This window comes from Castanea sativa, chromosome 3, assembly GCF_040712315.1.
Source record: "Castanea sativa cultivar Marrone di Chiusa Pesio chromosome 3, ASM4071231v1".
Lineage (NCBI taxonomy): Eukaryota > Viridiplantae > Streptophyta > Magnoliopsida > Fagales > Fagaceae > Castanea > Castanea sativa.
The window spans coordinates 8,307,028-8,378,888 of record NC_134015.1 but is presented as its reverse complement, the minus strand read 5'-3'; the positions used below and the strand labels follow the sequence as shown (position 1 = coordinate 8,378,888).

Genomic DNA, 71,861 nt, shown 5'->3' with positions numbered 1-71,861 from the left:
TTCTGGCTCTTTTTCTAGATTTTTTAGGGTACTCTACTAAATAAATTTTTTTAAATCTTAACTATACTTTAATGATTTATTGGTCTAGATTTTACCATGTTAGTATTCCACTAACACTAATCTTAATTATTTTGTTTGCAACATTATTTTATTATTTTAAAAATATTGTTAATGGAATGCTGATATGGTAGAATTTAGACCATTAAATCATTAAAGTGTGATTAAGATTTAAAAAAAATCTATTGGTAAAGTACCCTAAGAAATTTAGAGGATCTGAATCTCTCATCAATTACCAAATTACCTTAATTTCTGCTAACTTTTCCCATAGATTTCTTTGTGGGCATAAGATTTCCATATATCAGTTCCGCCAACTTCTGATAAACAGTATATGAGTTCTATCAATTCCATTTTCATCGGTAGTCGTAATTGAAGTTTAAGAGCCACATTTGGGCCTAAAACATTAAGAAAATAATGCCTTCAAGTTCCACTTCCATATTTGAACATCAGTGTATCCCATTTCTTCTATTTTCCCTAACAAAAAAAACATCTCAGAGGCACAGAAAGGGCCTGCCTGACTTCCATTGGAGAGTCTCCTGGGAGGACTAGCCCATTAAAATTACTTCAGGTCCATCTACAAAGCCTATCAGCAACATTTTCTACAATCTCTGCTCACCCAGTTTTCTACACCAGCCTTCCACTTTCACTAGGATTACTGAAACTAACAAATGGGCTTTTGGTGGTCTTTAATAGACCATTACTAGCCAGCCCAAGTTCTTGATATAGTAAAACAACCTCTCGTGAAACTGAATCACTAGGACAAAAGCCCAAATTCGTTGGATTGATAACCAGTATAAAAACTGTCAGATTCATCACCAACTCAATAGACGGTGATTTGTCTTCATACATGTTGCATGTGTAATTTTCATTTTACATGTTTTTCATGTCTTTCCTTAGGTGTGAGTCAACTGTTTCCAATCCAACTCACATTAAGCTTAGAGTTTGTATTAGGTGTTATTATGTCACGAAATAGTTAAAGGGGGGACATTGTTAATTAGATTCATCTTGTTGTTGACTTAATTTGGTGTCATATTTATGTGCATAATTCATTCTTTTATCAGTGTAATTATGTTTTATGTGAATTCTAGTTAGCTCAATTGGTAAAATCTCTGATAGTTGAATAAGAGACATGCAATTCAATTTCCGACTACATAAAAAACCAATTGATGTTTTAGTCTGATGATAAAGAGTTATCATTAGGAATAAACATCATGGGTTGAAACTCTCTAAAAAAAAGGGTGTAATTATCTTTTAGTGGGTCCATTGTTATTTGGTAGGGGTGTCAAATGGGTGGGTTTGGGGTGGACATAATTGAGTTGGGTATGTAAAACCCATTTATCCATTAAAACCCATTTGACTAATTGCTTCTAACCCAAATTCAGCCCAACCCAATTATTATGGGTAAACCCCAACCCACCCAATTACCCAATTATCAAAATTACTAAAATTCCATTAAAGTGAAAATTCCAACAATTTCTTGGATTCCCTTTTCCACTCTCTAATCTCCATTCTTGGGATTAAAAAATTCCACATAAGCACATCCACATTAACAATTATATTAAAAATCCAAATAAAAAAATATTTTCTTTTCTTTTTATTTTCTCTCACTTTCTTGGGAACTAAACAGTGCAACAAATACAAAGAAATGTCATTTCAAGCTCAAAACTTTCCTGAAATTTCGAAAGCAATTGTCCTTGAAACAAATAGAAATTCTTCTAAACCAACAAAAGAGAAAAATGAACGCATCCTTACTCCATTCTTAAATTACCCAAATTTAAAATAAAATAAAATATTCAAACCTAGTAATGGTGTTTGAGATATAATGTGAAAACTATCAAGTTAAAAAGTATGTGTTTGAGCAGTGCTTTGGTGGAGATGACGGTGAGCCGAGTCTGGACTTGGCGATGAGCCTTCATGTTTTTGCGGTGATCTACTCGAGTTTAGGGCGGTTTGAGGAGGTGATTCTGGTTCTGGAGCAGGCCATTTAGGTTCCGGATCCTCCTAGAATCGCTGATCACGTGCTCACGGCATTTTCCGGTCACATGCAACTCAGCGACACGTTTCGATTGCTTGGACAGGTAAATCGCTTAATTGCTTGCTATGAAGGGCTTAAGATCCAAATCGAAGTCTTGGGCGACAACGATCCACGTGTCGGAGAAACTTGCAGATTTGAATTTTCGTGCTTTTGATTTGCTAAATGTAGATCAGATTGCTATAGAGAAATGTGTTTGTTGTGCCTCATTGTTTTCTGTGAGAGCTAGAGAGAGAAAGAGAGAGAGCAAGCGAGAGGAGAGAGAGAAGTGTTTGGAGGCCGAGAAAATGAAGGAAAATGAAAACACTGAAACGTTGAGGGTTTTTTTTTTTTAAGGAAAAGACTAAGTTGAATTTGGGTATATTGTTTTTGGGTTAAATGAGTCCCAATAGATTTTTAGTTAAAACCCAATTATCAATGGGTCTAATTGGGTTGATGCCCAAGTAACCCAACTAATAATTAGGTGAGTTTAAGTTCAATTAGAGTGGGTGGGTAAATGGGTTTGGGTTTACTTTGCCACCCTATTATTTGGTGAGGTTCTAGTGCTTAAAATGCAAGTTAGGCATTTTTCCATTTGGGTTGACCAATATCAAGGGAAAATTCTTAGGTAGTCCCGGAATATAGTGAAATGATGCTCCCTTATCTTACATTCATGGTGGACCCCATCATGAATTTAATGAGCGGACCCCACCATGAATGTAAGAGGAGGGAGCACCATTCTCCGTGCTCTGAGAGTACCTAAGAATTACTCAATATCAAGAACCGTCCTAGGAGTTACATTGAATAGCTGGCAGAATTCAGTTACGGCCACTGGTAGCTCCACATGCAACTGTAGAAGTAGTATATTTACAATCAAAATACAGCTTGTTGCAACGGAAGCTCTAATACCACTTTTGTTGGCCAAATTTCTATTTACATGTGTGAATTAAATTTTACAAAACCAAGCAAAAGTGAAATAAAAATCACAAAAGCACCAAAAAACAAAAAAAAGCCACAAAACATGCCAAATTTACGTGAAAAAACCCTTCAATATAGAGGGAAAAAATCAGAAGACAAATCTGATAATTCACTATAATAAAATAGAGATTACATTACTTACGTTTATGTCTAAAACTTAATCTTACAGTAAATTGGAAAAATACAAAAAGGACTCTCTAAAAACAATACAATCTCAGCACAACACCAATAAAAACAAACAAACAAAAATAAAAGTATGATAAAACCATTATTGCAGCAACATCTTCATTTTGAACAAGTGATTTCCCACCGTTTGTAACTTTTCACCTCTGTAAGTTGAAAAACAAGTTGTTCCCTAGACATGTTGTCTTTTTCGCATTTTATGTTGCAGTTTCTTAATTTTTACAAACCAATGTTGGTTCTTCTCAGTCGCAATATTTCCAAGAACTACTCCAATTACAAGCCCACTACCATAACCTAGTATAATTATTTTCCAATCAAATTCAATGTGAAACCATGAGTTTTGCCCATCTCCAATGCTTGAAGTGGGTAGAGGTGAAGGCTCTAGATCTTACATTTCTTTGACAATGGACTTCCACGTAATCCTAAATTTTCTTCAAACGAACTATTATCAAATGTATCAAACTGTTCACCATGTGGTGTAGGCCCTGTAAGTTGGTTATTGGAGACATTGAAGGACTCAAGAAAAGTAAGTTGTTTTAGTTGCTCAGGTATTTGTCCTGAAAGCTTGTTTTGTGAAAGATCAAGCGACTCCAATGTTGTTAGGTTTCCTAACGATGATGGAATATGACCAGCAAGGTTATTGCTGGAAAGGTTAAACAATTGGAACCCATTAAGATTCCCAATGAACTCTGAAATATTTCCATTGAATTTGTTGCTTGAAAGATCAATAGCTGAAAAGACTTCCATGATCTTTGGCCATACCAGTGCATTGCCTTTGTTTATTATTTCAATCGAATAAGGGTAAAATTCACGAAGGGGAAAACCGCCAAACCAAAGAATTTTAAAAGCCCGCAAGGTGTGAAGTTATTTGCATCAACTTTCCTCATACACTTCCAATTTCGAAAGTATTCAAATGGCAACTTACCGGTAAAATTATTGGCTGAAAAATCAAGCATGTGCAACTTGGGAGCTGAAAACGTGGTTGTAGGACTCCCCACTACACCATAGAATCCATTATGTCGCAGAATAAGTATCCTTAGTTCAGGCAATGTTCCCAACCATGAGGGGAAAACACCATTGAAATGATTGCTTCCGAGATTCAAAATCTCTAGCATTGTACAATTAGATAATGATCTTGGTAGAACCATGGGCGGAGCTGTTATTGGATTGCCCCCCCTAATTTTTTTTATAAAAATATTATTATATTAATAGGTACTAAGTTTAACAATTTTGTTCAATAAAATTACACTTTGCCCCCCTTAATAATGCCATTAATTTTTTTGAGAGTAATCTTATAGCCAAAAACGTTTTTACAATATTTATACAAACTATTAAGGTAGCAAATTCTTATTAGTTCGTATACTTGCATAACTTTTTATATATCAATAACCATTTATCACATTAGCAATTTGTAAAAATTTTGTAGTTTTAGCATTTTTCACCTTTTAAAGGATATAAAAAATTAATAGATTAAATCTAAAACAAAATATAAAAACTCAAAAAAATTAGCTCAACAAAAAAAATTACCAATATAATAAAACTAAAAAAATTAAGTCCAATCAATATATTTTACCCAGAACAAACTACTTGGCCATTTAAAATTTTTTTAACAAAAATCCTCAGTAGTAAAAAAATAGACTCAAGGGTCGGAGCCACCGCACACAGCTAGCAGCAAAGTCGCCCCCCCTAACTCCAAGTCCTGGCTCCGTCCCTGAGTAGAACCCCTGTGAATTCATTTTCGCTCAAGTCAATCATCTTCACTCTACTTCCCTTTTGCACATAGTTGAGGAATCATGCCACGAAAATTGTTGCCTCGAAGATTCAATATACTCAAAAGTGTTTTTGAAGTTGCTCAAACAGGCAGGAAGTACACCCCTAAATTTGTTGTTAGACAAATCGAGGGTATAAAGAGAACTAAGGTTACATATGAATGGTGATATTTCTTCTTTAAGCATGTTGTTTGCTACTGAGAAAATCAAGGCAGACCGTGGTGGAATAGGGGGAAATGCTTGTAGCTTGTTGGAGCTAAGGTCCAAAACTAATTAAAAAAATTAACTGTATTGTACACCTAAAAGAAATTTCATTTTCATTTTTATTTATATTTTTTTTTTTTGAGAAACAAAACTGTGATTTTTATTAAATTGAAGGCAAATTTGCCTAATACATTTCAAAACAAAGGGACAAAGCATCCTCCATCCAAATAGAAAAACCTGTGACATGTCGTGCATGCCTAGCAAGGTTATGAGCTACACTATTTCCTTCTCTACCAAGACGTTGAAATTTTACATGATTAAGCCCATTAGCCAAGTCATGTGCCTCTTTTATGAGAAAGCCTAATGGAGCAAAGCTTGGCACCTGAACCGTTAATCCTCTGATGACAATACTGGAGTCGCCTTCAAAAATAATCCTATCAAGACCAATTTCTGCAGCAAATTCTACTGCCCGTGTGGCTGCCAATGCTTCCATCTTCACCACTGAGCTGGCCAGCTGAACATTCTGAGCTTATGCAGCAATTGCGAGTCCTTGGCTGTCACGGATTATCACCGCAAGACCAGCTCTGCCAACATCATCGAAGATTGCTGCATCAAAGTTAGCTTTATACCAGTCCGGAGGAGGAGGAGTCCATCTTGCACGCTGTCTTGCTGTTGGTGCTGCCATAGTTTGCCTTGGTTGCGCAGCCCGGTAATCTAATAATGCCTCATACGCTCGCTGCACTTTCAGATTAAGGGGGAAGCCAGGTGGAGCTGATCTGACTTTGTTTCTTCGGTACCAAATTGTCCAAATTTGCATAGCAAACATCTCAGCACTACACCCCGACTGAAAAATATGGATGATCAGATGGGAAAAATCATGGAAGACATTTTGTTCTCTAAAGCTTCGTTGGGGAAATTCGTTCCACACTTGTGCAAGGGCTGGGCAAGACCATAAAGCGTGGATAACATCCTCATCGTGTTGGGCACAGAGAGAGCACTTTGAATCTTCCACCACGCAGCGGCGCTTCAGATTATTCAAAGTTGGAATAGCATTTTTGCAAGCCCTCCAGAGAAAATTTCTGATCTTACACGGCACTGATAACCGCCATACTTTCTTCCAAAGTGTTTTCATTAGCTCGGCTTGGGAAGAGGACTGTGAATTCACCATATTAGCTTCTGTTTTGAGGAAATAATAACCTGACTTGGTAGTGTATTGGCCGGATTGAACATAAGGCCAAAAGAGAGAGTCCTCTGAAGTGGTACGGGTCAGAGGAATTTTCTCTCCCATATCATATCGCTCTAAATTTTCACTGTTTGTCATATTTTAAGGCTTGGTGCCTTTGCTGCTTGAATTTTTGTCATAACTTCTTTTATTCGTAAGCTAAACCGTTTGTGTGCAGTTCTTAAAACAACGCTATTATCCTACATCAAGATAGTGTTAATGAGAGTAGCAAACTTAATCCCCTATCTTAAACTTAGGTCAAAAAGTGAAGCCAATCCAAACTCGACACGTGACAACACGAAGAAAAAGACCCCAACAGTGGGTTCACTCTGGTTTCAGCTTCTGGCTATATATTATATTTGTAGTGCATTTGACATCAGAAACACCAATGCCATAGAATTATCATTCTTTCTTTCCAAATTGGATTACTCCCTCCTTTTGTATAGGAAAGTCTAGACTCTAGACACCCCTCCTGCATGGTAATGTTTGTAGACCCACATTTTATACTTGTGTCAATTTTTAACATATAAATAAGTTTTTCGGTAAAAACTAATTCAAAAGCACAATCATTTGGAATGAACATGGCAAGAGCATTAATATCATAAGAGAGACGGTTAATTAATATCAACAATCATAAGTTTGCCGTGCTAAGAACTTCGGAGTCAGAAAGAAGTTAAAGTATACATTTCAGAGATAAGTGATTTCAATAGTTTCCTCTGAAAACTCTGCCATTGTCTCTTTCTGCTGAATAACTCTTTCATCTTCTATTTCATGATTATGTGGTTCACATGAGATCATGATCATGACGGCTTCTGTAACACGCTTTATTTACCAATTTTGAATTTCTTGCAAGCAACTGCATATTATTTTGAATGGGACTATGGGAGCTATCAAGAAGATAAATCAATAATAACTGAAGCTTAGCATTTAATGTTGCTACGCTTATGTTGAGCCACGTCAGCAGCCATAGCATTTCCACCATATTTTTTGTAATTGTTCAACAATTTAAAATTAGTTTTTTTTTCAATTTTAAAATACTAACAAATATAAAATAAATCTCACATTTACCTCTACCATAAAGGCCACTTCTTATTAATTTAATTCCCACCACTATTTCCACCATAAATCCCACTTCTTATTAATTTAATTCCATCATCTATAAATATATATATATATATATATATATAAAAACTGAAGTATAGCATTTATTATTATTACATTCTAATTGAGCCACATCAGCAATCACGTATTATATATTTTCCTCACTTCCATTTCTTTATATTTTCTCTCTTTTTCAAAATATAATTAAATATTGATAAATTGGACAAAACCGTTAATGCACTTGGTAATATTCATTTGAGCCTCAACCATTCAGTTGGCTGGCCTCTTGTGCCACGTCAAACTACTATCTCTCCCTCTCTCTTTTTCAACCTAAGCGGTCCGTTTCCTACCTTACCGTTATAAGTTACAACACAGATAGTGAACCGGTGTAACGTTTGTTTCTAGGATGTATATAGCTCCCCATTACCTTCATTCCACCATCAATGGCAATCTGCTCCACGCAACCGGGTTTCACTACTTCCTACCTTCCCAAAGCTCAAGGTATCTTTTATTTTCTTCTCTACTTCTTATTCATTAATTTCTTTTCTTTTTTCTCTTGCCCTTGAGTCATTTTCTAGAAAACTACCTACTTCTCTCTCTTTACATCTTCCTCTATTTTTAAAATTTTGCTTTTGTTAGATGCATGCCAATTGTTTGATAAAATAGCTGAATGAGTATATATTTAAAACTCAACAGATTTAGTTTGATTATATGCTGCAGTTTTATTTTAAGATGGGTTGGTAGATTTTTTCCTAATTCTTAAGCATCTTGCCGAAGTATATATTCCCTGTTCTCCCACCACCCAAATTGGATTATGCAACTAAACTTATCAATTTAATCTTCGTTGATATTTCAAAACCAATGGTAGACTGGATATTTAGATGACCCCATGAGGTGGCTTGGTGACAAATGGGCGTAGGTAAAACTGACATTACAATACAGTTTGATGAACAAGTAATTCACCATTACTAGATGCAAAACAAATTAGGAGTTTGAATTAACTGTAGAATTTGAAATTTCTTTGTTGGGACTGTATGACTCTGGGTGTTGGTTTTTTTTTTTTTTCACCATGTTGCAGTACCATTGGACTGATATTTAGATTTTGAGATAACGTTAGATAAGATTGTAATATATTCAGAGATTAGATATTTTTGTCTATTGAAAAATATGACTGGTGCATAATATCACATAATTTTTATCTATGTTTTGTGGCAGCAATGCTTAATAAAAGGTATTTTGATTTTCATTGAATTATATCGAGCAAGTTTATGCTCCAATGCAAAAAATAAATTGTAAATTCAATGTGGGGTTTACCTCATTAAATTTTAAAAATGATTTTGTATTTTCTTTAAGATAATGAAAGATGCATAATGAGCATATAAAATAAATTTAAATGTAAACGTAAATATACCTTAGAGGGTATCAATATTTTAGTAATAATCTACATATCAAAGTTGCATTTTTTGTTAATTATCTACAACATTGGTGGTTCACTTTAGGGTTAGCGATCCAGATTCATGAGTAGCCTTGACCTCCCTTTTTGTGGACTAAATGGTTTTTGAGATTTCTTGAAAGGTATTTCAAATCTAGGATTAGGACCGTGAATGATGAGAACATATGGTGTTCGGAGGGAAAACGACACAATGCACGTTTGAAAGTTTGCCTTTTTTAATCCCTTTCAAAATTGAACTATTAACTTCATATGCATTTTTTATTCAAAGCAAGCTTGCATCATTGTAGTTTCCTCTCTTGGTGTATTAGAGCCCACACCATTATGAGGCCTAAGGCTCCCAAAATGATTTGGCAGGCGAAGAAATGATGATTAACTGGATTCGAAAAATGATTAACTTCATATGCATTTTTTATTCAAAGCAAGCTTGCATCATTGTAGTTTCCTCTCTTGGTGTATTAGACCCCACACCATTTATGAGGCCTGAGGCTCCCAAAATGATTTGGCAGATGAAGAAATGATGATTAACTAGATTCAAAAAATTCTCAAATGATTGATATTCTAAATTTTCAATAATGATTCTCTTTGTCTTATATGTGATTTATTTGAGTTTGGTCTTCTTCATTCTATGCCAACATGCATATTTTAAGGACAACACAAATTCTAGAAAGTGTCTTATGCATTGAGGTATCAATCTACTATATATTTCGAAATTACCTTTTCAATTCCCTAATCAACCCCACCCAGAGAAGTTCCAATCTTCAAAGAAATGTGTCACATTGGGTTGGTAATCTTTTGTCATCTTTGATACTTTCTATTTTTTATTTTTGTAGATTTATGTTTCCAATTCTTAGTGCATTTTGCATCTCATCCTCATGAAAAATAAGTTTGTCTTCAATTTATTTATGTTTAGCACTTGCCTTTAGTGTTTGGGTGGTATTGCTATCTTTGTGGCTTGGAGTACTCTGTTACTTTTGAGTAAACAAGTAATTTTTTGGGGACTATTCTTTCCTCCCAAGTCAATTAAATATAAGATCCTTTATAAAAGTTCAAGTTTACCTATTAAGTTTGCTACCTTAATTTAATGTATCATACATCAAACAAAGCTAGGAAATGTTTAGTTTATAGGTTTTCTTCTTTTCCTAATACTAACCAATCATATTGACAGTTTATGCTTGATGCGTTAGTGTACAATATTGTTGATTAAAATCATAATCGTTGTTGGGGTTGTACTGCTCTTTGTATTTCTATAATTGGTAACGTAGAGGTAACAACTGTATAGTTTATATCTATTATATACAATCTGTTCTACCAAAAAAGAAAGTTATAATTTGAGTTGGATTTCTTTGTTGCAGGGATTGTGCTAAGCTATTGATTTGCTTCCATTGCCCCACTACAAAAACCAAATTGAAGGTGAGGCATTGGAAATCCCACATCCTTAATGTGATGGTGTTGTCTTTTCATCCTAGACTGATCATGGAGACATTATCCAAATCATAATTATTTTTAGCCTAGCCATATAATGGAGGTGTGGTTAAGTACTTTTGGGTTGTAAGCTATTACAATCTTCTGATTAGTAGATATTATTGAATGTACCCAGAAAAGCATTGTATTAGAAAAAAATGACAAGCTCACATTCTTTTTACATACTTCAAAGGGATAGAACTATAATTATTAGATGACAATGTTAGATGTAAATGTCTAAAATAGCTTTCAAATTCAAAACAAGAACCAAAACATGTAACTGACTAGACAAGAGATGGCAATTAGTAAGATACTAAGATTGTTTCTATTGGAGTGATCCTTTTAGAAGTTGAAGTGAACATTAATATAGAGGGCAGAAAATTAAAGATATTAAATTTCTTCTCTCTTTACAAAAACTTTTTTTTTTTGGTAGTTAAAAGTAAAACACGATTTTCTAGTAATGAATGTCAGCCTTTGAATTTGCCATAATATTGTGTAGTCTGATTAGTACCCTGTCCAAAATTTTTGTGCTCTCATAATAACCTAAATGCTATTGTTATTTGAGAGAGGTAGAGTGTCTAATGTATGCTTATTGTGAAAGATTTTCTTTGTAACTATTAGTTAGGAATGAACAGTTTTTAGCTTTATCATTTGAGTTCTTAAAAGAGAAATAGTATTTTTCACTATAGTAGATAATTTTTTTCCCCGCACATTGCGCGGGTTTGCGTCTAGTCAATATATATATAAAAGCAGAGACCTAAGCGAGAGAGCATGAGGTTCTACCATGTGGCGCACTCTATGAAGAGAATTGAAATACCCTTAAACCACATTAGAGATAAGAACAAATTTAAAAGTAGAGACTCTTTATTTCCTTTGGTTGAATGTTTCAAGACTATTTTTGTTACATTATTATTCAATGTTTTAAAACTACTATTTGTTTTATTTGGTTTAATGTTTCAAGACTTTTCATCTCTCACACACACAAAAAAATCTTTGCATTTCCATTCACCCTTTTCACTTCTACTCTTTTCTATACACATGTTCATAGTCTTTCATACTATCCCATCTCAAATACGCTTAGACAAAAAACAATGTTATTTACTTTCAACTTTTCAATGAAACCTGCATAACTCCAACGTTGTAGTATCATTTGATCGTAACTCGTATGAGTAGGCTATGACCAAGGAAGGGGGCTTATGTTTTTTATTCAATGATGGTAGCTTATAGTTTTGATGTTGAAGTCAAATATTGTAGATTTTGTGAAGATTATGATTTGCTTGGAGTCTTTGGGCGTTTGAGATTTTGGTTTAGGAAAGTTATAAATGTATTTTTTTAGAACTAACGAAAAAGAAAAAGAAACATTCTAATTGATTATTTATGAAGTTAGCTATTTTTTTTTTTTTTAATTGTGTTAGAATTCATAATTTCTAGGTTTCTTTGTAAGTTTATTTTACTGCTATTTTGTGCAGTATGAGCCATAGTGATAGAAACAAAAATCAATGGTGATTTAAAAGTGTTTTTCGCTTTTTTTTAAAGGATACGAAAGCCCAACTAAAAACAATTGAATTTTGATAAATGAATGTATTTTTAGCAAATTTCTCTTTGTTTAATCACGTTATCTTTATGTTGATATTTACAAATGATTTCCTTAATTTCATTGAGATAATTAATGGGCGTTTGTGATCAAGGTCTCTATATTTAGTTGTGAGAATAGAGTGGTTGAGAAAGTGTTTGATAGATTGCTAAAATTTATGTAATTTTAAGATATAAAAGTATTATATACTTTAAATTCTTATTTGTAGATTTCAAAATCATTTAATTAGTTTGAAAAGTAAAATCTATTTTTAAAGGTAAATATTATAATATATTATAATCTTACAGTGTTATACAATTTTTTTTAAGAAATAATGAATTAAGAAAATTAAGTTTCAAAATTAACAATATTGTGGGCAAACATAAATATTATACCAAAAAAAAAAAGTATTATATGTAGATTTTAATATACATAAAAATTATTTCAAATAAAATTATAAAATAGTCCGCGCATCGCATGGGATATCATCTAGTTATAATGTAATAATAATTATGTTTTACCATCTTTTAGTTTTACTAACTTGTAATACCCTACATACGGATTGACATATTTAAAAATAAAGTTTTTTTTTTGAGCATGTAACAAACAGTATTAATAGATATATATTAAACTTTCGTACCTAAGTTTAATAATATTGGGATTCATTATTTTTATTTTGTCAGCTCTTAAAAGAAACTTGTAAGATTATTATTATTATTATTCTTATACAAGATATTATTTTTACTCTAACTTAATCTAAATGTATATATGTGTGAAACTCCCTCTTGAAGACCTAAACCCTAACCCTTATCCCCCACACCCCACAAGCACTTATACTTATAGAGTGAACACCACACAAAGGGTGCGCGGTGGTAACTTGTAAAATTATTATTCGAGAGAATATGCAAATTAATAATGATTTCCATGTTAGTTATTAAAGGAAATAAAAATAGGTTGGTGAATAATTTATATACTTAGGCTGCGTTTGGGATTAGAGTTTAAAGTCAGCTTATTTTATTATTTAGCTTATTTTTATTACTATTTATGGATTTCACTATACTTTTTGGTATTATTCCGATTATAGGTTTTACTGTACTATTTCAATTAACTTTTACATTTATCTACAGTACTTTCTACAAAAAAATTTCAATTTCAACTAAATAAGTTATTCCCAAACGGACCCTTATTTTTTTAATTCTTAACATAATTATTTATTTTTGTTAATGCAATGTATTTATTTTTAATTATATTTTAAAATAAGTTATTATAAAAATCTATTGCAATTTTCCAAAGTAACTGCCAATTTTTTAGGCTAAAGTAAAATTTGTCATTGACACTAATTAATTATCGATTTTGGTATGAAAAAATGGATGGGTTGGAACTAGCTTTTAATAGATTGGGAATAATTTATTTGGACTTTTTTTATTTATTTTTTTTTATACAAGATAGAAATTATACTCTAACCTAATGTAAGTGTATATGTATTTGAAACTCCCTCCTAAAGACTTGAACCTAGGCTCGTACCCTCCACACCCCATAAACACTTATACTTGTAGAGTGACCATCACATCAAGGATGTACGGTGATATTTATTTGGACTTAAAAGTCAAATAATCTATATGTAGCTTTAAATGGGTCAAAAATAGCTTTCAATTGAGAATCTTGATACAAAATTAGATTACATAAAATCCAATTATAATGATATTTGACAGAAAATTAGAATATAATTAAAATAAAATTTAGATCTTTTATTGAACTTCTACGTCATTATATTAGACTAGTTGCAGTGTGGAAAATTTTGATAATTTGTTTTCTTGTTAGGACTTATAAGTGTTAATCTTAAACCCTAATTAAAATGATGTGATTATTTTCTAATATAGTATAGTTGATATAATATATTATATTTTCTAAATTAAGCTATCTATAATTGTTATTTGAAAGTGTCTTATATTTTCCAGACCAGTTTCTCCAAAAAAAAAAAAGTGTCTTAAATTTAGTAAATTTTAAGGAAGCATAATGCATTTTACATTCAATTATTATATAAGGCAATATATTTTTTAAATAATGTAATGTGTGGTTGGAATTTTTTTTCTAGTTCTTCTTACAAATGATTCATCCTCAATACATTTTAAATGGCCTAAAAAGGAAATAGATATAAGTAAATCCATCAATAATATTAAAAAAAAAAAATCCAATACTTTAATACCAAAATAACAATGTTTTTTATCAATAACTTACCAACATTACTCTAGAATGTGACATAATTGTCAATTAGCTGAATTAATTAGCATTTTTTTTTCTACACAAGCCTCTCCTCTCAAACCATCATCAAAGTAGATTGAATAGACGGAAGTGGTCTAAACTACACCAAAGTGGACCGAAATGGACCACATCAAACTGAATGGACCGAAGTAGACAGAAGTGAAATGAAGTGGACTGAAATGGACCAAATTAGACAAAACTAGAGGGAATGGACCGAACCAGACCTAAGTGGACTAAATGGACCGAAGAGTATTAAACTGTACCAAAATGGACTGACATGTTCCGAACTAGACTAAATGGGCTGAAGTGGACTAAAATAGATTGAATGGACTGGACTTGACCAAAATGCTATACTAATGTGGCTCAATAGAGCATGACAATAATAAATGTTACTCTTCAACTTTTAGTTAGATATTATAAATAGGTCGATATAAATTTGAAACTGTACTCATTTCTCAGTTGCAAATAAAAGTGACTAGAAACAGTCAATACAAAGAACTTGTTTAACTTGATTAGGTTGATTCAAAATCCATTAAGAGTTAGAAACTTATTGTACTAAAATGGATTCATGTTCCTATCACTCATACCATTTTTTGTTTTTTCTCAAAAAAATTTTGCTTTTACTTCTTATCACAACTATGATATTGCCAAATGCAAATGATGGAGGAAAAATTGTAATTTAGTGGGTAAGTGATAGACAAGCTACTCATTATCAGTCCTGTGAAATGGTTTGTAGTCTCTTTTTTACCGTCTGATGGGCCTGTCCGGGTCCCTTTATAACAGGTCCATCTATAACCATCTATAAAGTCCACGTGGACGGCCCCCATTCAATCCCACTACAAATTCATTTCTCCCTTCCCGCCAAAGCGCGCCTTCTCTATCTCTCACACTTCAGAGTTCAGAGAGAGAGAGAGAGAGAGAGAGAGAGACGAAAATGGAATTGAGTCTGAGAGGGAATGCAATCAAGACCTTTGCTCGGTGCATCACGTGCCTCGCACGTGTCGGAAACGAGCTAGCAATTCAAGCCTCTCCTTCTCAGGTATATTATAATTATATATATTGAATAAATAACTAAAATTATCATTAATTTTGTTTAAATCTAATCCAATTGGTTTGATTTATTAATTATCAGCTTATTTATTCTTTTTTTTTTTTTTAATGGCTCATATAGTTTACTCTGTTTTCATGTTGATTTGGTAACTCATTTTTAGGGATTTGGTGTATTTTAATTAGGGTTTTAGAAGAGCATATAAAAGGGGTTTATATCGAAATTAAATGTTATTTATGGAATTGGGTGTGAAGAATTTGTGTTTAATTTGATTTATATGAATCATGCTTTGATGGGTGAGAAAAATCAATGAGTGGAAGCTCTGTTTGGATGGTATGAAAATGAAGGAAATGTAAAGGGCATAGATTGGCTTTCATAAGATAATATTTAATTAGTTTTGTGTTTGAGGAGTTATGTTTTGACTTGATTTATATTAATCATGCTGGATGAGTGAAAAATTCACAATTGAATCTCTGTTTGGTTGGCAAGAAAAAAGAGGGGAAAAAAAAGGTAATCAAAGGAATAAAAGCTCTGAAGCCTAGACTTAATTAAAATTTTTTTTTGGTTTCTGAAAATTCAAGATATTTTCCTCAAACGTGTTTTGTAGTAGTATTTCGCTATAACTGAATGGAGGGCTCGAGGTTTTTGTTTTATGAAGTTTAAGTTATGAGAAGAGGTTAGAAATTTTTGTTTTGTTTTGTTTAATTTTCTTTTGGAATATCTCCATCAACTATATTAAACTTTAGCAGAATTAGGACTACCCTTTTGGTTTTCTTCAACCTATATGGAATAGACTGCAAATAAGGATGGGTAACAAATGAGTTAATAATTTGTAAGTACCATATTTCATATTCATGTGTTAAGTAATTGAGTTGATTTGTTTAGTTACTATTCTTTGCCTGCAGCTTGCTTTTCACACTCTCAATTCATCGCGGTTAGCTTATCAGTCCATGACATTTAAGCCTGATTTCTTTGATGTCTATACAGTTTCTGGTAACCAAGTCCAATGCAGTGTGCTTTTGAAGGTATGGTGGTTTCTTTAACCATGTTAGACATTGTAATGGGATTTTCCAACTTATCAGTCTTGCTGACTTGGCATCTTCAGTTCTCTTCTTAGGACACCTATTGCCGGTATTGATAATTTGAGTGTGAAGCGGCCTGATCCTGATGCATCAAAAGTGCAATGGGTGTTGGAATGCTATAGTGGTAAAGTACTTTCTCAAATATCTTGTGTTTTTCTTATCCTATAGACTTATAATAGGGATAGGGTGATGCAGACCCAATAGATAGGGGTAGAATGCCAAGATTTATTAGCGCTTAAACTTCGATGATATTGGCCATTGTCATTTTTTCTGGAATATTAATTTTATTTAATATGGAAAATGTTTTATTTCTACCGTCTGGAATGCAATCAGGGAAAGGTTAGGATTTTTTTTTTTGGATAAATAAGGTAACAACATTAATCTTATGGTGTTCTACAGATATCCTATGAGAATAAAAATTTATTGTGAGATAAGTACACACCATTACTATTTGTTATGCAATACCCTTCAATTACTTGTGCTTTGTATTTATTGCAATAAAACTATTGAAACAATATCTTATGGTCATAGATCCATTTGAAGTAACGCCTTAGAGTAATAAAAAAAATTTGTGAAAATGAACCTATAGCCATGGATTTTATTGTAGCACCGCAGAACAATTGTTTTTGTTGCAATCAAAGCTTATTGACACAACTTTGAGCTTATTGCCATGAAATATTAATTGCAACAAACCTGCTTTCTTGTAGTACTACACTTTTTTGGGGCCAAATTACCTTTTGTTTGAGAATTCAATTTAATAAAAGAAGCAATAGTAATAAACATCACAAAAGCACCAATAAAAATAACCACACAAGAAATAGGCCAAATTTACGTGAAAAACCCTCCAATGTAGAGGGAAAAAACCACGGGACAAATCCGATCAACTATAATAATATAGAGATTACAATGCTCAACTTTATATCTAAAACTTGATATCAAAATAAACTGGAAAATATCAAAACCCTTTAAGAATGAATATAATCTCATCACAACACCGCTAAAAAATAAAAATAAAAAAACACTAAAAACCTTTGATGAAACCAATATTGTACCAACATCTCCCCTTTAAATGAGTGATTTCCCACCACTTTCAACTTTTCACCTTAAGAAGAAAGTTGTTCCCTAGCAAAGTTGCCTCTTACGCATTTTATGTTGCACTTCCCTAGTTCTTAAAAACCAACGCTGCTTCTTCTTAGTCACAATGTTTCCAACAACAACTCCAATTACAAGCCCACTACCATAACCCATGAGGATCATTTTCCAATCAAATTCAATGTTAAACGATGAGTCTTGATCTTCTTCTATGCTTTAAGTGGGTAGAGGTGAAGGCTTTGGATTTTTGCATCTCTTTGACAATGGATTTCCACATAATCCTAAATTTCCATCAAATGAACTATTGTCAAATGTATCAAATTGATTACCATGTGGTATAGGCCCTGGAAGTTGATTATGTGAGACATTAAAGGATGTGAGGAAGGTGAGATGTGTCAGTTGCCAAGGTATTTGTCCAGAGAGCTTGTTTTGAGAAAGGTCAAGGCACTCCATTGTTGTTAGGTTTCATAATGATAATGGGATATGACCAGTGAGGTTATTGTTAGAAAGATTGAGCCTTTGGAACCCATTTAGATTCCCGATGAATTCTGGAATCATTCCATTGAATTCGTTACGTGAAAGATCAATAGCTGCAAAGACTTTTATGATCTTTAGATATACTGTTTCCCTGCCTTTGTTTATTATTGTCATCGAGTAAGGGTAAACATCATCAGAGTCATGACGGCATGGCTTAAAAAATCTAAATGCCCACAAATATTTGAAGTCATCCAAATCAACTTTCTTCATAAACATCCAATTTCGGAAATATTTAAATGGTAACTTACCAGTAAATTTATTGGTGGAAAGATCAAGAATGCACAAATTGGGAGATGCAAACATGGTTGTTGGACTCCCCACAACACCATAGAATCCATTATGTCGCAGAATAAGCACCCTTAGTTTAGGTAGTGTTCCCAACCAAGAGGGGAAAACATCATTGAGATTATTGCTTCCAATATTTAGAAACTCTAACATTCAACAATTTGATAACAATCTTGGTAAAACCCCCTCGAATTGATTTTGGCTCAAGTCGATCATCTTCATTGTGCTTCCCTCTCCACATAGTTGAGGAATAATGCCATCAAAAGTGTTGCCCCGAAGATTCAATATAGTTAAGGAGTTGCTGAAGTTGCTAAAACAAGGAGGAAGCATGCCCCCAAATTTGTTGTTGGATAAATCAAAGAAATAAAGAGAACTAAGGTTACAGATCAATGGTGAAATTTCTCCTTGGAGCTTGTTGTCGGCAACCAAATAAACCAAGGTGGATGGCGGTGGAACTGGGGGTAATGCTTGTAGCTTGTTAGACCTAAGGTCCAAAATCTTTAGCCGAGGCCATGGAAAATTGAATAAATGATGGTCAAAGCCTGTTAACAAGTTGTGAGAAAAGTTCACGTACATCAAAGCTTCTTTACTTGTGTTCCACACCCATTTGGGTATTTGGCCATGAATATTGTTGTGAGATAGGTCTAGCACTTGCAAATGGTCTTGGTTTTGTAAGAAATCTGGGAAATTGCTCAATTTGCATGAACCCAATCCTATAGCCACAAACCTATTCAGAGTAGCATTGGTAATAGGTTCGGGGAGGAATGATATATCGTTTAATGATAGAAAGAATGAGGTTAAATATTTGAGCTTCATAAACATGTGCAGACTCACTGTGCCAGTCAAGTTGTTTGAGTAAAGGTTGAGACTTTCAAGTTTCTTGAGTTCAAAAATTGAGATGGGAATTTGGCCTTGTTTATTATGAGAAAGGTGCAACTCAATTAACTGAGTAAGGTTGGCAAGCCAAGAAGGGATTTGACCAGTTAGTTGACAAGTGCTTGGTCTCAAATAATTAAGTTGGGCTAGATTTGCCAAGGACGATGGGATCTCCATTGTTAAATTGATTCCCTTAAAGGCCAATACAGTAAGTTTGCTCAACTTCAAAATCCAGGACAAGGAAGAAGGATTTGAGATTTTTAGAAAGTAATTGGAAAGGTCTAGTACAGTAAGTTGTGTAAGGTTACCAAATGAAGATGGAATTGACCCAGATAATTGACAGTAAGAGAAATCCAAATAATTCAAGGAAATAAGGTTCAATAGCGAGGAAGGTATTTGGCCCATAAAAGAGTTATTAGAAAGGTCCAAAGTGGTGAGTTGAGTAAGGTTACCTATTGAAGGTGAAATGCGACCTGAGAAATTACAACTCCCAAGCCATAATTCATTCAAGGAATTTCGATTTCCGATTGAAGCTGGTAGTTTTCTAGAGAAACTAGTACCCTGAAGTGATAAAAATTTAAGGGGATTGCTTGAGTAAAATTCGGGCAATTTGCCTATGAGATCTTGATTGTAACTCACCCTGAGATCTTGTAGCTTTGGTAGATTAAAAATCTCAACTGGGAATTCTCCATACAATCCGCAACCACTCAAATGGAGTGTTGTTAAACCAGATAAATTTGCTAAGATTTCAGGCACGAGAGATGATATCTGAACATAACTGAGACGTAGATCTTTCAGGCTGGTTGAGTTTTGAACTAAAACTTTTATACTTCTAAGATGTAGCATGTAATTATTTGACAGATCAAGGGATGTTAACTTGGAAAGCTCTGAAAATTTTGATGGAATTTGCCCTGAAAAAGATGAATTGGAGAGGTTGAGATATATCAAACTAGAAAGATGGCTGAATCCAGATGGCATTTCAGAGAAACTGAAGTGGTTATAAGCAAGATTAAGCCTTTGAAGATGAACAAGACGGAAGAGGCTGCTGTTGGAGGCCATAGAACCATAGAGACAGCTTCTAGTGAGGTTAAGGCCAATCACATGGCCTGTGTTCTCGTCACACTCAACACCATCCCACGAGCAGCAATCTTTGTCCACACCTTCTAGTCTCCAAGATGCAGTCTTGGGATAATCAAAAGGACCATTGCAAGCTTTCACATTTGTGTCAAAGCTTTCTTTGAATTGCAACAAGGCAGAACTCTCATCATCATGGCAGAGTGGCCGCATAGAAGAAAAGCAGTTAGTGGCAATTGCATGAAACAGTGGAAGTATAAAAAGCAAGCGAGTAGACATCAAGTAACACAAGAATGACGCCATAATAATGTATTATCTTTAACAATTAGGTATGGAAGTGAGTGAAACTATATATTGTTTATATAGACATGAACAATGAATTGGAGTCTTGATCTATGCAAATTGGATACCTAAGTGCATGCGTACCGAACCTGTATACAATTAGTCAATTACAGTGGTCTAGACTCTAAGATTGAACCCAATCCTTTGTCTTGTTGAAACTGGGAAAGTGGGAATCTCTCTAGAAAGTCTTCTAAAAAATTTCATGGACTTTGATTGTGAGTTGAAATAATTATTTAGCCGAACCAAACTAGGGATGCCAGGTGTTAAGCTTTCATATGCATTATCTGATTGTAGCTTCTATTCAATTAAACGGGTTTGGTGGTTAACAATCCAAATGGACTCATTATCATTAAAGTTAAAATAAATGGACCTCTAATCTAGACTTTGAATAAATTCATGTTTCTATAAAAATGTTTTGAGGCATAGACTAGAAAAAATTCTCTATTTCAAAATCAATATCAAGAGGATTCGATGACAAGATATTTTACCAGTTGAGATAAGTAGAACCCTTTTTATATTCTTGATTATCAGTAAATAAATTTGCAAACCTCTTATTATATCTTGAGTAAATTACAAATTACACTCTGAAGTTTGGGGTTGATTAGATTTTACACCCAAAGTTTCAAAAACTTGATTTTACACCCTAAAATTTGGTTCCGTTAGCAATTCACCCCATAGTTAATTTCTCTTGTTAAGTGACACATCATCATGCTGATGTGTTTTATTTTTGCCAAATCAGCCTCAAAAACTACGTCGTTTTAGGCCTAAACTTAAAACAAAATTCTCTAGCGTAAACGACACAGTTTAAGCCAAGCTCCAAAAATAGAAAAACAAAAACCGCCAACAAGGTTGAGACCCACAAACGGCAAAACCTCACGAACCCAAAACAATCATCTCACGTGATCCCAGGTGGCGGTGGCGGCCTCAGTGGCGACGGCTCCAAGTGGCCTTGGCGAAGACCTCCCCAGCTCTGACTGCTTGTGTTAGTTTACACCAGCCCGAACCCAAGCCAAGGTTGTCTAAACCCCACAACTAGAGAGTCGCAAGAAAACAAGGTTATCTTTACAGAGATGGAGGAGTTTGTCTAGGGCCTCCAGCTTGATGAAGGTATTTTTCTTTTTACGTTTGTTCATGTTTTTGCATAGAATTGAAATTTGAGCTAGCTCTGCCCTAGTTGAATTGAGATTTCTTCATATTTAATATTTTTGACTGCTTTAGTATTTCTGGCCATTCAATATCTTGTGGTCAATTGATATCCATCCTTTTATCTAGTCAAATTCAAGTTTAATTATGACCATTTTTCTTTGGAAGTTTTCCTGATCTTGTGCCTATCGATTTCCTTGAGCTTCCATTTGTACCCCATTAAAATATGTCTTTGTTTGCTACAGGTTTTCAATTCCTCCAATGGTTTTACAAATATATAAATAACTTGTACTTTTGTGCTCTTTCAGAAGCTCGTAGGCCTGAAAATGAAGATGTTTTCATGCAAGAATATGAAGAAGCCAAGAGCTTCAGATGAAGAAGTAAAAGATGAGGCTGGTGGATGGACCGAAGTTATAGATGTCAGTAAAGATGAGCACACTGTTGATGAGGAAAAGGAGGAGATAGTGCCAGATGAAACTATCCATGAAGTTGCAGTTGGGAAAGGGTTATCAGGTGTGCTAAAGCTGCATAAAGAGCGAGGAACACTTAAAGAAAGCATCGAGTGGGGTGGCAGAAACATGAAAAAGAAGAAGAGCAAACTCGTGGGTATTGTAGATGATGATGAACCAAAGGAGCCTCGTTCATCTACTCTGGTTGATTTTAAAAAGGAGATTCACATAGAGCGAATAGATGAATTTGGGCGAGGTCGCCACCGCCACCGCCACCTGGGATCACACGAGGTTTGGCAGTTTGTGGGTCTCAACCTTGTTCGTGGTTTTTGTTTTTAGATTTTAGGAATTGGGCTTAAACCATGTCGTTTAGGCTAGAGAATTTTGTTTTAAGTTTGGCCTAAAATGACGTAGTTTTGGGGGTGATTGGGCAAAAATAAAACACATCAGCACGATGATGTCACTTAATTGTAGAAATTAACCATGAAGTGAATTGCTAAAGGAACCAAACTTTAAGGTGTAAAATTCAGTCCACCCTAAACTTCAAGGGTGTAATTTGTAATTTACCCTGATATTTTTATTTCGATTGTTGCCAAAGCAATTTAATTAGAAGAAGAATGCTTTATTCCAAATTAATTATTTGTTATATAAATCTCATAAAATTTCATTTTACATATATAATTAGTGCATCTAACCTATAAATACTCACTTTAATTATATAGCACAAATTGGAAAAATTTATTAAGTACTGTATAATAAAGTACTATTCATGTGAGAGGAAATAATACAATGTTATTGTACTATATATATATCATGTTGTGAAAAGTATTTAGGAAATGTATTTTGTTAAAATTAATAGAATTAAAAATATGAATATATTACTTTAGTAAATTTGCAAATATTGAATTATTTCAATTAAAAGCATAAAATTATTATTTTTTATATTTTTGATTGCGTATGTTATTAAATTGGTTTTGGCCTTAATTTATTCAAAGCAATACATTAAGAAAATATTTATATTCCAATTCATTTTTTTTTTCATTTAAATAATAATCTCTTATATAAATTTCCATAAAAAGTACTTTTATATAAATTCTATATAAATAACTATATAAATTTATTTTATGTAAATAATTAATGAACCATCTATTCATAATTAATACATTAAAATCAATGCATTTACCCTAATAACCATATAAATTGTTAAATGATTTTTAAATTGTGCCAATGGCTAGTAGCCTAGTACAATTAAGTCCTAAAAAAATCAACAACAAATCAATTTGTTTACAAAGTGATTGTACTTATATTTATTTATATAACTACTTTCCAGCAAGATGCATTATTGCCTTATAGGGATGCAAAATATATCTACCTCAACTTATTATTATTATTATTATTTAATTTGATAGTTGCACGATAATGGGAATAGAGGATTCAAACCTATATCAACTAGTGTTAACCAAGCCTCTTGACGGTAACTCCCTCCAAATCAACCGTCTTTCTCACTATATTAATGCTCTTGTCATTCCATAATTTTATTTAGGCAAAAATGCAAAACTAACCCTTTAACTTTTAACGTTTTTCATTTCAATTCTCTAACTTTAAGTTTTGTCATTTCAGTCTTCTAACTTTTAAGTTTTGTCAATTCAGGCTTCTGTTAGAACTCAGTTAAGATTACCATTAAACACACTGAGAAATAACCGTTTTATCCTTCTTCTTTAAAAAAAAAATCAGAATTAAAAGAAAAACAACCAAATCAGCAACCAAATTCAGAATTAAATGACTTCTTCTTCACTGTCAAGGCGAGCAACTCCATCCCAAATCAGCCACAACACGAACACAAATACAAACCCAGCAACACTAAATCAGCCAACAACAGACCCACCACACCTAGCAACACAAACAGAAACCCACCACTCCCACGGCAGAGAAATAAGATAGCAAAGAGAGAAGGGCGGATCGAAGTCACAGTCGGAGCCGAACTCAACATAGAGTACTCCGGCGAAAATCGTTTTGAGGCCTTCAATCGATGGCTGGGCAGGCCGGCGAGGTGGAGGAAGAGAGAAAAAATATTGAAGGGAGAGGAGATCGGCGACGAAGAAGGGAAAGGAGATTGGCGATGGGGAAGGGAAAGGCGACACGAAATGGTTGAGGAGGATGATGGATGAACGAAACTGGGTCGACGATGGAGAAGAAGTCCTTCTCGGAGAAGATGTCAGTGTAGTTGCCGTGGCCGAGGGAGATCCAACGGCTCCGCTTCTGGGCCATCTTCTTCATCTGCTGGAGCCTCCTTTCGTTGAGTGCCTCCAAATCGTCGAGGTCAAGGCGATCCAGTCGTCTAGCTTGTCCTCCAGGGCCTTCACCACCGCCAGTCGTGGTTCCCTTAAATTTTTTTTTTTTTTTTACAGATTTTTTTTTAATTCCGAATTGTTTTAAAAAAAAAAAAAAAAAAGAAGGGTAAAGTAGTCATTTCTCAGTGAGTTTAATGGGAATCTTAACTGAGTTCTAATAGAAGCCTGGATTGACAAAAATTGAAAGTTAGAGATTGAAATGACAAAACTTAAAGTTAGAAGACTGAAATGAAAAATGTTGAAAGTTAGAGGGTTAGTTTTGCATTTTTACCTTTTATTTATTTATTTATTTTTGAGAAAGTTGTCATTCCATAATTCGATTTCCAAGTTTGCTAAATGTGGTCCTACCAATATTGCTATGCTCTAGAGTCTAACTGAGTTATGAGTTTCCAGTGATATCACTCAAAACAAGCCTAAACCAAACAGGCTCTGAGTCATCAAACATGGAAGTAAAGACTCATAATTATATGGCATGAGTGCTCTCGTGCCAACACGCTAGTAGACTCCCATTAGTTAATTTAGTACGTTTTACGTTTATAAGCTAGGGCGTGTAATGGATGTTTTGTGGGTGTTGAGGGCCAATTTTTTGGCAAAGCGCCACTTAGAAGCCCAGCCCAAATTACAAGCAAGACAAGTCTTATGTCTTTTTTATTTCATCTCATTCTCATCACAATCTAATGCCTTTTTTTATTTATTTTTTATTTTTTTTTATTTCATCTCATTCTCATCACATATGGTCTAAGCTCATTTGAAAAATATATCTTTTGAGAATTTTTGGAGGTATGGTTTTGGAGGGTCCAAGAGAGGATTTTTTTACACACTTGTATGCGTAATGGAAGAGAAAGTATGTGGGCTTGGAGCACATGCACTTCCATGAGCCCACGAGTGTCACGTGAGTTAAGAGGCTAAAACATAGTTTAGTTACTTTAAACTTCTTTATTTCATTCACACCAATTATTTATTGATAAGTATTACCATCTAAAACATTAGTATTACTATTTTTGTATATATTCTAATAAGTATTGCTATTTACTCGGAAAAAAAAAAAAACATTTACTGATAGATTCACCATCATGAATTGCTCGCTAATATAATCCCCTATATTCAATAGTTTTAGTAGATTGTAAACCTTCAAAGGGAAGTCAACCAAGTAGCCTCTATTAACCTGATTACCTTAAATTAACACTAACCTAATCCAATTTCACATTTTCATTAAACCCAAAACCACAATTAAAATTCAAGAGAATCATCAATCAATAGCAGCCCCGAGTGGTTTTAGACCTCCTTAAAGACCTTTATAAAAGCTAAGCAAATGGGAATATTAAGGAAAATTTCATTAAGCATTAACCACTTCATTGATTATTGTCTCACAAAACAAAACATATTTGTGCCATATATATCATATGCCAAGACAAGTTTTTTTAATCCATGATCACATGTGGAGAATCCTTCTATCCCGTATCATATCCTTGTGTTTTGTTATATTTTAAGGCTTGGTGCCTTGCTTGTTGTATTTGTGTCGTAGCTTCTTTTATTCATCATAAGTTAAACCGTTTGTGTGCAGTTCTTTAAACAATGCTACTAGCCTTCATTGCAATACTTGTTGATGAGAGTAGCAAACTTAACCCTCTATCTTAAACCTAGGTTGAAAAGTGAAGCCAATCCAAACTCGACACATGACAACACGAAGAAAAAGACCCCAACAGTGGATTCACTCTGATTTCAGCTTCTTGGCTCTACATTATATTTGTAGTGCACTAACATCAGAAACACCAATGCCATAGAATTATCAGTCTTTCTTCCGAAATTGGATCACTCACTTCTTTCGTATGGGAAGTCTAGACACCCCCCAGCACGGTAATGTTTGTAGACCCGCATAATATACTTGTGTCAATTATTATCAGCTAATAAGTTTTTCTGTAAAAACTATAAATCAAAAGCACAATCATTTGGAATGAACATGGCATGGCAAGAGCATTAATATCGTAAGAGAGATGGTTAATTAATATCAACAATCAAAAGTTTGCCATGCTAAAAACTTTGGAATCAGAAAGAAGTTAAGGTATACCTTCAAAGGGTTTGACTTACCTCCAGTACTTTTTTAATTGGAAATTTCATTTTGTTTTAAATACACAATGGCAAGTGTTCTAAACTTTCAATAATTTCCTCTGAAAACTCTGCCAGTATCTTTTTCTGCTGAATAACTCTTTCATCTTCTGTGTGGTTCACATGAGATCACGACGGTTTTTTTTTTTAGCACATAATAAACATTATTAGATATATATATTAAACATTCGTACCTATGTTTAATAATATCGGGCTTCATTATTAATATTTTTTCAGCTCTTAAAAGAAACTTGTGAGAATATTATTTGGGGGAATACGCAAATTGCAAATGATTGATTTCTCCATGTTAGTTATTAAAGAAAAAAAAGATAGTTCAGTGATTAATTTATACACTTGTTGAGGACTCTTTTTTCGCCCCATGTGGCACTACTTCATTGGCAACTCATGCCACATCAACATATTATCGATTTTTGAGTTGCCACATTAACATATTATTGATTTTTTGGATAAATCTCTTTAAAACCCAAAATAAGCTTATATCTCATAAATTGGGCTCGCATGGACCACAAGATCCTTACTTCAAGAGGCGAATTCATGGTCTACATTTTCTTTTCATCAATTGGGATCATAACCCCACGACATTATCAACATCGACATATGGATTGGGCTTAAGTAATGAATCAAAGATCACGGCCCATATTACCTCTCTTACACTCATGGCAATCAGCTTCTTCAACAAGAGCCCATATTTACACAAAATTACAACAAAACCCGAGGTACGTCATCTCATCTTCGGCTTATGATCCAAGCTCATAAGTCTCTTTGGGGAAACTTTGGGAGTCGTGGTTTGGAGGGCCAAGAGGTATGTTCAGTAAAGTTCTAGCAGTTTAAAGTTGATAAAAGAGACATGTTGCTTGGCGTGTCTTCTTCAACCCAACTACTGTCTACCATAATCAAACCATATATTTCTCTGCCAGCTGCCAGGACAGAGCATTTAATACTCTTTTTGCTCACCAAGATTATGTCACAGCATAATGAGACCTCAACTAAATCTCTAAAGCTTCATTAACTTTCAACCAATCTTTTTATTACTTACTAGAAAATGTGTTGTAATGGAACCTTGCACCAAAAACACAAACACCCAAAAGGAGAAATATTTCCAGTAGAACCCCAGTAGTGTATTCAACACTTGACACTTGGCTGAGAGTGATATCAGTAGCCATTTAATGCTGAAATCCCAGCTGCCAGTTGCTATACCCAAGATAGCAAGATACCCTTGAAAGAGATCTTACCATTTTCAGCCAAATTCATAAAGTAAATGCTGAATGACCTTTCCAACACTCTAAAATCACCATGCTGACCTCTTTTGCTTCTGCCCAAAGCAACAGCTGTCTCATGACAGCTGGGACAGCTTTTCCTGACAGTTGGGACAGCTTTTTCAGAACAGATGTAACAGCTAACCTAGCAACCTGAGCATTACTTTTTTTTCCACATTTGGCTAAAATCAAAACCAGCTAAATTAACCATGTTTTTCTTGCCAAAATACCTTCCTTTTCTACTGCTCTTTCCCCCAGCAGCTCTTACTTAAAATAGCAAGAACACCTTGAAGCTAAACTTAGCATTTTTGCCCAAATCTTAAGATGGATTTTCTAAAGATTCATTGCTATTTGGGATAGATTTTGGCTGAGATTCTTTACTAAAATACCCCTTAAACTCAGCTAAATAGGACCCCTCATCAACACTTCAAAGGGAGGACAACAAAAGGGAGAAGAATTTTTCACAAATCTCTCTATTCTCTCTCCCTAAGCTCTGAATGAAGTTCTGAGATTTAAGTTTCAAAATCAAGAACTAAAATCTTCAGCCCTTAGCTCATAAATGCCTTCATAAGCCCTCATCCATCCTCCAGCAGAAAATCCTAGCAATACATACCAGCAGAAAAGCCCAATAGTAAATTTCAGCAACATTGATAAACACACTACAACACTATTACCTCTTATATACTCATTCTCTCACTCTCTATATTCAGAAAATACACCTATCTTACGACTCCCATCTCCAAATGCCTAAACACACCTTCATGCTCTTCTCTTACAAAATCTTTCATCTTGGAAAGCAATTTCTACAACTTCTCCAACGGTTATAATCTCATATTTTTACTATCTTTAACTACCATATCTCTCATACTTCCATATATCATACATATTACAAATACTACATCCCACAAAACACTCATATCTCTAAACATTTCTTTCTCCACTTCTCATACACATTTACTACACCATTACATATGACTCACTACACTCTTCTAAACTCCATTCTCATACTCTCTCACTATGAAGTTCTACTGTTTTGCTACTTATAAACACCTATCAATACTCATCTCTATATCTCTTATAAAAGCCCTTTTCATGGAATGCATAAACTTTTAATGCTAAAACCCTTCTCTTAGAAGGCACCAAGATCTTATATCAAACCCCTTCTCATTGAAGGCACAAATCCATCTTACATAAAGCCCTTCTCTTAGAAGGCACAAGTACTCCATACAAAAGCCCTTCTCATGGAAGGCAACACTATTCATAATTTCACAACAACTAAAAGAGCATTATCAAGGGGAAAACTTATTTAAGTGCATGATAAGAGGGGCAAGCTTAACCAGTACCTACACACAGTTGGACATACTCTCTCTCCCTCCAGTTGCACCCATTTTTTCCCCTCAATCTTGAAGTTATCATGGCACATTGCCTCTCTACCGCTGTGGTCACTCTGCTAGGATATTATCAACTCACAGAAGCTGTACAGCTGAGTTACAAACCATACAAAGATAAGTGACTTTGCTTCCTTATCTTTAAATTTATATTATTGAGTACATGATTACTTCACATTTAAATACATATTACTTTATTCCAACTATTAACCAATGCTTAAACTCATTTAAATACATAATAAGAGAGGCAAGCTTAACTAGCCTCTACAGTTGGCATCTTGCTGGAATCCCATTAGCTCACTGATGCTACACAGCTGGGTTACAAACCATACAAAGATAAGTGACTTTGCCTCCTTATCTTTAAATTTACATCATTGAATACATGCTTACTTCACATTTAAATACATATTACTTTATTCCAACTACTATTACAACTACTAATCAAACCTATTATATCAAACACATATTACATATTTATTCAACCATTATCATGATTCTTAGACTTTGGTTTTAATGGTTTGGTAGACTCAAAAATACACTGGTAGCCGTTGGACCATGTGGACCAATGTTGAGTTCCGGGACGCAACTCCCCAAAAAGAACCCGGGCCTAGCAATGTCATTAATCTAGTGCATAACACGTGGCCGAGCAACTGAAAAAGGCCCCCGAAAAACACTTAGCTTTAAATTCTTGACATAATTTTCATTTTTGTTAATACAATGAATTTATTTTTAATTATATTTTAAAATAAGTTGTTATAAAAATATATTCCAATTTTCCAAAGCAACGGCCAAATTTTTAGACCAAAGTAAAATTTGTTGTTGACAATAATTAATCAATTTTTGTATGAAAAAATTGATTAGTTTCAAATGGATTGGAAGTAGCTTGGAAATAATTTATTTGGACTAAAGTCAAATAACCTATAAGTAGCTTTAAATGGGTTAAAAATAGCTTTCAATTATAGGTATACTTGTGGATTCCTGTTAACTTAGCTAGTAAAGTCTCTGATAGTTGTATAAGAGATCTAAGGTTCAATTCCCGCTTACACCAAAAACTGATTGGTATCTTGGTCTGATAATAAAGAGCTATTATCAGAAGCGAACAATTAGAGTACATTTATAAAATCCAATTAGAATTATAGTATTATACTTGATAGAAAATTAGAATATAATTACAATCAAATTTAGATCTTTTATTGAACTTCAAAGTCATTATATTAAACTAGTCATAGTGCCGAAAAATTTGACGATTTTTTTTTGTTAAGTAAAAAAATGAGAATAATAGATAAAACTTATAAATAATATAATGTATGGTTGAAATTTGTTTTTAGTGCTCCTTACGTACAGTTGATCATTTATATGTTTTAAATGACCTAAAGAATAAGCATATATAAGTAAATTCATCAATTATATTTGAAAATAAAATACAAGACTTTATAACATAAGAAAAATGTAATTTTATCAAGAACTAACCAAAATTACACTAAGAATGTGACATAATTGTCAATCAAGTAGCATCATCGAAGTGGACTGAATAGACTGAAGTGGGCCAAAGTAGACCAAAATGGTTTAAAATAGATCAAAATGGATTGAAATAGACTGAAGTTGACAGAAGAAGACCGAATGGATTGAATAGACCAAGCTAGACCGAAATAAACCTAATGGACTGAGCTAGACCAAACTGCACCAAAATGGACTGAAGTGATCCAAATTGAACCAAATTGATCGAATTGACCAAATTGAACCATACTAAACCAAAATAAACTAAAATGCTAAGTTATTGTAGCTCAACAAAAACATGGTAACAATAATTGTTGCGTTTCAGTTTTTAAATTTGTATGTAAATGGATATAAATTTGGAAATGTACTTTTTTTAGTTGCAACTAAAAGTGACTAGCAACCTATACAGAGAAACTTATTTAGGTCTAATCAAAATCCAACATGAGTTAGAAATTTAAAAGTATAAATTATTTCACAACTTCTTGTCACAATTGGTAGAGTAGTAATGGATCTGTGTAAGTGAACTGTGGGGAAAAAAAAAAAAAATTGTGAAAAAAATTCCACGTGGACGGCCCCCATTGAAGCCCACTACAAATCCATTTCTCCCTTCCCGCCAAAGCTCGCCTTCTCTCTCTCTCTCTCTCTTCGGAGTTGAGAGAGTGAGACACGAAAATGGAACTGAGTCTGAGCGGGAATGCGATCAAGACCTTTGCTCGGTGCATCACGTGCCTCGCACGTGTCGGCAACGAGCTTGCAATTCAAGCTTCTCCTTCTCAGGTATATCATATATGATTAAATAACTAAAATTATAATTAATTTGTTTAAATCTAATCCAATTAGTTTGATTTAATAATTATTCAGCTTATTTATACTTTTTATTTAATGGCTCATATAGTTTACTCTGTGTTCATGTTGATTTGTTAACTCATTGTTAGGGAGTTGGTGTGTTTTGATTAGGGTTTTAAAAAAGCGTATAAATGGGATTTATATCGAAATTATTTGTATTTATGGAATTGGGTGTAAGGAATTTGTGTTTGATTTGATTTATATGAATCATGCTTTGATGGGTGAGAAATTAGTGAGTGGAAGCTCTGTTTGGATGGTATGAAAATGAAGGAAAAAGAAGGGCATAAATGGGCTTTCATAGAATAATATTTACTTAGTTTTGAAATTGTGTGTGAAGAGTTATGTTTGACTTGATTTATATTAATTATGCTGGATGAGTGAAAAAAATCACAAGAGAAGCTCTGTTTGGTTGGCAAGAAAATAGAGGGAAAAAAAAAATTCAAAAGAATAAAAGCTCTGAAGCCTAGACTTGTTTTTTTTTTTTTTGGGTATCTGAAAATTCAAGAGATTTCCTCACACATGTTATGCAGAAGTAGTTCACTATAACTGAATGAAGGGCTCAAGGTTTTTGTCTTTTGTAGTTTAAGTTATGTGAAGAGGTTAGAAATTTTTGTTTTGTTTTGTTGGATTTTCCTTCTGAAATATCTCCATCAACTATATCAAACTTTAGCAGAATTAGGACTGCCCTTTTGGTTTTCTGCAAATAAGGATGGATAAAAATTAGTTAATAATTTGTAAGTACCATATTGCTTATTCATGTTTGAAGTAATTGAGTTGATTTGTTTAGTTACTATTTTTTGCCTGCAGCTTGCTTTTCACACTCTCAATTCATCGCTGTCAGCTTATCAGTCCATTACATTTAAGCCTGATTTCTTTGATGTCTATACAGTTTCTGGTAACCAAGTCCAACTGTCCAAGGCAGTGTGCTTTTGAAGGTAAGGTGGTTTCTTTAACCATGTTAGATATTTTAATGGGATTTTTCAACTTATCAGTCTTGCTGACTTGACATCTTCAGGCCATTTGTTCTCTTCTTGGGACACCTATTGCAAGTATTGATAATTTAAGTGTGAAGTTGCCTGAACCTGATGCATCGAAAGTGCAATGGGCATTGGAATGCTATAGTGGTAAAGTACTTTCTCACATATCTTTTTTTTTTTTAATCCTATGGACTTATTAGGGATAGGGTGATGCAGACCCAATAGATTGGGGTAGAATGGTAAGATTGATTGGTGCTTAGACATTGATGATAGTGGTAATTGTCATATTTGCTGGAATATTATTTTATTTGATAAGGAATATGTTTTATTTCTACCATGTGCAATGCAATCAGGTAAAGGTTAGGAATGAAATAATCTTATGGTATTCTACAGATATCCTTTGAGAATAAAAATTTATTGTGAGATGTATCCAATACTGTCTCTAGAATGACTGTAATACATCAGAAATAGAGTAGCTGAATGTACCATCTATATGTCTTCTAGTCTTTGAACATTTCTACAATCAACAGGTCTTATTTAGTTTGCAGAACAAAAGATGGGCTCGTACTAAATGTTATTTGATACTGAAAACAATATTCTTCCATAGGGGATAGGAAAACGTAAGAGAAATCCCCTTCTTTGTTTTGTAACATTCATCACAAAAGGAGTATATGTAAGTTGGCCAAATGGTATTTTGAAGAAAACCCAAAATTATTGCTGAGGCCATGAACCCATGATGATCATTCAGACCAGAGAAGCTAAATATATGTGTGATGTAGTTAGGAGGATAATATATACCATAGAGGTATTTAGCCTGATCTCCAATGGCTACCTCCAATAAAACTTCATCCTACCCAAGTCATTTAACATGTAGCTTTTGAATGAGTTATTCTCATTTAGATAAGACTATTCTAACTTTGGATTTTAGGATAACTTTTTGAAAGCTCTAGATTTATGATCTCTTGTGCTATGGAAATGTTACTAGATAACTGTACCATGCAACTTTCTTATTTGCAATCTTCTTAGTAGGTTATTTGATTCAAACATTGATTTGAAACAATTTCATATTGTACATTTTGCAGGCATGAGGAAACCTGTTGCGAACTAGGATGATTGAAAGATAGTGTAGTCAATTCAAGATGACCAATCTCCTAAACTTGAGGGAGGAAATAGACATTTTTTGGTTATTTTTCTGCTTGCTTCAATCATAATTTCTACGTACATAAATACTAGTGAGGAGATAAGCTTCATCACAACCAAGTCCTAAAACATAGGATCCAACTCCTACTTAAATTTAAATACAAATTGAAATTAAATCCTAATCCTCATCCTAATCTACTACATAATTTTATTAGAATTCTATTCAAATTCAAACTTCTTCAACTACTTCAGAATTATTTGCCATTTGGCCTTGGGACACAACATTCCCTTCCCCTTTAAATGAATCTTGTCCTCAAGATTCTACAACATTGAAATTAACCCTTGCTCACATTGATTGGAGAATACTCGGCCTTGGATTTTGATGTGTTGAAGGAAAACTATGACCATGGAGACTTGCATCAATTCTTTAACTATTTTTGTGAGCACTAGAAACAAAAATATCTTGCTTCTCATACCCTTGAACTCATCGGGAATAACAAATTCAATGTGTGGGATTGAGATTGACTCATTTGAATTCATGAAAAGATCCCTTTAATCAATCTTTTCCACTCCATCGAACCTTTGATCTTCAAACTCAATTTTTGTAGAAAGTGCACCCTCTAACATATTACTTTCTTGAATTGTTGGTGATGCTTGGAGCACTTCACTTTGATTCTGCGAAATTTCATGGGATCCTTGATCTTTTGATTGTTCTTTGAGTTCCAAAAGTACATTGAATTGTTTGTCTAAGACCTCTATCATTTGATCCCACAAATCTTGCATCTTTGCTTCCATCCTTGCTATGCCTTTGGACATTTCCTTGGTAATATCTAACATTTGGTTGACAATCTCTGACATGCTCTCCATTCTTTGTTTGCTGGGATTGACACATCTGATAGATAGATGTGGCTTTTTCTTTTTTTCTTTTTTGGTTGGGTGTTGAAGCGGCTGCCTGGAACTATGTTGGCTGTTGTTTGCCTTGGGTTCTGGATGGGAGAATAGTGTGATAGTGTGGGATGAGAATACGACTGAAATTTTTTTTTTCAAGAAACTAGATGGATCTGTTGGCTCCGATACCAAATGTTGTGAACTGAGATAATTGAAAGACAGTGTAGTCAATTCAAGATGACCAATCTCCTGAACTTGAGAAAGGAAATATAAATTTTTTGGTTAATTTTCTGCTTGTTTCATTCATAATTCCTACGTACATAAATACTAGTGAAGAGATAAGCTTCATCACAACCAAGTCTTAAAACATAGGATCCAACTCCTACTTAAATTTAAATACAAATTGAAATTAAATCCTAATCCTCATCCTAGTCTACTACATAATTTTATTAGAATTCTATTCAAATTCAAACTTCTTCAACTACTTCAGAATTATTTGCCATTGCCATTTGGGTTTGGGACACAACAAAAACCTATTGGATTACTTGCAATGTTGAGCCCAACATACAATTTACTAAAGTGGTGGAAACAAAAGCAATGTCAAAAGTCAAAACTTGGTCCATATATCCACAATTTACTAAAGTGACATGGGGAGGAAAAGTAACTTTAGGGGAGATAGTTGGATTAGATTGTTTCAAATATGCAGGTTAAGGGGAGTATGTAACTATCTATTAAGGGAGACGAAATATTTCTTTGTATGTTAGAGAGTTACCAGTTAACATGATGTACTTTTTTAATCTTTAAACATTTTTTATGTTTCAATTCTATGCACTTTGGTTTGACTCTTGCTGAGTTGCGTAACCTTTTTTTTAATGTTGAGCATGTTGAGTTTAATTAGTATGTTGTGCTTGATTAATTAACATATTTGTATGATGAATCCCTTGATTGATTGATCAAATCAGGACTATTAGTGTATAATCAAGTTCTGTGGTTCAACTATTGTATGCTTGATCACTTTAATTCTTTTTGTATTCTGTATTTGATGCGTTTAAGGAGGGTTTTATTTATTTATTTATTTATTTTAGGGGGGGGGAGGGATAAACGAAAGTATTTCCTTAAGGAGTTTTTTTTTCTTTTTTTTATATTTTTTTTATGGGGTTTGTTCTTGATTCCAGGTAAGACTTATATTTCATCTAGTATCATGTCTCGGTTTCTAGCTTAGGTGTAAGTCGAGTTTATTGTCTTTCATAGGCTTGCATTTGTACTTGAGTCCATATTAGGGTGTTCTGTCATAAAATTTCCAAGGGGGCAATTTGTTATGATTTTTAGTGTTGGCTCATTTCATAACAAATTTATTTTTAATTTGGGTTGTTACATTGTAAACTGTAGGAGCAAATAAAGGTTGAAATTTTGAAGCATCTATTCATTGTGTAACTATGAAGACCTTGCTCGTATGACTTCCAACAATCAATCAAGAGAGATTGAAGATTCAACCAGAAAGTTTCATTGACCCTCGAGAGAAAAAAAATTTATTACTCTATTATGAAATTTACAGATTTGGTTTCCAGGTTTGATTCTATATCCTTACTTATATATAAAGTATAAACCATGGTTTTAAAAACTAGTATTATCAAAGAACCGCTCTTGCTCCTGGTTCCCGGTTTTTACCAATTTTGGGGGGTTTACAAGACTGGATTGGTGCCTGGTTCCTGGTTCCTGGTTCCTGGTTGAATCGGCTGGTTTGGCCCAGCTTTTAGAACTATGATATAAACCTTATTTTAACCATAATCTATATATATTAAAAGCCAAAACTTAGATAAAATTTAATTAGAATCTATAATTGGAGCCCAATTTTGCGTCATGTGTCTCAAAAAATCTTAATCTTAGTGTTAGATGGCCACACTATAGTTATCCTTCGAGGTATCTTGCAATAATCGAGAAATCCTTTTTTTTTTTAATGAATACAATGAATGGCCTTATACTATTGTTTATATCTATGCCATGCACCTGGTATAGTTTCAATGTTTATTAGTTTCTTCATGCTTTAAAAGAAAATTCCATCAGTAGTATATGTCAAATGCAAGTTTTCTCTTCGGTGTTAGATTGTTCTAGTTGAGAGTAGAATTTAGAATTTAGAATTTCACTGTTTCTTTTTGTTTGGTTTTGGGCTTTTCTTGTCTCTATCAAGTTCAATTACTTGCTGCTGGGTTTTCGGACAATTATAACTCCCATGTTAGGTTTTTTTTTTTTTTTTTTTAATATATTAAAAAAAAATGAATTCCTGTTCCAAGAAACCCTCATGGATTCGAGATTATTTTTAGAAGCAAATGTGTTTTGTTTCTTGTTTTTTAGAAGTAGACGTATTCTGCTTCTTGATGCTTCCGCATCTCGCATCAACTCACTATTGAAATTATCTTATTGTCCATCATTAAAAATTTGTCACATTGATATTTATGAATTTTATTTTGCCACTAGACTTATTGATTTAAATCAGCTTGAGAGTACAACCAAAAAAAAAGCTTGAGAGTTCAACCAAAAAAAAAGCTTGAGAGTTACTCGAAACCAGAGAGAGAGGAGTGATACGCCAATTCTACAATTTAGAGTTACAAGAAGAGGAGGTTTTGCAATTTAAGGGAGGAGCCACGCCTGCAAGAGGCTAAGAAATTGATCAGGGAGTCAACACCAGTGAGAAGAAAGAACGAGAATGAAGCTGTTTATTTTTTTCGACCTTGTTTAAGACTTGGTATGGTTCATATTTATACCATTAGAAACAACTGTGTTTATTTTCTGGCCTGGTACTGGTACGCTAAATACCAACTGAATTGGCACGTTCGGTACAAAATTGATTGCTTTACTTGTAACTCAATTAACATCCTTGATGTTTTCAACAGAGATCTAGAGTTCAAATTCTTCCTCTCCTAACTAACAAATTATATATATCCCCTCTAAATCCCTTGATGTTAATCTTAAATCCAACAGAAAATTTGACTAATATGCATTTCCCAACATTAACGGCTTCTGTCAATGCAATCGTGCTTGGTGTTTAACAATCAAAATGAAATCATTGTAGTCAATTGTCATTTTTATTGCTAGTACGGAAAGATGAATGGCCAGTTAATTCAACATAAGATAAACTTCTCTGCATAAAGATAAAGAAAACCACAAAAGCAGCGTTCTCCTCACTGTATTCAGATCATAGAATATTGTACTGCACCCAATACACATGAATGGCCGAGATGAAACATTAAAAACTAAACTAATTATTTCAGCGGTCCGATAAGATAAAAATAATTTTTTAACTTTGTATCCTCTCTGGACAGGAAGGCTGAGACAATTGAAAGGGAGAGAGACATAATTGTCAGCTAAGTTTCATCATTCAAATTGTGAATATGATCGTCGCAACTTTTGAACCTTCTTGTCTAACTTTTGTCTTTGTTTCCCACTGGAAACGGGAAGCTTTATATTAGCAACAGACTCGTAGACACTGGGTTTACACATTGATTAGCTTTCTTCTAGACACCTCGTTATTTTTGGCTTAGGAGCTTCCAGCAATAAGAAAAAAAATAGATGGCATATAAGAGCATTTGAATCTGCTCTTGCAATTTTTCTTGTTTATATTAGTATATTTACTTTTCAAAACATCCCACCTCAAATTATCTATTTTATATTACATTTTATTAAAATATTAATCTTTCTTGATTTTACCATTTTTATTAATTCTATTACATTTTGCCTAAAGCCGCCCGGAATTTTCCATTCTAATTAGTTCACCACCATAAGAAATCCACCCAAGGAATACATAATAAAGGATAAGCAATGATTACCACTTAAATGAATTAACCTAAAAGATACAAAGTAAGATTATCTTGCCACCTATTTTTTTCCTTTTTGTTTCACAACCCGAGGAATGATTTCATTCAAATAACGCTCACTAGTTAGCGATTTTCATCCATACAAGAGCTATGATTTATATAGGGAGAGGCAATTAGGGAGGACTGACCTATTAAAATTACACCTTCAGGCCCATTTACAAAGCCTATGAGGAAACATAACTTACAATCTCTTCTAAAGAGGGTCTCATGTATATCAAGTGTGTGCAGTGAGACATTGGCGGTGAGGAAACCTAACTTACAATCTCTTCACCTTTTAAGTTGCCTTCTTCGAGTTCTTACAAACCAACATTGCATCTTTTCAGTCACAACGTTTCCAACAACCACCCCGATTATAAGGCCACTAACATATCCCGGGAGGATTATTTTCCAATCAAATTCCATGTGAAACCAAGAGTCTTGAACTTCTTTGATGCCTGAAGAGGGTAGAGGCGCTTGCTCATGATTTTCACATTTCTTTGATAATGGTTTTCCACATAATCCTAAATTTCCAGCAAATGAACTATTCTCAAATGTATCAAATTGATAACCATGAGGTATAAGCCCTGTAAGTTGGTTATTTGAGACATTAAATGATCCAAGGAAAGTGAGTTTCGTTAATTGCCATGGTATTTGTCCCGAGAGCTTGTTTTGAGAAAGGTCAAGCGACTCAAGTGTTGTCAACTCTCCTAGTGACAGTGGGATATGACCAGTGAGGTTGTTGTTGGAAAGGTTGAGCAATTGGAGGCCATTTAGATTCCCAATGAATTCTGAAACCTTTCCATTGAATTCGTTGCTTGAAAGATCAATAGTTGCAAAGACTTCGATGATCCTTGAATACATTATTTCCCTGCCTTTGTTTATTATTTTCATCGAGTAAGGGTAATATTGGTACACAGCATAACCACATGATAGAATACTTGTAAATTCCAGCATATATGTGAAGTTATCTGCATCAATCTTCTTCATATACTTCCAAATTTGGAAATATTCAAATGGCAACTTACCGGTAAATTTATTTGAGGAAAGATCAAGAATGTGCAACTTGGGAGATGCAAAGATGGTTGTTGGACTACCCACTGCACCATAAAGTCCATTACGTCGAAGAATTAGTACCCTGAGTTCCAAAAGTGTACCTAACCAAGAGGGAAAAACATCATTGAGCTGATTGCTTCCAAGATTTAGAATCTCTAGCATTTTGCAATTTGATAATGATCTTGGTAGAAGCCCCTCAAATTGATTTTGGCTCATGTCAATCATCTTCATTCTACTTCCCTTTGCACATAGTTGAGGAATCATGCCATGAAAGTTGTTACCATGAAGATTCAATATGCTCAAAGAGTTGCTAAAATTGCTCAAACAGTGTGGAAGTGTGCCCCTGAATTTGTTGTTGGACAAATCAAGGGAATGAAGAGAACTAAGTTTGCATATCAATGGTGAAACTTCTCCTTGGAGCATGTTGTCTGCAACCAAATAAACTAAGGTGGATGGTGGTGGAATTAGGGGTAATGCTTGTAGCACATTGGACCTCAGGTCCAAAATCTGCAGTTGAGGCCATGGAAAATTGTCCATATGCTGGTCAAAGCCTGTTAAAAAGTTGTGAGAGAAGTTCACAATCAACAAAGTTTCTTTACTTGTGTTCCATACCCATTTGGGTATTTGGCCTTGAATATTGTTGTAGGATAGGTCTAGCCATTGCAACTGGTCTTGTTCGCGTAAGAAATTTGGAAAATGTCTCAAGTTGCATGAAGCCAATCCTAAAACCTCAAATTTATTTTGTGTTGCATTGGTACTGGTTTTGGTGAGGAATGATATTTTGTTCATTGATAGAAGTAGTGTGGTTAAAAATTTGAGGTTAATAAACATTTCCAGAGTCACTGTGCCACTCAAGTGGTTGGAGTAAAGGTTGAGTTGTTGAAGTTTCTTGAGTTCAAAAATTGAGATTGGAATTGAGCCTTCTAATTTATTAAACGGAAGGTGCAAGGTAGTTAACTGAGTCAAGTTGGCAAGCCAAGAAGGGATTCGACCCATTAATTGATTACTGCCCATGTCCAAATCTCTAAGTTGGGTTAGATTTGCAAAGGATGACGGAATCTCCATTGTTAAATTGATTCCTTGAAGATCTAAAAAAGTAAGTTTGCTCAACTTCCCAAGCCAGGACAAGGAAGAAGGGTTTGAGCTTCTAATAAAGCTACGGTTGAGATTTAGAGATGTAAGTTGTGTAAGGTTACCAAATGAAGGTGGAATTGGTCCTGATAATTGACAGGAACTAAAGTCTAAATAATTCAAGGAAATAAGGTTTGATAACGATGAAGGTATTTGGCCCACAAAGGAGTTAGAATCAAGTACTAGACTAGTGAGTTGAGAAAGGTTACTTAGTGAAGGTGGAATTGACCCTGATAATTGACAATAAGAGAAATCTAAATACTTCAAGGAAATGAGGTTTGACAACGAGGAAGGTATTTTGCCCACAAAAGAGTTATTAGAAAGTACCAGACTAGTGAGTTGAGAAAGGTTACTTAGTGAAGGTGAAATTGACCCTGATAATTGACAAGAACCAAAGTTTAAATAATTCAAGGAAATAAGATTTGACAACGAGGAAGGTATTTGGCCAACAAAAGAGTTATAAGAGAGATCCAAAAGATTGAGTTGAGTAAGGTTACCCAGTGAAGATGGAATGTGACCTGAGAAATTACAATCCCCCATCCATAGTTCATTCAAGGAATTAAGGTTTCCAATTGAATCTGGTAGTTTTCCCGAGAAATTAGTACCCCGAAGTGATAAGCTTTTAAGTGGGCTGCTTGAGTAGAATTCAGGCAAATTTCCCATGAGAAATTGATTGGAATCCACCCAAAGAACTTGCAGCTTCGGTAGCTTAAAAATTCCAACAGGGAATTCTCCATACATTCCGCAACCAGTCAAATCGAGTGTCCTCAAAGAAGATAAATTTGCTAAGATTTCAGGCACTGGAGATGGTATCTGAACGTACCCGAGACTTAGATCTTCTAGGCTGGTTAAGTTTTGAACTAAACCTTTCAGACTTCTGAGATCTAGCATATAATTATCTGACAGATCAAAGGATGTTAACTTGGAAAGCTTTGAAAATTTTGATGGAATTTGGCCTGAAAAAGATGAATCGGAGAGGTTGAGATATGTCAACCTAGAAAGATGGCCGAATCCAGATGGGATTTGAGAGAAATTGAAGTTGTTATGAGCAAGATTAAGCCTTTGGAGACGAACAAGGCTGAAGAGGCTGCTGTTGGAGAGCATAGAACCATAGAGACAGCTGCTACTGAGGTCAAGGCCAATCACATGACCAGTCTCCTTGTTGCACTCCACACCATCCCATGAGCAGCAATCTGTGTCTACCCCTTCCACTTTCCAAGATGAAATCTTAGGACGATAATCAGAAGGATCAAAGCAAGAATTCAGGTTCCAGTCAAAGCTTTGTTTGAATTGCAACAAGGCAGAGCTCTCGTCATCATGGCAGAGTACTGGCTGCCTAGAAGCAAAACAGTTAGTGGCAATAGCATGCAACAGTGGAATTAAAAATAGCAAGCGTGTGGACATCAAGTAACACAAGAATGACGCCATTAATAATGTGTCTTTAACAACTTTTTCTCTTCTTTTTTGAGAATGTATCTTTAAAAACTAACTTCAATATGCAAGGAAGTGGATTACATTGCTTATATAGACATGAATTGAAGTCATGATTTATCAAAATGAATACGTAAGGGCATACGTGTTCAGGCTATAACATTTTAACATATATTTGAGTGGCCTAGAGTGGACCCAATTCCTGGGAATCTCTTTACAAGTCAAGTCGTCTCCATTATCCCTGTGCATTCCTGCAGGGCCCGCCCTAGGTTAGGCCAATTAGGCCATTGCAGGCCCCTCACTGAAGAAGCCTCCGAAATTGGGGGACAAATATTTTTATTTTTTTATATTTTTTATATATAAATATTTTTGGGAGATATTAAAATATTTTAGTTTATATATATTTTTTTACTATTAAGAAGGCTCAAAGAATTAAGTAATACTAGAGATAGAGATCAGACAAATTTAAATAAATAGGTCTTACAAATAGACGTGTTACAAATCACAAGTAATTCAAATAGAAAAATGTTAAAAATACTATAAATTTTATTGCATAACTTTTATTTATTTAATTATTTTTATACAAGATAAAAATTCTACACTAACTTAATATAAGTGTATATGTATGCAAAACTCTCTTCTAGAGATTTAAATCTCGGTCATTGCCCCCACATCCCACAAGAACTTATACTTAGAGTGATCACTGCACCAAGGGTGCATGGTGGTCTCTATAACTTTTATAATTTGATATGACAATAAATATGATAGGTGGATTTCAACAAACTATTGAATGCGTTCTTAAATGAATATTTGTGATTGGTAATATATCTTTGTAATTCTCATGTTGTAAATTTTATAATATTTCTAGTATTTTTTTAAGCCCCATGCCATTGATCACATTCATTACAACACTAGTTTGTAGTAAAATTTGTTATAACTTTAACATTTTCTTTAAAAAAAATCATATTAAAAAGTAAAAAAAAATGGATTTAAAAAAAATTATTATATATAAATTACTAGTATATTATTTAAGTGATAACATAAAAACTCCATTTGAAGATTTCATCTTAAGCCTCTGAAACGCTTGGGCCAGACTTGCATTCATGATTGAGCATTGATGTTTCTATTGTCGGTTTGGCGTCATGGTCTTTGTGGGATGACCCACAAATATGTAAGTCTTCTTTCTCCCCACGTTGGATGACTCTCATTGCTTTTTTTTTATTGGGAAGTCCAGGCACTCTAGAGCACGGCAATGTTTGTCACTCACCCACACATTTACTGGGCTTTGAAATTTGGAATACATTTGTCACCCATGTCTGTTTGTCAAAAATTATTTTTATTAACTTATTTTACTATTTAGTTTATTTTTATTAATATTCTTAAATTTTATTATACTTTTTGGTATTATTCATGGGTCTCACTGTATTATTTCAACTAACTTTTACCTTTATCTATAGTACTTTTAGCAAAAAGTTTTCAATTTCAGCAAAATAAGTGGATTCCAAACAGACCCTAAGTTTTCCATGCTAAAAACTTCAAAATGAAAATGAACTTGAATTCATTTACATTTCAAGGTACAGTATTTCAATAGGGCACTTTAAATGTACACGAGATCATTACTCTTTCTAGACCATGATTTATTTATGGAGCAATATTTTGATGGATGCTAATATACTACTAGCCTCATCATGCTCTTTTTTTAGGGTTTAGTGTATGGTTTTGAAATTTGGATCATTCAAAAAACTGGAAAAAAAAATTCAAGGTTTTTAAGATCATACCAAAGTTGAATCAATGTCAAATCATGATGATGCCATAATTAATTTAATATAAAATAAATATATAAAAATTAACAATATTGACTAAAAATTAAAAACTAATTAAAGAAACAAACTCCTTAAGCCCCATGCCATTGATCACATTCATTACAACACCAGTTTATAGTAAAATTTGTTATAACTTTAGCATTTTCTCAAAAAAAAAATCATATTAAAAAGTAAAAAGAATGGATTTAAAAAAAATTATTATATATAAATTACTAGTTAAATATTATTTAAGTGATAACATAAAAACTCCATTTGAAGATTTCATCTTAAGCCTCTGAAACGCTTGGGCCAGACTTGCATTCATGATTGAGCATCGATGTTTCTATTGTCGGTTTGGCGTCATGGTCTTTGTGGGATGACCCACAAATATGTAAGTCTTTCTTTCTCCCCACGTTGGATGACTCTCACTGCTTTTTTTTATTGGGAAGTCTAGGCACTCTAGAGCACGGCAATGTTTGTCACTCACCCACACGTTTACTGGGCTTTGAAATTTGGAATACATTTGTCGCCCGTGTTTGTTGGGCAAAAATTATTTTTACTATTTTAGTTTATTTTTATTACTATTCTTAAATCTCATTATATTTTTTGGTACTATTCATGGGTCTCACTGTACTATTTCAACTAACTTTTACCTTTATCTATAGTATTTTTAGCAAAAAGTTTTCAATTTCAGCAAAATAAGTAGATTCCAAATAGACCCTAAGTTTTCCATGCTAAAAACTTCAAAATGAAAATGAACTTGAATTCATTTACATATCAAGGTACATTATTTCAATAGGGCACTTTAAAATGTACACGAGATCATTACTCTTTCTATACCATGATTTATTTATGGAGCAATATTTTGATGGATGCTAATATACTACTAGCCTCATCATGCTCTTTTTTTAGGGTTTAGTGTATGGTTTTGAAATTTGGATCGGACAAAAAACTGGAAAAAAAAAATTCAAGGTTTTTAAGATTATACCAAAGTTGAAGTAATGTCAAATCATGATGATGCCATAATTAATTTAATATAAAATAAATATATAAAAATTAACAATATTGACTAAAAATTAAAAACTAATTAAAGAAACAAACTCCTTAAGCCCCATGCCATTGATCACATTCATTACAACACCAGTTTATAGTAAAATTTGTTATAACTTTAGCATTTTCTCAACAAAAAAATCATATTAAAAAATAAAAAGAATGGATTTAAAAAAAAAAATTATTATATATAAATTACTAGTTAAATATTATTTAAGTGATAACATAAAGATCCCTTTTGAAGATTTCATCTTAAACCTTTGAAACGCTTGGGCTGGACCTACATTCGTGATTGAGCATTGATGTTTCTATTGTCGGTTTGGTGTCATGGTCTTTGTGGGATGACCCGTAAATATGTAAGTCTTTCTTTCTCCCCACATTGGATGACTCTCATTGCTTTTTTTTATTGGGAAGTCTAGGCACTCTAGAGCACGGCAATGTTTGTCACTCACCCCCACGTTTACTGGGCTTTGAAATTTGGAATACATTTGTCGCCCGTGTTTGCTGGGCAAAATTATTTTTACTATTTAGTTTATTTTTAGTACTATTCTTAAATCTCATTGTACTTTTTGGTACTATTCATAGGTCTCACTGTACTATTTCAACTAGCTTTTACCTTTATCTATATTACTTTTAGCAAAAAGTTTTCAATTTCAGCAAAATAAGTGGATTCTAAATAGACCCTAAGTTTTCCATGCTAAAAACTTCAAAATGAAAATGAACTTGAATTCATTTACATTTCAAGGTACAGTAATTCAATAGGGCACTTTAAAATATACACAAGATCATTACTCTTTCTATACCATGATTTATTTATGGAGCAATGTTTTGATGGATGCTAATATACTACTAGCCTCATCATGCTCTTTTTTTAGGGTTTAGTGTATGGTTTTGAAATTTGGATCGTTCAAAAAACTGGAAAAAAAAAATTCAAGGTTTTTAAGATTATACCAAAGTTGAATTAATGTCAAATCATGATGATGCCATAATTAATTTAATATAAAATAAATATATAAAAATTAACAATATTGACTAAAAATTAAAAACTATTTAAAGAAACAAACTCCTTAAGCCCCATGCCATTGATCACATTCATTACAACACCAGTTTATAATAAAATTTGTTAAAACTTAAGCATTTTCTCAAAAAAAAAATCATATTAAAAAGTAAAAAGAATGGATTTAAAAAAAATTATTATATATAAATTACTAGTTAAATATTATTTACGTGATAACATAAAGACCCCATTTGAAGATTTCATCTTAAGCCTCTAAATTGCTTGGGCCGGACCTACATTCATGATTGAGCATCGATGTTTCTATTGTCGGTTTGGTGTCATGGTCTTTATGGAATGACCCACAAATATGTAAGTCTTTCTTTCTCCCCACGTTGGATGACTCTCACTGCTTTTTTTTATTGGGAAGTCTAGGCACTCTAGAGCACGGCAATGTTTGTCACTCACCCCCACGTTTACTGGGCTTTGAAATTTGGAATACATTTGTCGCCCGTGTTTGCTGGGAAAAAATTATTTTTACTATTTATTTTATTTTTATTACTATTCTTAAATCTCATTGTACTTTTTGGTACTATTCATAGGTCTCACTGTACTATTTCAACTAACTTTTACCTTTATCTATAGTACTTTTAGCAAAAAGTTTTCAATTTCAGCAAAATATGTGGATTCTAAACAGACCCTAAGTTTTCCATGCTAAAAACTTCAAAATGAAAATGAACTTGAATTTATTTACATTTCAAGGTACAGTATTTCAATAGGGCACTTTAAAATGTACATGAGATCATTACTCTTTCTATACCATGATTTATTTATGGAGCAATATTTTGATGGATGCTAATATACTACTACCCTCATCATGCTCTTTTTTTAGGGTTTAGTGTATGGTTTTGAAATTTGGATCGTTCAAAGAACTGGAAAAAAAAATTCAAGGTTTTTAAGATTATACCAAAGTTGAATTAATGTCAAATCATGATGATGCCATAATTAATTTGATATAAAATAAATATATAAAAATTAACAATATTGACTAAGAATTAAAAACTATTTAAAGAAACAAACTCCTTAAGCCACATGCCATTGATCACATTCATTACAACACCAGTTTATAGTAAAATTTGTTATAACTTTAACATTTTCTCAAAAAAAAAATCATATTAAAAAGTAAAAGGAATGGATTTAAAAAAAATTATTATATATAAATTACTAGTTAAATATTATTTACGTGATAACATAAAGACCCCATTTAAAGATTTCATCTTAAGCCTCTGAAACGCTTGGGCCGAACCTACATTCATGATTGAGCATCGATGTTTCTATTGTCGGTTTGGTGTCATGGTCTTTGTGGGATGACCCACAAATATGTAAGTCTTTCTTTCTCCCCACGTTGGATGACTCTCACTGCTTTTTTTTATTGGGAAGTCTAGACACTCTAGAGTATGGCAATGTTTGTCACTTACCCCCATGTTTACTAGGCTTTGAAATTTGGAATACATTTGTCGCCCGTGTTTGTTGGGCAAAAATTATTTTTACTATTTAGTTTATTTTTATTACTATTCTTAAATCTCATTGTACTTTTTGGTACTATTCATGGGTCTTACTGTACTATTTCAATTAACTTTTACCTTTATCTATAGTACTTTTAGCAAAAAGTTTTTAATTTCTGCAAAATAAATAGATTTCAAACAGACCCTAAGTTTTCCATGCTAAAAACTTCAAAGTGAAAATGAACTTGAATTCATTTACATTTCAAGGTACAGTATTTCAATAGGACACTTTAAAATGTACACGAGATCATTACTCTTTCTATACCATGATTTATTCATGGAGCTATATTTTGATGGATGCTAATATACTACTAGCCTCATCATGCTCTTTTTTTAGGGTTTAGTGTATGGTTTTGAAATTTGGATCGTTCAAAAAACTGGAAAAAAAAAATTCAAGGATTTTAAGATTATACCAAAGTTGAATCAATGTCAAATCGTGATGATGCCATAATTAATTTAATATAAATTAAATATATAAAAATTAACAATATTGACTAAAAATTAAAAACTATTTAAAGGAACAAACTCCTTAGTCCTCTTTGTATTGCGGAACCCATTTTTGGTCTCCTTCTATCTCTTAGGGCCTATTTGGTAAGATATTTTGATTAAACAACAATTTTTAGTGTTTAAATATTAAAAATTGTGGGCTCTAAACAAAATATGTTTAGTAGAGGATTTTACTTAAAAGTGTTTGAATTATATTTTTCATTTTAGGGTGTTTGAACACTGAAATTAGAAAAGTTCTACCAATTTTCAATTTTTGAGTAAGAATGCGTTTGGGAGTTGCATTTTGTGTCCACGTTTGGACACAAAATGCGTTTCAGTAATTTTTTTTTTTTCGTTTTGGCTGCAGGGGACAAAACCGCAGTGCGCGCACTGTACGTGTACTTGTGTGTGCAATTTTTTTAAAAAATTTATTAAAAGTGAGTCCCACGGTACTATTTACACATTAAAAAATTATTTTGTTACAATATTTTTCAGTTTTCAATTTTAGCTGCATTCAAACGGACCTAAGAATGACATTGTTGTAAATATTATAAAGAGCATAGGACACATTGAATTGGCAGCACAGTAAACCGTCTATCTCTCTCTTTCTTTCACATGCTCTGTCTCTCTCTTTCTCTCTCTCTCTCTCTTTTTCTTTCTTTCTTTCACACTTATCTTTATCTTCTCTCTCTTTCTTTATTTCTTTCTTTGACACCTACCTAACCCTTTTTTATTTTTCAGCGTGTTTGTCTTTAACGTTCCAGATAAACGTAGTTTTTATGATTATTAATTAATAATTTAAGATTATGATTTACTCCGCTATTATTCCCTTGATCTTTTGGCCTACTGATCCTATAACTGTAAGTAGCCTCAACAGTGGCGGAGGATCAAAGGGACTAGAGGTGGCCAACATGAGGCACGCAGCCTAAAAGTTTACTGTGCAGCTTAAAAGTAGCCTCAACATGAGACACGCAAATAGTGCGCAAAATAAGCTAAAAACAAACTTAAAAGTTATTCCCAAACCAATTTCATTTTCCCATGAAACTATAAAGGTTCAAATTAACAAAACTCAAAAGAATCGACCAAAATGTTTGAAGTAATTGAGTTGATTTGTTTATTTACTAATTTTTTGCCTGCAGCTTGCTTTTCACACCCTCAATTCATCGCGGTCAGCTTATCAGTCCATTACATTTAAGCCCGATTTCTTTGATGTCTATACAGTTTTTGGCAACCAAGTCCAATGTAGTGTGCTTTTGAAGGTAAGGTGGTTTCTTTAACCATGTTAGATATTGTAATGGGATTTTTCAACTTATCAGTCTTGCTGACTTGACATCTTCAGGCCATTTGTTCTCTTCTTAGGACACCTTTGCAAGTATTGATAATTTATGCGTGAAGTTGCCTGATCCTGATGCATCGAAAGTGCAATGGGCATTGGAATGCTATAGTGGTAAAGTACTTTCTCACATATCTTGTGTTTTTCTAATCCTATGGACTTGTTAGGGATAGGGTGATGCAGACCCAATAGATTGGGGTAGAATGGTAAGATTGATTAGTGCTTAGACATCGATGATAGTGGTAATTGTCATATTTGCTGGAATATTATTTTATTTGATAAGGAATATGTTTTATTTCTACCATGTGCAATGCAATCAGGTAAAGGTTAGGAATGAAATAATCTTATGGTATTCTACAGATATCCTTTGAGAATAAAAATTTATTGTGAGATGTATCCAACACTGTCTCTAGAATGACTGTAATACATCAAAAATAGAGTAGCTGAATGTACCATCTATATGTCTTCTAGAACATTTCTACAATCAACAGGTCTTATTTAGTTTGCAGAAAAAAAGATGGGCTCGTACTAAATGTTATTTCATACTGAAAACAATATTCTTCCATAGGGGATAGGAAAACGTAAGAGAAATCCCCTTCTTTGTTTTGTAACATTCATCACAAAAGGAGTATATGTAAGTTGGCCAAATGGTATTTTGAAGAAAATCCAAAATTATTGCTGAGGCCATGAACCCATGATGATCATTCAGACCAGAGAAGCTAAATATATGTAAGCGTCCGTGTTCAGCGCTTTCCTTCTTTGTTTGTTTGTTTGTTATTTTTTTTTTTTTTTTTTGCTGTAGGAGACAAATGCCTATGCGCGTACCATGTGCACACTTTTTCAGAAAATTTTTTATTAAAAATAGGTCCCGCAGTATTATTCATACATTTAAAAATTATTTTGCTGTAGTATTTTTAGTTTTCAGTTTTCAGCTGTATCCAAACGGACCCTAAATTGCTGGCCAAAATGGGGTTTTACCATTTTCAAAAAAAAATTCAGCATTTTGCCTTATTTTTCAAACTATTTAGGAAAATGTCCCTATTTTGAAACTCGATTTTCTAAAAATCGAGTTTCAAATGTAAAACTCGATTTTTGGACAATTGAGTTATAACGGAATTGGACTTAGGAAAAAAAAATTTGGAACTGGAGTTCCTTGAATGGAACTCAAGTTCCATATTCCACAATTTTTTTTTTTCAATTTGCTATAACTCAATTGTCCAAAAATTGAGCTTTAAATTGGAACTTGATTTTTAGAAAATCAAGTTTCAAAACAGGGATATTTCTCTAAATAGTTTGAAAAATGGGCAAAATGCTGGATATTAAAAAAAAAAAAGGGCAAAAGCCCAGTTTCTCTAGAATTTGCTCTTGCAAATTTTCTTGTCTATTTAGTATATTTACTTTTCAAAACACCTCACATCATATTATCTATTTTATATTACATTTTATTAAAATATTAATTTTTCTTGATTTTACCATTGTTATTAATTCCATTACATTTTGCCTAAAAGCTCCCCGGAATCTTCCATTCTAATTAGTTCACCACCGTAAGAAATCCACCCAAGGAAGACATGATAAAGGATAAGCAATGATTACTACTTAAATGAATTAGCCTAAAAGATACAAAGTAAGACTATCTCGCCACTTATTTTTTTTCGTTTTCGTTTCACAACCCAAACAATGATTCGCTCACTATTATGTGATTTTCATCCAAACAAGAGTTATGATTTATATAGGGAGAGGCAATTAGGGAGGACTAACCCATTAAAATTACACCTTCAGGCCCATTTACAAAGCCTATGAGGAAACCTAACTTAGGAGGGTCTCATGTATATCAAGTGTATGCTGTGAGACACTGGCAGTTTGTAAGTTCTACCAATGTGTGCGGCTCACGGGATTTCACAAGAAATTGAGGCAAACGACCCTAATCAATGTTTCTAATTAGATCTTTGTGCTTGGAAACGATTTTAATTGGTAAAAGAAATATTCTTAAGAAAGTGGGAGATACGGTGGTAACAACGTCTTTACAACAAGAAAAAAGAAAACAAATGACAAGTGAAAAGTGAAAGACAAAAAGTTATATGCACAAGAAAAGAGGACAAGCAAACTCAAGAAAAATGAAAGGTAGAAAGTAACAAAAGTGCTACATGCAAATACAGAGATCAAATTCTTTGAAGCACATCATGACAGATTCAAACCCATATGAATGCCTTCACCTTTTAAGTTGCCTTCTTCAAGTTCTTACAAACCAACATTGCATCTTCTCAGTCACAACGTTTCCAACAACCACCCCGATTATGAGGCCACTAACATATCCCAGGAGGATTATTTTCCAATCAAATTCAATGTGAAACCAAGAGTCTTGAACTTCTTTGATACCTGAAGAGGGTAGAGGCGCTTGCTCATGATTTTCACACTTCTTTGATAATGGATTTCCACATAATCCTAAATTTCCGGCAAACGAACTATTCTCAAATGTATCAAATTGATTACCATGAGGTATAAGCCCTGTGAGTTGGTTATGTGAGACATTAAATGATTCGAGGAAAGTGAGTTGCGTTAATTGCCAAGGTATTCGTCCCGAGAGCTTGTTTTGAGAAAGGTCAAGCGACTCAAGTGTTGTCAAGTCTCCTAGTGACAGTGGGATATGACCAGTGAGGTTGTTGTTGGAAAGGTTGAGCAATTGGAGGCTATTTAGATTCCCAATAAATTCTGAAACCTTTCCACTGAATTTGTTGCTTGAAAGATCAATATCTGCGAAGACTTCTATGATCTTTGAATACATCATTTCCCTGCCTTTGCTTGTTATTGTCATCGAGTAAGGGTAATATTGGTACACAGTAAAACCACATGATTGAATACTTGTAAATTCTAGCATATATGTGAAGTTATCTGCATTAATTTTCTTCATATACTTCCAACTTTGAAAATATTCAAATGGCAACTTACCTGTAAATTTATTTGAGGAAAGATCAAGAATGTGCAAATTGGGAGATGCAAAGATGGTTGTAGGACTACCCACCACACCATAAAGTCCATTACGTCGAAGAATGAGTACCCTGAGTTCCGAAAGTGTACCCAACCAAGAGGGAAAAACATCATTGAGCTGATTGCTTCCAAGATTTAGAATCTCTAGCGTTTTGCAATTTGATAATGATCTTGGTAGAAGCCCCTCAAATTGATTTTGGCTCATGTCAATTATCTTCATTCTACTTCCCTTTGCACATAGTTGAGGAATCGTGCCATGAAAGTTGTTGCCTTGAAGATTCAATATGCTCAAAGAGTTGCTAAAACTGCTCAAACAGTGTGGAAGTGTGCCCCTGAATTTGTTATTGGACAAATCAAGGGAATGAAGAGAACTAAGTTTGCAGATCAATGGTGAAACTTCTCCTTGGAGCATGTTGTCAGCGACTAAGTAAACCACGGTGGATGGTGGTGGAATTTGGGGTAATGCTTGTAGCATATTGGACCTCAGGTCCAAAATCTGTAGTTGAGACCATGGAAAATTGTCCATATGCTGGTCAAAGCCTGTTAAAAAGTTGTGAGAGAAGTTCACAATCAGCAAAGTTTCTTTACTTGTGTTCCATACCCATTTGGGTATTTGGCCTTGAATATTGTTGTGGGATAGGTCTAGCCATTGTAACCGGTCTTGTTTGCGTAAGAAATTTGGGAAATGTCTCAAGTTGCATGAAGCCAATCCTAAAACCTCAAATTTATTTTGTGTTGCATTGGTACTGGTTTTGGTGAGGAATGATATTTTGTTCATTGATAGAAGTAGTGTGGTTAAAAATTTGAGGTTAATAAACATTTCCAGAGTCACTGTGCCACTCAAGTGGTTGGAGTAAAGGTTGAGGTGTTCAAGTTTCTTGAGATAAAAAATTGAGATTGGAATTGAGCCTTGTAATTTATTAAACGGAAGCTGTAAGTTAGTTAACTGAGTCAAGTTGGCAAGCCAAGAAGGGATACGACCCATTAATTGAGTACTGCCCATGTTCAAATCACTAAGTTGGGTTAGATTTGCAAAGGATGATGGAATCTCCATTGTTAAATTGATTCCATAAAGATTTAAAAAAGTAAGTTTGGTCAACTTCCCAAGCCAGGACAAGGAAGAAGGGTTTGAGCTTCTAATAAAGCTTTGGTAGAGACTTAGAAATTTAAGTTGTGTAAGGTTACCAAATGAAGGTAGAATTGACCCTGATAATTGACAGGAATCAAAGTCTAAATAATTCAACGAAATAAGGTTTGATAACGATGAAGGTATTTGGCCCACAAAAGAGTTTCTAGAAAGATTCAAATAAATGAGTTGAGTAAGGTTACCTAGTGAAGATGGAATGTGACCTGAGAAATTACATTTCCCAGTCCATAGTGCATTCAAGGAATTAAGGTTTCCAATTGAATCTGGCAGTTTTCCCGAGAAACTAGTACCAGCAAGTGATAAAATTTTAAGGGGGCTGCTTGAGTGAAATTCAGGCAAATAGCCCATGAGATCTGGATTGTCAACCACCCTCAGATCCTGTAGATTCGGTAGCTTGAAAATTCCGGGAGGGAATTCTCCATGCAATCCGCAACCAGTCAAATAAAGTGTCCTCAAACAAGATAAATTCCCTAAGATTTCTGGCACTGGAGATGATATCTGAACGTACCTGAGACTTAGATCTTTTAGCCTGGTTAAGTTTTGAACTAAACCTTGTAGACTTCTGAGATGTAGCATAAAATTATATGACAGATCAAGGGATGTCAACTTGGAAAGCTCTGAAATATTTAAGGGAATTTGGCCAGAAAACGATGAAGCGGAGAGATTGAGATATGTCAGCCCAGAAAGACGGCTGAAACCAGATGGGATCTGAGAGGAATTGAAGTGGTTATAAGCAAGATTAAGCCTTCGAAGATGAACAAGGCTGAAGAGGCTGCTGTTGGAGAGCACAGAACCATAGAGACAGCTGCTACTGAGGTCAAGGCCAATCACATGACCAGTCTCCTCGTTGCACTCCACACCATCCCATGAGCAGCAATCTGTGTCTACCCCTTCCACTTTCCAAGATGAAATCTTAGGAGGATAATCAGAAGGATCAAAGCAAGAATTCAGGTTCCAATGAAAGCTTTGTTTGAATTGCAACAAGGCAGAGCTCTCATCATCATGGCAGAGTACTGGCTGCCTAGAAGCAAAACAGTTAGTGGCAATAGCATGCAACAGTGGAATTAAAAATAGCAAGCGTATGGACATCAAGTAACACAAGAATGACGCCATATTAATGTATTATCTTTAACAATGAAGAACTCTTAAGTATGAAAGGGAGTGAAACTATATTGCTTATATAGACATGAATAATGAATTGAAGTTTTGATCTGTGCAAATTGGATACCCAAGTGCATGGCTACCGAACCAACAATTACAGTGGTCTATAGTGAACCCAATCTTTTGCATTATGGAAAATGGGAAAGTGGTAAGTTCTCTAGAAAGTCAAGTCGATCGTCTCCAATGTCAATGCTATCGATTCAGAATTGAAATAAGTAGCTAGTCGAACCAAACTAGGGATAACTAGGTGTCGAACTTTGATTTGCATTATCTGATTTTAGCTAGTAATCAACCAAACGCTTTTGGTGGTACGGTTAACAATCCAATGGAATCCTTGTAGTCTTTCTTTTTTGTCATTTTTATGTGAATAATGTCTCCATTAAGAGACTAATGCAATCCACATGGTTTATTTCTATTATTAGTCGCACTTTAGTTTTATATTTTATCTCCACTATGAGAATTAAATTACTTAATATAATATTAATTCATTATTGCGGAAGTATAAAGTGGAATATAATCCTTCTAAAAAAAAGTGGACTATAAAAAGTATGACAGAATATTTGTATTCTAATAGTAAACATAAGGAGTAAAAAGGCATATTAAATAACTTATATTAAAGCCAAGAGTTTTGTATAGGTCAACTAATATCTCCAAGTATTTCAAACGGAGTTATTTAAGATTCAAACCTCCTTCTTCATTTATTGTAAATCAAATTATTAAAAACGAAATGTTTATAGTAACAAACTCTTTGTTGGGAGTTTAAGAAAATAAACAAAAGTTAAAAATAAAGGAACCTCTAGTCTAGACTTTGAACAAATTCATGTTTTTATCAAAATATTTTAGGCACAGGCGAGAAGAATTTAATCTTTCAAAATCAATTTGCAAGTGGATTTTCTCTTAGAATTATTTCGACAAACATGGTTGAAGGCATAAATGTCTTAATTTTGTCCTTGTTTTCAACTAGTCGATTCATGGTGTGATGCGTAGTGCACTTTTAAAACATTTTTTAAGAATTATATTATGCCTTTTGTATAAGTAATTATGTATAATACTTATTGTATGTTAAAATATTTAGGAAATTAACTTCAATTATATTACAAGTTAACCAAGAATTCTCCATGAAACTCAAGCTTCCACTAATGGTAACAATTTATTTAGTTTTTTTATTGAAAGTATTTTGCTGGAGCATGCTCAAGTATACTTGAACTTAAAAAAAAAAAAAAAGTTTAAAAGTGAAGTTTAAAAATGAAAAAAAAAAAAAAGTACATAAAAGCTAAAAGTAAATAAACTAGCTTATAATCTAATGCTAAACGGACATAGGTGTCCATTTAAAAACAATTTATCTAAATTTTTACTGAAATTGTCTTAGATAAAAGCTAAAAGAAAATAAAATAAGCTGATTTTTTTTTGGGCTAAAATTTCTATAGCAAAACCCAAGGAGTGAGACTTGCAAAGTAGTGACTTTTTGGCCAAAAACAAGCTAACTGGAGCAGACTAGCCCACTCAATTATTTCACAAATTCTTGTCTCAACTGGCCCACTCAATTTTTGAAATAATTTGTGATCACAAAAAATCAAGGATCACAAATTCTGGAACTTCCAACGATAGGGCAGACTGAGTGGGTTGTCAAATAGATCTATCATTCCTACTAGACATGACAAAACGGTCGGGTCGGGTCGGGTCGGGGTCAAGTCAATTGGGTCTGTGGATCAAACGGGCCTACAAGTTATTTTTAAACGAGTCAATTGGGTTGTGGGTCAGGTCTGGTTGACTTGTATTTTTAAAACATTTTTTTTTTTTTACAAAAACAAATCAATGCAACCTTTTTAGAGAGAATGAATAAAATCAATTAAAAAAATGAATTGTACTTAATGCCACTTGTTAATATTCTTCTAATTCTAACAGTTTTGAGTATAACTAAGTATAAGTGCTGGTGTGGGACAAGGGTTAAGATTCAAGTTTTTAGGAAGGAGCTTCACACACATATACACTTAGATTAGGCTAAAGTAAAATTCTATCTTGTATAAAAAAAAATCTTTATAGTCATAAATTCATGATGGAAAAAATCTTCAATGTTAATAACTCACTACCAAAATACATGTAATTACAAATTTACAAATTTAAAAAGAGATAAATCTTAAGAAGCACCAAAAAGTATATATTTTAAGTTTACAACACTAATAATGTCATTCTTTACGTTTGTTGATTAGTGGTTTGTGGACTACAGCTTAACAGCTACAAGAGCAGACAGTTTTGTTTTGTCACATATTTTTTTAGTTTTGTCAAATTCTCAAAAAACAAATAAACTTGAGTTTTGTCTTAAGGTTGTGTTTGGGATAACTTATATTGGACATCTTATTTTACTATTTAGCTTATTTTTTATGCTATTCATAGGTTCTACTGTATTATTTTAACTAACTTTTAGTTTTATCTACAATATTTTCAGTAAAAAATTTTCAATTTCAACTAAACAAGTTATTCACAAATGGACCCTATATCTTAACTCAATAACTCATAAAGTAGTGTAGGTGTTACTATGTTAGTAGTGTTAATGTAGTAAGCGTCTAGTCAAATCGCATGAGAATTGGCATAATTTTTTTTTTTTTTAATAAATGGGTTGTCTACGAATATGTGATCAATTGGCTATAGCCTAATATACTTTGTGCTTTATGTACTTAGCATTCAAGATGTAGCCTAAATATTTTGTTTAGCGGGCCAAGTCATGGGTTATCCAAGTCGGGTCAGATTGACCCACAACAAAATCAGGTTAAATTATGAGTCACCCTATTTTTGCTTCGAGTCAAAAAATTCAAGTTTAGGTCAAGTATTTTAGGTTCGGGTCAGCAAATTCTGACCCGCTTTCCATGTCTAAATTTGTTACCCTACTGCTCACAGTGGGAACTTGGAACAACGGCAAAAAAGTTGTGAATAACAGTCCACGTGGACGGCCCCAATTCAAGCCCACTACAAATTCATTTCTCCCTTCCCGCCAGAGCGCGCCTTCTCTCTCTCACTTCAGAGTTCAGAGTTCAGAGTTCAGAGTTCAGAGAGAGAGAGAGAGACGAAAATGGAAATGAGTCTGAGCGGGAATGCAATCAAGACCTTTGCTCGGTGCATCACGTGCCTCGCACGTGTAGGCAACGAGCTTGCAATTCAAGCCTCTCCTTCTCAGGTATATTATATATATTGAATAAATAACTAAAATTATAATTAATTTGTTTAAATCTAATCCAATTTTAGTTTGATTTAATAATTATCAGCTTATTTATACTTTTTTATTTAATGGCTCATATAGTTTACTCTGTGTTCATGTTGGTTTGGTAACTCGTTATTAGGGATTTGGTGTATTTTAATTAGGGTTTTAGAAGAGCGTATAAATGGGGTTTATATCGAAATTATATGTTATTTATGTAATTGGGTCTGAGGAATTTGTGTTTGGTTTGATTTATATGAATCATGCTTTGATGGGTGAGAAAATCAGTGAGTGGGAACCGTACTGTGTTTGGAAGGTATGAAAATGAAGGAAAAGTAAAGGGCATACATAGGCTTTCATAGAATAATATTTAATTAGTTTTGGAATAGGGTGTGCGGAGTTATGTTTGGCTTGATTTATATGAATTATGCTGGATGAGTGAGAAATTCACAAGTGGAGCTCTGTTTGGTTGGCAAGAAATTGGTAGGAAAAGAAAGATATTCAAAAGAATTCAAGCTCTGAAGCCTAGACTTAATTTTTTTTTTTTTGGTTTCTGAAAATTCAAGATATTTTCTTCAAACATGCTATGTAGTAGTATTTCACTACTGAATGGAGGGCTTGAGGTTTTTGTTTTATGAAGTTTAAGTTAAGAGAAGAGGTTAGAAATTTTTGTTTTGTTTTGTTTGATTTTCTTCTGAAATATCTCCATCAACTATATCAAACTTTAGCAGAATTAGGACTGCCCTTTTGGTTTTCTTCAACCTATATGGAATAGACTGCAAATAAGGATGGGTAACAAATGAGTTAATAATTTGTAAGTACCTTATCGCGTATTCATGTGTTAAGTAATTGAGTTGATTTGTTTAGTTACGATTTTCTGCCTGCAGCTCGCTTTTCACACTCTCAATTCATCGCGGTCAGCTTATCAGTCCATTACATTTAAGCCTGATTTCTTTGATGTCTATACAGTTTCTGGTAACCAAGTCCAATGCAGTGTGCTTTTGAAGGTAAGGTCGTTTCTTTAACCATGTTAGATACTGTAATGGGATTTTTCAACTTATCAGTCTTGCTGACTTGGCATCTTCAGGCCATTTGTTCTCTTCTTAGGACACCTATTGCAAGTATTGATAATTTGAGTGTGAAGTTGCCTGATCCTGATGCATCAAAAGTGCAATGGGCGTTAGAATGCTATAGTGGTAAAGTACTTTCTCACATATCTTGTGTTTTGCCTATCCTATGGACTTATTAGGGATAGGGTGATGCAGACCCAATAGATGGGGGCGAGATTGATTGGTGCTTAAACATCGATGATAGTGGTCATTGTCATATTAGCTGGAATATTCTTTTATTTGATAAGGAAAATGTTTTATTTCTACCATGTGCAAAGCAATCGGGGAAAGGTTAGGAATGATATAATCTTATGGTGTTCTACAGGTATCCTTTGGGAATAAAAATTTATTGTGAGATAACTATCCAACACATTCGCTAGAATGACTGTAATATATTAGAAATAGAGTCGCTGAATGTACCATCTTATGGTTCTTGTCTATTGAATTTTCTTACAATCAACAGGTCTTATTTAGTTTGCAGAAAAAAATGGGCTCATATTAAATGTTGTTTGAGACTGAAAACAATATTCTTCCATAGGGGAAAGGAAAATGTAAGAGAAATCCCCTTCCTTGTTTTGTAACATACATCACAAAAGGAGTATATATAAGTTGGCCAAATGGTATTTTGAAGAAATCCGAAATTATTGCTAAGGCTGTGAGCCCATGATGATCATTCAGTCCAGACAAGTTAAATATATGTGTGATGTAGGTAGGTGGATAATAATATACCATACAGGTATTTGGCCTGATCTCCAATGGCTACCTCCAATAAACGTTGATCCTACACAAGTCATTTAACATGTAGCTTTTGAATGAGTTATTCTCATTCGATAAGACTAATCTAAATTTGGATTTTAGGATAACTTTTTGAAAGCTCTAGATTTATGATCTCTTGTGCTATGGAAATGTTACTAGATAACTGTGCCATGCAACTTTCTTATTATGCAATCTTCTTAGTAGGTTATTTGATTCAAACATTGATTTGAAATAATTTCATACTGTACATTTTGCAGGCATGAGGAAAACCTATTGGATTACTTGCAATGTTGAACCCGATATACAACATTTATCTCTTGATAGGACAAAATTCCCAAGTAACTTTGTAGTGAGGCCTCGTGATCTCAATAGATTGCTTGTTAATTTTCAGTCCTCTCTTCAGGAGATTACTATCATCGCAACAGAACAGACCTCCTTACCTTCTGACGCTGCAAATGAAATAGGAGGAAAAGCTGTCGAACTTAGAAGTTATATAGATCCAACCAAAGGTAATTGTCATATAAGTCTTTCTACCCTAAATTTTTCATAACCAAGATACTAATGCTGCTCTTTTCAATTGTAGAGAATGATTCATCACTGCACACTCAACTATGGATAGATCCTACAGAAGAGTTTTTGCAGTATACTCACACTGGAGACCCAGTAGATGTGACATTTGGTGTGAAAGAATTGAAGGTATTGAATCCCAGCCTTGGTACCTAATTTTTCTGAACTTCAATTGCATTTGAGTCATAATTGACCTCGCAAAGCCTTCGCCCTATTGATGAAACATTTACTTAGAGATAACTTCTACCTAATATCTGTCATTATACTATATAACTAGTTTTAATATATGACACTTTCTGGTATAAGTGTCAACTTTGTTGGCTATATAGTTCATTTATGACTTTTATTTGTTTTTTTGGTAAGTGAAGTCTTTTTGTTTAATTTTTTATTTTTCAATCTTGGCTAGGATATTGTTGAACAATGTATTACTCCTTTTGTTTGTGTTTATCATTTGACACAATATTCTTTGTTTATCATCAAATTTCAGGCCTTTCTATCTTTTTGTGAAGGCTGTGAAGTTGACATTCAATTGTATTTTGAAAAGGCCGGAGAGTAAGATATATCTTATCCCATCCCATGTATGATGTATCTATTTTCCCTTTGCTTGCCTCTTTTCCTCTGCCCTCACAAAAGAGTTTCTCATTTGATAAACTTCAATGTCAAATGCTAGCTTCAGCCTGCAGACATGGTATTGTGTGGGCTCACCATTGATAAATATTGGTATTAATGACAAATCACAACACTAGTAGATCTTTTTGCAACTGGGTCCCCACAATGCCACTTGGTGTGGTTGGGATACTTGAAAGTTTATATAAATCAACCATGTAATTCATCACAAATGATGAACCCACATGGTAACAATGAGTTTTGATAGAATATATAGTTTCTTAGGTTTGATGCATAGAGTCAAAATTCAAGGGGAGAACAGTCATTGGAATTTGTACAAATATTGGTGATATGTAAATCATTAAAAGAATTGAAACCGAAGTTGCATCATCTAAGTAGGAATCCATATTTTTGGCCTCCAATGCATGTCAATGTGTCCATGCTTTTATTAAGTGATCATCTGGCTGCCCATCTCTTATTCTATTATTCTGTTAATCATCTTTAATTGGATGATCAGCAAAACACAAATGAATTGACAGTGATACTACAAATATTAGGATCAATCAATTACTTTTCTTGATGGTTTGTTGGGCAACCAATAGAAACTTTTACTCTAAAACGTAACAGATTTTGTCTATCTTGCTTAGCATTTTGAATGAAAGTATTGTGTTATTAAAATCTGACTTTCATCTTAAAAAACATGTTTCTGGGAAGCAGGCCTATTCTCATGGCACCAAAATTTGGGTTAGATGATGGGTCCAGTTCAACCTTTGATTCTACACTTGTACTTGCAAGCATGCTTATATCACAGCTCCGTGAAGGGAATCCCTCAGAACCTCCACAAGCAGCTACCACAACACATGGCCAGGATGAGCATGGGGCATCCCAACCTCAACATGATAGGTGTATACCAAATGTTTCTGAGCATCCATCTGATCACACCAGAATTTGGTCTGACCTTTCTGGTAACTATTCGTAAAAAATTTTAATGATGACTAGAGAATATGTTCTGCATTCAAACTCTTGATGACTCCGATGTGCAGGAAGTGCAGCAAAAGGTGGTAGTGGCAGTGGTATTGGTACTGAAGAAAGGCAGGTTCAAGGGGAAACAAATTTGAATGCTAATCAGCAGAGGGAGATGCAAAGAATTAGCACAATGCAAATTTCAAAAGCTGCATCCACTAGAGAAAATGAGCCTGCAGATCCTAATATGTATCCTACTGTTTGCTTCAGTATGTCAGAAATTCAAGTTTTTGTGTCAAATCTTCAGACTTATCATTGCTTACAATTAGCAGCTATCCTCTGGCTGTGTTTGTGTGTGTTTGCACACACTTCTGTGCTCATCCCATGCATTTTCTGAGTTCTCCCTACTCCCTAATCATTGCTTTACAAATTTTTTTCATACGAAATAAGATAATTGGTTACAGATAATGAGGAAAAAATTGCATTGCAAACCTTTAATTCACTTTTCTTAGTTTCCAACTTTCCATGGACAGGGCATCAAACTTAAGATGAACCTAAATTCATGGCATGTGCAATCTAAGTTTGGATTCTGCTCCTCATGAGGCATGTGCCTCTAAGTTTGAACTGTAAGGGTCTTTCTCTGGAATGATATCTTCAACACTGGAGGAAAGTCCATGATACATTTCTGCCTTTGGCATTGAACACAATGGGGTTTATATCTCAGAGGAAGCCGCTTAAAATCTAGATGTAGTTTCTAGTAGAAAAATTTAGTCGTTATTGCATTAACTTCATGCCTGGATTTATGTGTGGACTGCTAGCAGTTAAGATATGTAGGTTGAATTCTCTCTCTAACACAGTCATTGTTTGGTGTTTGAGTAAAGCAAGTTCTAGAAAAGGCATCAGAAGACTTCTATTGTTGTCCACCTTATTTTATGTTAAAGAATACTAATGTTTCAATAATAAGGACCATTTGTTTCCAATATATGGTCAGGATTATACCTTGGACGCATATTTTACTTGGTGTTGTGCCATTCAGGAAAAAAGTCATAGCTGAACGCTGAAACCATGTATTGCTGTAATAATCAGTAGTAAAGTCTGTCTCTTGAGCTCTATTGGCAATATGGTATAAGGGTCAGAAAAAGGTTGCAATGTAGCATAATAGCTCTTGTCAACCAAAGCAACTGCTGTAACCATACCCTAGATCCTAACTTATTTAGAACAACTTTCTTCCATTTGTTCTGATACATATTGACCATTGATTGTAATTGCATTCTCTTGACCTTTCAATTAGCTTTCATCCTATGGAAAAGGATCATGCAGAAGAAGCCCGAGGTTAGTAAGAGAGCTAGTAAAATTTGATTAGTCTTACATATGTTTCTGCTCCTGGCTTGACTAATACATTTACAATTTGTTTCTTTCAGATGGGCCAGTTTCACAACGTCATCCTAGTAACTGGGTGGATGCAGATGAAGATGATGATGATGATGATGGGGATGAGGATGAACTGTGTGTTCAATCCACACCACCATACTATGAAGAACATTAACCATGATGGATGCTGCTTGTTCTCTTTCCCTGTTGTCAATGTCTTCCAGTGAGATTTTTAATCAAAGTAAAGTTTGGTTAGCTTCTCCCCATATAAACTTGTTGTCCACTCAGCCTTTTACACTACGTAATCCAATACAAGGTAGATCCTCCAGCATTTGAAAAGGTAATTGAATATGTGCTGCCTTGGAATGGTTTGTAGTGTTGTCACTGTTGAATATAACCATATCCATCAGGGTATTTCGAGTAAAATACTGAAGGTCCACAATGTTAATACTTAATATACATCTAGAAAGAAACATTTTATGAAATGATGACAAGTGACCTGCCGGTAACGTATGTGGATAATATCACTTCATTTTGTTGGCGATTTAATGAAAAGCATTTTGGAAGGTTTCAGAGTACTAAATATTCTTTACCAAATTGACTTGTGGGTGGCTCAGTCATGATCATGCTGCAGTTATATGGTGCTGTTATTTCTTGTTATAATTTGAAGCGAAACTTAGTGTTGATCCCTGATTCCTACTGCATGTTATCTTGTAGCAAATTCTGATTCTTGATTTGGTTTTCCCATCAAAGACAGGAACCTTTTTCCACTAATAGCTAGCTTTTAGTTTCTATCTGTCAAGCATAAAGGGTTTTTTTTTTTTTCTCCCAAACATAAAGGGTTATGATGGTGTAACGATGTATAAAGACCTACAACAGATGTAATAGTAGTATGTACTTGAGCTGATGATCCCATGTACCATAGGTAACATAATCCAGAATTGATTAAAGATTAACCTTTTTCCCCATTCTGGTAATGTGATCATATGAGTTGGATCATTGATTTTGTTGATTCTAAAGTCGATAAAATTTGCAGGTGGGTGCTCTCAACTCCTGGCTGCCCTATCCAGTCCAAGATATTTTCATGCCTTCTCTCTCCCTCCTAGGATTGTGTCCTTGACTCTCGCATATTCATGTTAGCTTGATCCCTTAAGAATGCTTACTTGACAGGATGTCTTACACCCTGTATCATTCACCCCAATTATGTATCTAATTTGATTGATTTTCGGTGTGTTTCGGTTCAATGCTGCCACCCTATGCCCAGGGCTTGGAAGACAACAAAAATAAAAACAGAAACCAACACCCAGACCACCAATGGAGCACAATTAAAAGGAGGTTTTTATTTTCTTTTTATCTCCTTCGGGTGTTAAATACAATTATAGAGATCGATTTAAGGACAAGAGAGATGGATTTCTTGGAAAATGTATTTCATTTTAATTTTCTAATTAGTAAGTCATATAGGATCTCATCTTCACCTTACTCTAATGAAGGGACAAATTCCATTTGAGTTAGAAGTAATTGACAGGATAGTTTTTTAGTTTATATTTCCGTTTAGTACTAATCTATGGTGATCAAACATGAATGGTGGAATACATAGAATGGACATTCTCTCAAAACCATTTCTTTAATTCCTATCAAACTTGCAAGAATAAGCAAAATATCCATTAAAGATTTCCTCTTTTTTTCTTGAATTCTTCTCTCCTTTCAAACGGATTGTGAAGGGTACACTATTTTTACAGCAACAGATTCATAGCATATTCATTCTTTGCAACCAGATTTCCCCAATTTTCAATTCTAGGATCCTACTAACTACTTCTGACAAATTTACTTGTGTATAAAAGACGATCAATTAGATTAGACAGCCCCTTTTAAAATTTTCAATCCATGAAAGTGTATTTCAAGAAACAAACAAATCAATGAATGAGTTTGTTCAACAGTTAATATCGTATGTAATGGTAGCACTCAATCCTGAATATGACCGAAGAAAATTCAACAATACAAAGATTTGTCGAAAGAATAAAAGGAGGTATTTCGTGATACAAAAAAAAAAAAAAAAAAATTCAAGAACATACCGGAATTGCGAAGACAAGGATCTCTAAAGAGTTTGAGATTGCATATAGACAAGCTCTACGCTCCCAATAATTTCAAGATCACCATGGACAAATTGGACATAATAGCCAAATAGTAATCGATAGAAAAACAAGAAAAAGCAAAAGGGAGGTTAATAACTTTGTTGACTCAAAGACCTAGAAAACTTTAGCGTAACAAAGTCACAAGGTTCCCTCTTCTTTGTTCTTCCTTTATCTCCCTCTATTCTCACAAAAAGAAAAAACAAAGAAAAAGCCTTTACATGCATGCATGCATGCAACCTTTTTTTAACTTGAACTTAGGGCAGCAAAACCACCACCTTTCATCATTTGCTTAAACTCCTTGAAATTGACCATACCATCTCCATCCACATCCACCTTCTTGATCATCTTTTTGCAATCTTCTACAGTCCTGCCTTGCTTGAGCCCTAAGGAAGCCAACACTGACCTCAACTCCTCCACAGTGATAAACCCATCACCATTTTGATCAAACACATTGAATGCCTCCTTCATGTCCTCCTCCTCATCCCTTTCATCCATTATTGTCTGATACAATACCCCAAATTCATCAATATCGACAAACCCATCTCCGTTTACGTCGATCTTTTCTATCATTTGCATCATATCTCTATCTGGGATATAGATGCCCAAGTTTTGTAACGAGTCACTAAGTTCCTGCTTTGTGATCCGGCCATCTCCATTTCGATCGAACATTTGAAATACACGTTTCAGTTCTGCAGGATCCATCGATTGAAATTGTGATTGTTATTGAAACAAGAATGATTTTATTGACAAGAGAAAATTTTGAAGCTAGCCCCGAAAAACAAAGAAAGAAATCATATGAACGTACTTAAAGAAAATTTGAGAACAAAGAGAAAGATATACGGATTTAAGAAGGCTGTAAAAACGGAAAATCCTTAGCAAGATTGTTGGAGAAGGTTGTAAGTGTTTACCAAACTTGCCAATATGTGGTGGACGTTGTATAAGGCTGTTGAGTGGAGAGAACAACCCCGTAATTTACGTTGAATCATTGGTTTTTTTTTTTTTTTTTCAGTTTTATTTATTTATTTGTTAGAAGAACACCATTTGAGATATAGATCTTCGAAAAAACTTAGGATTATAACTTTACTGTAGAATTCTTAAAATCATAACCATTCATTAATGATAAAAGAATTATTTATTCCTGTAAAAAAAAAAAGAGTTATATTTATCTTGTCACTTAATCATTCTTAAATAAATATTAATTAATATTATTTTAATAACTATTTAAATGATTAATTATGAACCAATATTTAAACCATTCATTTAATGATGAATAGATAGGATTAGAACTAGTTTTACTTTAAAAATTATCTTAAACCACCGCGCACTCTTAGTGCAGTGGTCACTCCACAAGTATAGATGCTTGTAGGGTGTGGGGAGTAAAGATCGGGATTCAAGTCTTCAAAAGGGAGCTTCATACCCATATACACTTAAATTTTGTTAGAGTAAAAATTATATCTTATATATATATAAAAAAAAAAATTATCTTAAAATTTAGAAGTTGTACATGTATATATTTCCTTTATTTTTCCATTTAAAAGTTAAAAACATTGGACTGAAGACGTACTTAGTATTGGTCATTTGGAAATGTAGTTAATATTTTTTTTAATTATACATAAAATTTTTATTTTAAAAAAATTGATAGTTATAAAAATAGAAAAGAAGATTTAAACGATGATTCTCCTAATAAAAAAGAAAAAAAGAAAAGAAAAGAAAAAAGAGCCTATTATGGCACCAAGCTTCAAGTGTTGGCATACATAATAGTTGATTAGTTACTAACTTACTATATAATGTTCGCTCCTATTAAGCTAAAAATATATATAGTTTTCTTGCTATTAGAGACTTTTTACTATGTATTGTTCACTTCTTCAACATATTCATTTTCCACTGCTCTTAAAGATAGGATTTGAACTAAATTATGCATGATGATCTATATATAAAACTTGTTTTTTTCCTTCTAGGTCTTAGTTTTTGATACATATGGTAGTTGTAACTTTACAGAGAAATAAAAATTATTCTATTTGGTATTACGACAAAATAAAAATATTTGCTCTTTTATAAAGGAGTATCGCGTTATAAAATAAATAAATATAGTATATAGTATATATAAAAGGGAGGCTCATGTATACTATAAATATATACTATGACAAAGACTCATAACAAATTATGTTCCTTTCAATGGTTTTGTTTGTTTGTTTAAACTAAGTTGATTTTAACTTGCTTTGATTAAGCTCCTAGGCTGTGGTTAATTACTTCAATTAACAAAAATATGATGTCATTAGTGATTCTATTAAATTTAAAATTGATTTTGTTTTGACTATCTTCCTGCATTACACTAGTCTCATTTGGATTTAAATTCTGTTGATGTGTATGCCGTCATGTTAACCTCTGTTATTCCAGTTATTTCTACTATTTTATATATCTGTGAAGTTGTTTTATTACCCAAAAAAGCATATATATATTTCCACACCACAAGGACTGGTAGTCATAATATTTAGGCTTGACATTTTCTTTGTTTTCTTTTTTAGTAAACGAAGAAACGCCTTCAGTTATAGTCGCTGAGCTGAGTGACCGTACGTAGCTGCCACTGAAACAGAAATAGAGACCTCCCACCTCATCGGAGCTTGAGAGTTGAGATGGCAAAGAGATAAGCCTACGCTTCAAAGTTCAACAGGACATCATCAAATCCCAGACATACCAAATATTAATTCGAAAAAGTAAAAGGGAGCTAGGTTTTTTCTTGGTGAGTTCACAGTACATCTAGAAATAACTTTATGCCATATATATATATATATATATATATATGAAGTTAGAACTACATAAAAAAAAAAAAAAATCAAATTATAATCCAAGTTAGATTTCAATTGAACTATAATTTTGTTCCATGTGTTTTATCAAAACTTTTTAATTTTTGTATCAAGTAAATTAATTCAATGTAACTTACGAGAAGTCCAATATAAATGAATCATAAGAAACTCAATTATATATCTATATCTAGAAGAAAATAAATTATGTGTCTATGTTTACCAAGGCCATTTGTTTGTTTAGTTAAAAATAATTTAAATTGAATAACTTTTTATATATATAATACTAAGAAACAGCCATTATTTATTAAATAGAAACTTATATATATTGCTTGTGTGTGTGTGTGTTTTTTTTAATTCTACCCATGCATTTGGAGAGGGTTCCAATCTAGTTTAAATTAATAAAAGTTAAGGATTTAGGTTCCTTTATTTTTGAGAAGTGCTATATGTACAACATTTTTACAATAAATCATAGGTAGTAAGTTATTATTAGTTTTAATTTGAACTCAATACTGAAATTACTTTTTCGTCTACCAGTAACCGCTAATAACGACCTACTACTTAGGATTAGTTGTGAAAATGTTGTAAACATAACATTTTTATTTAATGTAAGGCGTAAAAAAGACTTAAATACAATAACTATTCTCTATATATAAAGGCCTATAATTAATTACAAAGTCCGCTTGCAATTCTACTTTCTACGCATCATATTTTAAAAATCACAGAATCGGTAAACCTCATATTAAACATAACCCTCATTGAGTGGTATAAACCATGGTAAAACATTTTCACCAAACAAAAAAAAAAAACCATGGTTTGTGCTTGCTATCTTTACCTTTACAACCAACATTTAAAAACATAAAAATAAAAACCTCGAAACCCTTTTTCTAATTTTCTTTCACAATTGAACAAATATCACCACGTTCCACACTCCCACCCCCAAACCCAGTGCAAACCCATAAACATCTTTGTCCAAACTAACAAGGTTTCAAACGCCCTAACCAAATCACGTTTGTCACATTTATGCTTAATATTTGGGTTTATATTAAGGGATACCTTTAGGACATTTATTAATGGACAATTTTCAAAATGTTTTAATACTATTTTTATGAAAAATATAAAAAATTATTTAAAAAATCAATTACTTTTTTCTTTTTCTATAAAAAGTTTTTAAAAATACTTCTTAAATCAATACTTTTAAGGCATCCATTAACTTTTCGCTAAATAATTTAGAAGTTACATTTACAGGAAAAAAAATTCCAACGGTGGTAGTGGGTGGATATCTTGCATCACCCCCCCCCCCCCCCCTCTCCCCGGTTCCCCCCAGCCCTTTAATGGAACCTTGTTTCACCAGGTTAGTTGGGCTAAATTAGGATCAAGTTAAATGTCATATTACCTACATTTTCACTTAAAAATATAAAGTAATTTTTAAGTGCTTTTAGAGTATGGAGAATAGTGTTATCTCCTCTTACATTCATAGTAAAATTCACTTATAAAATTCATAGTAGAGTTCACCATAAATTATAAATGTGAGATGAGTGAGTACTACTTATCTATACTCCTAGAATACCTAAAATTTTTTCAAAAATATAAACTTGATGTGGCTAGTTATAATTAGAGGGTATAGAAATAAGGTTTTCCAAAGAATCCATGTAGAACCTAAAACTAAATCCTAAATTGACACTTATTACATTTTTTTTTTTTTTAAATCTAACTCACAAAAATCCCAAAATCGCATTACACCAAGAAAATGGAAAAGGAAAACAAATCCCCAACGTCAAACCTACAAAAGTCCAATATCTCTTCTATATGAAATGGTTAGCATCATTTCCCTGCACATATCAGGGGATTCAATATCCAGAAGTAAGTTTTTTTTGAGGCTAAAACAGAAATTATTACAAAGATGAATCTTTTTTGTTAGATTAAGCTGAAGGGTATCTGTTTCTCAAATATAACAGCCCAAAGACACCTTTAATTAGCCTAATATTTTACTGCACGAACCCCATACATATATTTCCATAACCAGCTATCAAATAACAACCTTCGGAACAGAAATTACAAACACAAAACCGTACTTCTATTTTCATACCCAACAATCAAATAACATATACTTCCGAATAGAATTTACAAAGTTTAATTTTAGCTTCACCAAGACTTGATTTGTTGGTTTTTGGATAGGGAAGAGTAGGAAGGAAAGCTGCCATAATGTATTAAAATCTTTGGAAATTCAAGGTACAAAAAAAGCATATATTAAACAGAAATATAAACACAAGCTTTTATTTTAGCCCAATACATAAAACATCACCCGCAACCCCTTCCCCATTTTTTTAACATGAAACTTAAAACAACCCTAGAGACTAGATCCAAAAATTGAAACCACTACCATCACCAGAAAAGGTATCGGTGACTAAGCCCTTGACTGCACCAGAGATCACCGCCTCAACCCCGGCCGCCACAACGCCAGGAATGACACGCTGCTGTGGCTGCTGCACCGGTGCAGCCGGAGCAGTGTATGGCATATATGGACCATATCCAGGTGCAGGAACATAAGCTCCCCCATAAGCTGGTGCAGGCGGGTACCCACCACCATAAGCCAGAGCAGGCCGCGGGTATCCGCCGCCATAAGCAGGTACAGGTGGTGGGTACCCGCCATAAGCAGGTGCAGGTGGGTGTTGATATACATCCACAACCCCATGACCAGGTCCAGTTGGATAATTTACCAGCTCCCCAAACTTCAATCGAAGGTCCAGTACCCCTTTGGCCTTCCCACTGGGGGTAACAACAGTATAGCGGATATGATTTTCACCCTTTGAATCATCATAATTATCCAGCAGTTCCTTCATGGGCACACGGACTCCGCCAATAACTTTGTCTCGGATAATCCTCTCGGCCTTGAGCTTCACCACAACGGTCTGCTGGGCTGCAGGAACATCGTTGATGATGAACTTCATGGGAGAGTTCCATATTGGATAGCTGCCTCCGTTTTTGTCAATCGGTGTCTTCTGCTCAGAGGAGTTGCTGGAACCGTCAATAGAAACGGTGGCATACAAGCCCATCATGTTGGAGAAACAACTCACTTTCTTCAACTTCAAGTCCTTAGCTGAAATGCTAGAGATATCCAAAGTGCGTTGGCTCATCTTGAAGATTTAGATCAAAGAAATTTTGAAGAGGATTTGATGGAAATGGTGGAGGAAGAGGTATTTTAACTCGTTGGAATTGATGGGGTAAGCGTTCTGGTGGAGGTTATATGTATAGAAATAGAAGCTCACATACAGACACAGTGGCAGTGAGAGTCTGAGAGCATGACCACGGTTCACTTTGTGCCCTAACTATTGCGTGTACTACTCTTTCCCTTAACTAAGTATAATGATATAACTTTTTTATTATAACCACGGTCACTTCAAACTTAAGCATGCAATTGGATGAGGTTCAAAAAATCAAATCCATCATCTTAATCCTAAAATATTATACTTTTTCTTTTGAAAAATTAATTTTCTGACTAACATTTAATAAATTTATATGTTTTTTTTTCTCTTTATTTCACTTAGAAAAGTCTTTCATCATTTATTTTAAAAAATTATTTACATCTTCTCATAAAAAATTAAATAATTGATATATAAATACAAAAAAAAAATCATATATATATATATATAAAATATTAAAGTAGAAGCTTAATTAAGAATTTAAATTAAATTCTAATTG

The 71,861-nt window shown here is 33.7% G+C and overlaps 7 protein-coding genes and 2 long non-coding RNA genes across 12 annotated transcripts; 5 read left to right on the top strand and 4 right to left on the bottom strand.

Annotated features, from left to right (window-relative positions):
* The first annotated feature begins 7,774 nt into the window (after positions 1–7,774).
* Positions 7,775–10,660, top strand: LOC142626772 (uncharacterized). The gene is made up of 2 exons (XR_012842658.1): positions 7,775–8,026; positions 10,331–10,660. It is a non-coding gene; the product is annotated as an uncharacterized LOC142626772 (long non-coding RNA).
* A 4,485-nt stretch (positions 10,661–15,145) lies between these two features.
* On the top strand, positions 15,146–49,812 carry LOC142629569 (uncharacterized). Its single transcript, XM_075803573.1, has 3 exons — positions 15,146–15,313; positions 16,228–16,347; positions 49,375–49,812. Exons 1-3 carry the CDS (start codon positions 15,209–15,211, stop codon positions 49,426–49,428), a joined length of 279 nt encoding a protein of 92 aa, XP_075659688.1. The 5' UTR covers positions 15,146–15,208; the 3' UTR covers positions 49,429–49,812.
* LOC142629568 (SART-1 family protein DOT2-like) lies at positions 21,298–22,747 on the top strand. Its single transcript, XM_075803572.1, has 2 exons — positions 21,298–21,717; positions 22,062–22,747. The coding sequence occupies exons 1-2, from the start codon at positions 21,712–21,714 to the stop codon at positions 22,539–22,541; spliced, it is 486 nt and encodes a 161-aa protein (XP_075659687.1). The 5' UTR covers positions 21,298–21,711; the 3' UTR covers positions 22,542–22,747.
* LOC142629877 (uncharacterized) lies at positions 31,306–36,864 on the top strand. Its single transcript, XR_012843139.1, has 4 exons — positions 31,306–31,598; positions 32,475–32,602; positions 32,683–32,791; positions 36,062–36,864. It is a non-coding gene; the product is annotated as an uncharacterized LOC142629877 (long non-coding RNA).
* Positions 38,431–42,178, bottom strand: LOC142627295 (receptor-like protein 7). Of its 2 annotated transcripts, XM_075801118.1 has the most exons (2): positions 41,205–42,178; positions 38,431–39,677 (listed from the first exon to the last, which is right to left on the bottom strand). In XM_075801118.1, the coding sequence occupies exons 1-2, from the start codon at positions 42,133–42,135 to the stop codon at positions 38,812–38,814; spliced, it is 1,797 nt and encodes a 598-aa protein (XP_075657233.1). In that variant the 5' UTR covers positions 42,136–42,178; the 3' UTR covers positions 38,431–38,811. The 2 variants fall into 2 exon arrangements, with proteins under 2 accessions (XP_075657233.1, XP_075657232.1); XM_075801117.1 differs by having other exon boundaries at positions 38,431–42,178.
* A 1,636-nt stretch (positions 49,813–51,448) lies between the features above and the next one.
* Positions 51,449–54,613, bottom strand: LOC142627653 (receptor-like protein 7). Its single transcript, XM_075801530.1, has one exon. The coding sequence runs from the start codon at positions 54,611–54,613 to the stop codon at positions 51,599–51,601; it is 3,015 nt and encodes a 1,004-aa protein (XP_075657645.1). The 3' UTR covers positions 51,449–51,598.
* A 3,051-nt stretch (positions 54,614–57,664) lies between these two features.
* On the top strand, positions 57,665–64,686 carry LOC142627402 (uncharacterized). Of its 3 annotated transcripts, none has more exons than XM_075801256.1 (11): positions 57,674–57,833; positions 58,742–58,861; positions 58,942–59,050; positions 59,977–60,228; positions 60,303–60,415; positions 60,774–60,838; positions 61,610–61,857; positions 61,936–62,104; positions 63,147–63,187; positions 63,277–63,566; positions 64,263–64,686. In XM_075801256.1, the coding sequence occupies exons 1-10, from the start codon at positions 57,729–57,731 to the stop codon at positions 63,399–63,401; spliced, it is 1,347 nt and encodes a 448-aa protein (XP_075657371.1). In that variant the 5' UTR covers positions 57,674–57,728; the 3' UTR covers positions 63,402–63,566; positions 64,263–64,686. The 3 variants fall into 3 exon arrangements, with proteins under 3 accessions (XP_075657370.1, XP_075657371.1, XP_075657369.1); XM_075801254.1 differs by having other exon boundaries at positions 57,675–57,833; positions 61,945–62,104; XM_075801255.1 differs by lacking the exon at positions 64,263–64,686 and having other exon boundaries at positions 57,665–57,833; positions 61,945–62,104; positions 63,277–63,705.
* An 869-nt stretch (positions 64,687–65,555) lies between these two features.
* On the bottom strand, positions 65,556–66,060 carry LOC142627102 (calmodulin-like protein 3). The gene has a single exon (XM_075800901.1). The coding sequence runs from the start codon at positions 66,058–66,060 to the stop codon at positions 65,602–65,604; it is 459 nt and encodes a 152-aa protein (XP_075657016.1). The 3' UTR covers positions 65,556–65,601.
* Positions 66,061–70,328: 4,268 nt separating this feature from the next.
* LOC142626815 (protein SRC2 homolog) lies at positions 70,329–71,642 on the bottom strand. Its single transcript, XM_075800529.1, has one exon. The coding sequence runs from the start codon at positions 71,294–71,296 to the stop codon at positions 70,517–70,519; it is 780 nt and encodes a 259-aa protein (XP_075656644.1). The 5' UTR covers positions 71,297–71,642; the 3' UTR covers positions 70,329–70,516.
* Positions 71,643–71,861: the final 219 nt, after the last annotated feature.

Excerpts from the sequence above, each read along its gene's own strand:
- LOC142629569 (XM_075803573.1), top strand. The coding sequence starts at position 15,209 with ATGGAATTGAGTCTGAGAGGGAATGCAATCAAGACCTTTGCTCGGTGC. Across the intron at positions 15,314-16,227 it reads TTCAAGCCTCTCCTTCTCAG|CTTGCTTTTCACACTCTCAA; the intron begins GTATATTATAAT and ends CTTTGCCTGCAG. Across the intron at positions 16,348-49,374 it reads AATGCAGTGTGCTTTTGAAG|GCCATTTGTTCTCTTCTTAG; the intron begins GTATGGTGGTTT and ends TGACATCTTCAG.
- LOC142627295 (XM_075801117.1), bottom strand. The coding sequence starts at position 42,135 with ATGGCGTCATTCTTGTGTTACTTGATGTCCACACGCTTGCTATTTTTA.
- LOC142627653 (XM_075801530.1), bottom strand. The coding sequence starts at position 54,613 with ATGGCGTCATTCTTGTGTTACTTGATGTCCATACGCTTGCTATTTTTA.
- LOC142627402 (XM_075801256.1), top strand. The coding sequence starts at position 57,729 with ATGGAAATGAGTCTGAGCGGGAATGCAATCAAGACCTTTGCTCGGTGC. Across the intron at positions 58,862-58,941 it reads AATGCAGTGTGCTTTTGAAG|GCCATTTGTTCTCTTCTTAG; the intron begins GTAAGGTCGTTT and ends TGGCATCTTCAG. Across the intron at positions 61,858-61,935 it reads AATTTGGTCTGACCTTTCTG|GAAGTGCAGCAAAAGGTGGT; the intron begins GTAACTATTCGT and ends TCCGATGTGCAG.
- LOC142627102 (XM_075800901.1), bottom strand. The coding sequence starts at position 66,060 with ATGGATCCTGCAGAACTGAAACGTGTATTTCAAATGTTCGATCGAAAT.
- LOC142626815 (XM_075800529.1), bottom strand. The coding sequence starts at position 71,296 with ATGAGCCAACGCACTTTGGATATCTCTAGCATTTCAGCTAAGGACTTG.